This window comes from Grampus griseus (assembly GCF_964374135.1).
Source record: "Grampus griseus genome assembly, chromosome: 9".
NCBI classification, from domain to species: Eukaryota; Metazoa; Chordata; class Mammalia; order Artiodactyla; family Delphinidae; genus Grampus; species Grampus griseus.
The window spans coordinates 11,944,320-12,015,774 of NC_139003.1; the positions used below are offsets into that span (position 1 = coordinate 11,944,320).

General features: G+C 49.5%; 1 protein-coding gene and 2 gene segments (V, D, J or C); all 3 read right to left on the reverse strand.

The window, feature by feature from the left end:
• Window positions 1-25,784: 25,784 nt before the first annotated feature.
• On the reverse strand, window positions 25,785-32,427 carry LOC309826934 (T cell receptor beta constant 1-like). The segment is given in 6 exons: window positions 32,368-32,427; window positions 30,883-30,940; window positions 27,298-27,684; window positions 26,578-26,595; window positions 26,300-26,406; window positions 25,785-26,018 (listed from the first exon to the last, which is right to left on the reverse strand).
• Window positions 32,428-34,031: 1,604 nt separating this feature from the next.
• LOC309826935 (T cell receptor beta constant 1-like) lies at window positions 34,032-44,708 on the reverse strand. The segment is given in 5 exons: window positions 44,660-44,708; window positions 35,602-35,988; window positions 34,882-34,899; window positions 34,604-34,710; window positions 34,032-34,283 (listed from the first exon to the last, which is right to left on the reverse strand).
• Window positions 44,709-51,108: 6,400 nt separating this feature from the next.
• LOC309826937 (anionic trypsin-like) lies at window positions 51,109-54,687 on the reverse strand (the record flags this gene model as incomplete). The annotated part of the gene is given in 7 exon segments (XM_082661400.1): window positions 51,109-51,261; window positions 51,540-51,668; window positions 51,670-51,677; window positions 52,049-52,365; window positions 53,521-53,641; window positions 53,644-53,679; window positions 54,648-54,687. Coding segments are annotated over 7 exon segments (804 nt in total).
• Between the last annotated feature and the right edge of the window lie 16,768 nt (window positions 54,688-71,455).

The following is a 71,455-nucleotide window of genomic DNA, read 5'->3' on the forward strand; positions in this document are numbered from 1 at the left end:
ATGTCCTTTTAAATCCCATTGCCATCTCTCTCTCTCTTTTTTTTTAATTTATCTTACTTGGTTGTGCCGGGTCTTAGTTATGACAGACGGGTTACTTTAGTTGCAGCTCGCAGGCTCCTTAGTTGCAGCAGGCGGGCTCCTGAGTTGTGGCAGGCAGCCTCCTTAGTTGTGGCAGGCAGGTTCCTTAGTTGAGGCTAGCTGGCTCCTTAATTGTGGCAGGTGGGCTCCTTTAGTTGCAGCTCGTGGGCTTCTTAGCTGCAGCTAGCTGGATCCTTTGTTGTGGCAGGCGGGCTGCTTTAGTTGTGGCTCATGGGCTCCTTAGTTGCAGCATGTGAACTCTTAGTTGCAGCATGCATATGGGATCTAGTTCCCTGACCAGGGATCGAACGCGGGCCCCTGCATTGGAAGCGCGGAGTCTTATCCGCTGTGCCACCAGGGAAGTCCCCACCATCTCTTTTTGGTCAGCATCTTCTCTTAGCTGCCAAGACACCTTCCCAGTTTTCTTCTTACCTCTAGGATTACCTTCTTTCTTTCTCAAGCATTTTTTCCTTCTTTGCCAAAAAGCATCAATTTTTAGCCTTTCCTGTTTTTGGACCTTTGTGCTTTGCCTTCACCTGTTACTTTAGAAATCTTACCCATTCCCAAAATTTTAACTGTTATCTCCATGTAACTAACTCTCAAATCACTATCACTAATCCTGATGTCTCATTAAAAACCCAGTCTTTCACTTGTGCTTTTCCCCTTGAATTGGACCACTGTAACTTCAAGATCAGAGCGCTAGGGCTTCCCTGGTGGTGCAGTGGTTGAGAGTCCACCTGCCGATGCAGGGGACACGGGTTCGTGCCCCGGTCCGCGAAGGTCCCACATGCCGCGGAGCAGCTGGGCCCGTGAGCCATGGCCGCTGAGCCTGCGCGTCCGGAGCCTGTGCTCCACAACGGGAGAGGCCACAAGAGCGAGAGGCCCGCAGATCAGAGCACTGAATTACACTTATTATTCCCCTCTCTCCCAAACCAATCGTTGCGATTTTACCAATTTTTATAGGTAACAAGAGAAAGAAAAGATTATTTTCTAAGTAGCAGAATTCTCCCTCAGTAGAGATTTGTTTTGTCTACTAGATACTTTGATGAGTTCCTTCCGGTGAAGGGGGCTAGGTGAGAGGGTAACATCTGAAAGGATCAAGCTTACATAAAAAGTGGTGGTCATGAAATTAATTTCCAAATGGGGCTGATCTGCTATTACACTTTTGTTTGCTGGATATTCTCTTCAAGAGCTGAATTGTTTGGGACGATTCAGGATGGAACAACTCAGGATGGGAGTGGCTGTGGAAAGAAAGGGAAGGGAAAAGGCAGCTAGCGTCCAGAATGGAAATTTGGCCAAAGAACAGACGTGCTTAGGAAGGATTTCATGAAGCTTTCCACTTGGTGTAGAATGACAGATTGACAATATTTTCCCTTCAGCACCCTAAAGATGTCGCTCTGCTGTCTTCTCACTTGTACTATTTTCATCAAGAAATCTTTTGTCTTCCTTGCTTTGATCCACTGTATAAAATATGTCGTTATTGTCTGGCTGCTTTTAAGATCTTCTAACAATAGTTTTGAGCAATTTGATTGTGGTATTCTTTGGTGTGTGTGTGTGTGTGTTTGTATGTGTTTCTTGTCCTTGTCAGACTTCTTGGATTTGTGGATTTAGAATTTTATCAAATTTGGAAATTTTTCAGTCACGACTTCTTCATTTTTTTTTCTTTCTTCTCATCTCTTTCCTCTTCTTCTGGGACCCCAATTACATTAGGACACTTGAAGTTGTCCTATAACTCTGGATGGTCTATTTACTTTTCAAAAACTCTTTCATCTCAGCTTGTTTTTAATGCTTTACCTTCAAGTTCATTAATATTTTCTTCTGCATTGTCTAATCTGCCATCAATCTCAGACAATGTATTTTTTTCATCTCAGACCTTATAGTTTTCCTCTCTAGAAGTTTGATTTGAGGCTTTAAAAAGTATCTTCTATGTCTCTACTTAACATGTTCAATCTTTCCTCTAGCGCCTTGGACATATGGGACACAGTTATAACAACCATTTTTATATCTTTATCTTCTAATTCTAGTATCTGTGTCAGTTCTGGGTTAGTTTTGATTAATTCATTATTCTTCTCATTATGAATTATATTTTTCTGCTTCCTTGCATGCCTGGTAATTTTTTATTGCATGCTGCACATTGAATTTTACTTTTGTGTTGGAATTTTTATATTCCTATACATATTCTTGAGCTCTGTTTTAGAACTCTGTTTTAGAAGTTACTTGGACGCAATCTGATTTTTTTTATTGTCTGGCTTTAAACATTTGTTTGGTGGGTCGAGAGCAGCATGGAGTCTAGGGTTAATTATTTTCCACTCCTAAGTCAAAACACTTATAAGTTCTCTACCCGATGCCGCATGAATTTTAAGTGTTTTTAGTCTGGCTGGTGAGTATATACAATATTCCTGGCCCAAAGTGAAATTCAGGTCCTGATTTTTTTAATCCTTTTGGGTAGTTATTTTCCCAGCTTCAGATAGTTTCCTCCCATCTATGCTCTGATCAGTGCTCTGCTAAATACTAGAGGTGGACCCTCTGGAGAGGGTCTAATTTTTTTTAAATTGGATGTCAGATATTTGAATTTTATGTTGCTACATTCTGGGATATTTGTACCTCTTTGAAAAATTCTGAACTTTGTTTTGCGACACAGTTAACTTCTATGGAAACAATTTGATATTTCCAAGTCTTGCTTTGAAGCTTTGTATGTTGTGTCTAGAATAGCCTTTAGTCTAAAGTTAACTTGCCTCCACTACTGAGGCAATACTCTTCTGAGAATTCTACTCAATGCTCTCAACTCTTGCTGGCGGAAACATCATCTATTTCAAGCCCTGTGTGAGCTCTGGGATGGTTCTGCCTGATCGTTTCCAGTAGCATTTCCCTACCTGAAAGTAGTTTCCTTATAAGCGTGTACTTATCAGAACAGCCAAGGCATAACTAAGAGCCTCTGCAGATTCTAGGGCTCTTTTTCTTTGCAGCTTTCCTCTCACTGCCCTGGAGTTTTAGCCACTTTGGCCTCTTTAAACTCCGAACTTGAGTCTTCTCAACTCAGAGAGACAGAAAGGTTCTATTTTTCACCACTGCTACCTGAAATATTTCTCAAGATAGTAAGCTGGGGCCATCACAGGGTCGCCTCATTTGTTTCACTTCTCTCAGGGATCCTTGTCTCGTGCCACCTGTTGTCCAATTTCTAAAAGCTATTGTTTCATATATTTTGGATATTTAGTTGTTTTGAGTTGGAGGATAGATCCAATCCCTGTTACTTTATCATAAATTCCTTCCATATATTGATATTTAAGCTTTAGGGAATTTTATTGTAACCGATCTTCTTGCATTATTTTCCACTCCCCCTAAACGAATCTTTCTCTGTTCTTCACTCATGTCCTGTACTTTTAGCCTCTGTACCTTCGCTTAATCCATTCCTCCCTTCCTGATTTTTGCTCTCTCATCTTTCTCAGCCTAAAACTCTATGCCAAACTCAGAGTCTGTCTCTTACATGAAAGTTACACTGATCATCGTAACTAGAAGTAATCTCTTTCTTGACCAAAGTTTTTTTTTTTTTAATTAATTAATTAATTTGTTTATTTTTGGCTGCATTGTGTCTTTGCTGCTGCGTGCGGGCTTTCTCTAGCTGCGGCGAGCGGGGTCTGCTCTTCATTGTGGTGCACGGGCTCTAGAGCAAAGGCTCAGTAGTTGTGGTGCACGGGCCTAGTTGCTCTGCGGCTTGTGGGATCTTCCTGGACCAGGGCTTGAACCCGTGTCCCCTGCATTGGCAGGCGGATTCTTAACCACTGCGCCACCAGGGAAGTCCATTGACCAAAGTGTTTGGGCTCATCCTGCTTGGGTTTTGCCAAGCTTCTTGGTCTGTAGGTTATTAGTTTTCAAATCTGAACACTTTGGCTATTATGTTGAAAACTTTTTTTTTCTGCTGCCTCACCTCTTCTCTGTGTCAAAGATTCCAGTTATGTTAGGCTGCTTGATACTGTTCAAGAGGTTGCTAAGACTTTTTGCTTTTTGCTTTTGTTCAGCCTTCTGCTACTCCCTTTTTTCTTTTTTTTCTATTGTCCTGGTTTTATGTGTACTTTTCTCCTACAGTATCTGATCTAATGTTAAGCTTATGCAGGAACTGTTTCATTTCATATATTTTATTTGTGCTAAAAGTTCTATTTAATTCTTTTTAAAGTCTCTGTTTCTCTCTTCATGTTGTGTTTTCCTTTAAATCTTTGAACATATTTATGATAGCTATTTTAAAGTCTTACCTAACTTATCATTGCGTGACATTTCTGGGTCAGTTTCTGTTGACTGATGCTGCCACTGAGTGTGGTCACATTTTCCAGCTTCTTAGTATACCCAGTACTTTTTAACTGAATACTCGACATTATTGTAAGGCCAACTGGCCCGAGGCAGGCAATCAGACTCACAGGTTGAAACTGACCTGGAGACTTTCCGGACCACCCAGTTCCAGAAACTGACCTGGAGACTTTCCGGACCACCCAGTTCCAGAAACTGACCTGGGGACTTTCCACCCGGTCCAGCCTGTCCGCCTTTCGAGGGGCGGGACTAACGGTCCCAAGACTGATGCAACCGGCACCGGATATTGCCAGGATACCCGAAGAGACCACCAAATAAGGAATAACCCGCGCCCTCCCGGATTAACCACACCCCTTTCCCTTCTTCCCCTATAAATTCTGCCCAAACCCTCGCCCGGGCGCGACTTCTCTGGCCCCTTTCTCTCGGACCAGTGAACCTCGCCCCGGAGCGTTCCCAAATAAAGCTTGTTTAAGCTCTCCCCCTTTCTTGGTGCCGTTCCTTACATTTGGTGCCGAAACCCGGGAGGGGTACCAAGCCCCGCGGGTTACCGCGCGGGCCGCTCCTCCCCTCCCCCAGGAGACAACCAGGGAACCTCTACTCATCCACCCTATCCGGCAGAAAACGGGGTAAGTCCCCCTCCCTTGTTCCCTCCGACCCCCAGAGTCCCTGCCCACCGGACTCCCTGTCCCTAATCGCGGCCGCGTCAGGGAGTCCTCCGTCCTTTCTCCGGGCCTTGGGCAACTGTGGAGACGTCCCAATCGCCTGACCGCCCTCCGACCTGCCGTGAATTGGAGACGGAGACCAGGGACGCCTCTCTCCCTCTCCATTCACTCAGGGACAGACTGGGGGTCATGGGAACCTCACAATCGAAACCAGATCCTAAGACGCCCCTTGGGTGTCTCCTAGCCAATTTTACAGCCCTCGGTTTCTCCCAAGATCTCCGTCGCCGACGGCTCATATTCTATTCCACTGTGGCCTGGCCACAGTATCCTCTAGACAATCAATCCAAATGGTCTCCTGAAGGGACTTTCGATTTTAACATCCTCCGTGATCTAGATAATTACTGCCGCAGGACGGGCAAATGGTCCGAGGTCGCCTATGTCCAGGCCTTCTGGTATTTACGCTCCCGTCCTTCCCTCTGCGTCGATTGTTCCACTTCCCAGATCCTTCTTGCCAAACAGACATCTCCTACATCCAAGCCCCTAACTTCCTTTGACCATGACCCCTCTCCACTAGCCGACCCACCCGAATCTCTCGCCTCTCCCCACTCCAGAACTCCTCTCCAACCTCCACCCTACCCTGAGGCGGTCCCTCTTCCTCCGGAACCCGCCCCGGCCCCTCCAACCGCTCCCCCGCCTCCCTCAACGGTTTCTCCTCCCACGCCCCTTGCTTCACCAATTAGTGCACATACACGCTCTCACGACTCCCAAGATCCAAATCTCCTCTACCCTCTGAGGGAGGTAGCAGGAGCGGAAGGATTAGTTAGAGTTCATGTTCCCTTTTCCCTCCAAGATCTCTCTCAAATAGAAAAGCGATTAGGCTCCTTTTCTGCCGACTCTTCCCGCTACATCAAAGAATTTCGCTACCTCTCTCAAGCTTACGATCTAACCTGGCACGATATCTTTGTGATCCTATCTTCTACTCTAACCCCTTACGAGAGGGAAAGAATTCAAACTGCTGCCCGAAACCATGCAGATCAGGTTCACCTTACCGACAACTCCATGCCTGTCGGAGCGACTGCCGTACCCGGCACCGATCCAGGCTGGACTTACCAAGATGGCCGTCGTAAACGCGACCTCATGATCCAATGCCTCCTGGCTGGCATGCAGGCTGCCGCTCATAAGGTAGTCAATTTTGAAAAACTAAAAGAGATAACCCAAGAACCTAACGAAAATCCAGCTATCTTTCTCAATCGCCTTACAGAGGCCCTAACTCTCTACACCCGGCTGGATCCCGACACCCCGGCAGGGGCAGCGGTCCTAGCCACCCATTTTATCACCCAATCAGCCCCGGACATCCGAAAGAAATTAAAACAGGCAGAAGACAGCCCTCAGACCCCTATTCGAGATCTGGTAAAAATGGCCTTTAAAGTCTACAATGGCCGTGAGGATTTGGCAGAATCCAGCCGACAGGCTCGGATGCACCAGAAGGTGGCCCTCCAAACCCAAGCTCTTGTAGCCGCCCTGAGGCCGGCCATCTGCCATGGATCACAGCGTCCATGGGGTCCGCAAAAGGCAACCCCGCCGGGGGCCTGCTTCAAATGCGGAAAAGAAGACCACTGGGCTCGCCAGTGTCCCAATCCCCGACCTCCTTCTACGCCCTGTCCCAGCTGCGGGCTAATGGGCCACTGGAAGAGTGAGTGCCCTACGATTGGCCCTCCCTCAGCGTCTCCACGCGGGAGGCAGGCCGACCCAACGGCATTACCACTCGAACTGCTGGGATTGGCTGACGACTGACGGCGCCCGGACTCGAAGACCCCCATCACCCTCGCCGAGCCCAGGGTAACGCTACAGGGAGCGGGTAAGTCCATCTCATTTCTGGTGGACACGGGGGCTACCTATTCGGTCCTGCCTACCTATTCCGGGCCAGTTTCTCCTTCCCAGATCTCGGTCATGGGTATTGATGGCAAACCATCCTTCCCACTCCAGACCGGTCCACTCCCATGTCATATCGAAGGACTCCTTCTTAGTCATACCATCCTGCCCAGTTCCCTTGCTAGGCCGAGATGTCCTTTTCCACTTAGGGGCCTCCCTCCAGCTGGTTAGACTTGACCCTAAGGTCCCCTCCTCCCAACTCCTGCTTCCTCTTCTCGGCCTGTCTCTAGAACCCTTCCCCTCCTATTCCCTTCTTCCAATCACATCGAACCCAGTCAATCCCCAAGTCTGGGATACTTCTAAGCCCATAATAGCAACACACCATACCCCCGTCCTCATCCTTAAGGACCCCTCCAAATTTCCATCAAGGCCCCAATTTCCCATCTCTGAGACTCACCTTAGGGGCCTACAACCTATTATCACCAGACTCCTAAACCACGGACTCCTTATCCCCACTGACTCTCCCTGCAACACCCCCATCCTGCCTGTCTGTAAGGCCTCTGGGGATTATCGCCTGGTCCAGGACCTCCGTCTAATCAATGAGCCCATAATTCCTCTCCACCCAGTAGTACCAAACCCATACACCTTGCTCTCCCATATCCCCCCATCCACAGCCCACTTTACGGTTCTGGATCTCAAAGATGCCTTTTTCACTATCCCCTTCCATCCCGACTCCTATTTCCTCTTTGCCTTTACCTGGACGGAGCCGGATACTCATACGTCCAGTCAGCTCACTGGGACAGTTCTTCCCTAGGGCTTCCGCGACAGTCCTCACCTCTTCGGTCAGGCGCTGGCACGGGACCTCACTTCCTGCTCCCTTACCCCCAGCACACTCCTTCAATATGTAGATGACCTCCTCCTTTGTAGCCCGTCTCTCAGCCTCTCAAGACAACATACTGCAGATCTCCTCAATTACCTTGGCCCTCGCGGTTATTGTATCTCCCCAGCCAAGGCTCAGTTATCTGTATCTTCTGTAACCTCCGTGGGGCTCCACCTTACCCCTACCACAAAAGGTCTGACAGCCGACCGCACCCGGATTATCCGTGAACTGCAGCCTCCGGAAACAGCGGGACAAATTCTCTCCTTTCTGGGCCTCGTAGGATTTTTCCGGCACTGGATCCCTAACTTTGCTCTCCTCGCTAAACCCTTATATCTAGCTGCTAAAGAAACCCCTCAAGGACCCCTCACCTCTCCTTCCGCCGTTCGACAGGCCTTTCTCACGCTCCGTAACGCTCTGATATCTTCTCCTCCCCTTTCTCTGCCCAACCCAAACCGACCTTTTCACCTTTTTGTGGATGAACGGGCTGGAATAGCCACTGGACTCCTTGCCCAGCCTGTAGGGCCTTCCTACCGCCCCGTGGCTTACCTCTCCAAACAGCTAGACCCAACCATGCGGGGATGGCAACCATGCCTTCGGGCCCTAGCAGCCGCCGAACTGACCAAACAAACACACAAACTGACTCTGGCCCACCCACTAACCGTGTTTTCCTCCCACCGGCTGGCCGACCTCCTAGGCCGCAAGTCTCTCTCCCTCCTGGGCCCCTCCCGCATCCAGGAGTTCCACCTGCTGTTAATTGAAAACCCTGCTATCTCCCTCGACCTCTTCCCCCCCACCCCCCGCCTAAACCCCGCCTCCCTCTTGCCTATCTCCGACACCGGGACCTCCCCTTCCCACTCCTGACCCCAAGTCGTAGAGGCCCTCAGCCCGCCGAGAGAGGGACTCTTTGACACCCCTCTTTCAAAACCGGACCGCACCCTCTTCGTAGCATGCTTGCTCCCTGTTTTCTTAGGTTCCATCGCATGCACATGGAGGAAGTCTCTCGGGTGGCCACAAACCAAATGCTCCTCGGTCCTTACACCTTGCTTCCTACAGAACCCCCCCCCACTGGTCTCCCTTAAGCCTCGGACCTCTGGTCGCCCGACTCCCCTTTCGACACCCCCATTCAGCAAGAAGTAGCCAGAGATCAGGACGCCGCCCCATTACACCAAAGATGTCGGGATGTAAGGCCAACTGGCCCGAGGCAGGGGAACGCAATCAGACTCACAGGTTGAAACTGACCTGGAGACTTTCCGGACCGCCCAGTTCCAGAAACTGACCTGGAGACTTTCCGGACCACCCAGTTACAGGAACTGACCTGGGGACTTTCCACCCGGCCCAGCCTTCCCGCCTTTCGAGGGGCGGGACTAATGGTCCCAAGACTGATGCAACCGGCACCGGATATTGCCACGATACCCAAAGAGACCACCAAATAAGGAATAACCTGCGCCCTCCCGGATTAACCACACCCCTTTCCCTTCTTCCCCTATAAATTCTGCCCAAACCCTCGCCCGGGCGCGACTTCTCTGGCCCCTTTCTGTTGGGCCAGGGGCCCGGGAGTGTTCCCAAATAAAGCCTGTTTAAGCTCTCCCCCGTTTCTTGGTGCCGTTCCTTACCATTTTGAATGTTTTAGTTTTTATTTTCTGGATCGTGTTTTCTTCGTTCAGTGTGGAGCCTCATTCTAGCAGGCCATGAATTTACTTGCAGATCAGCTTGTCCGCTTGTTAATTTCAAGGGTTTTTCTAAGCTTTGTTAGGTTTAAGGTAGAGTAGAGCCTTATTCCAGGACTAGTTGAATCCTACTCTACGGGCTCTCTGGGGTCTCAACTGAATGCACTGGGAATTCAAAAACATCTATTCTGGGGCTTCCCTGTTGGCACAGTGGTTAAGAATCTGCCTACCAATGCAAGGGACACAGGTTCGAGCCGTGGCCCGGGAAGATCCCACATGCTGCAGAGCAACAAAGTCCGTGTGCAACATCTACTGAGCCTGCGCTCTAGAGCCTGCAAGCCACAACTACTGAGTCCACGAGCTACAACTACTGAAGCCTGTGCGCCTAGAACCCGTGCTCCGCAACAAGAGAAGCCACCGCAATGAGAAGCCTGTGCACCGCAACAAAGAGTAGCCCCTGCTCACCACAACTAGAGGAAGACCAAGCACAGCAATGAAGACCCAACGCAGCCAAAAATAAATAAATAAATTTAAAAAAAGAAAAAAACCCATCTATTCTGGTTGGACACAGCTTGCACATCTCTCAGCCTTGGGCAAGCTCTAGTAATTCCTCACCCTGTATTTCACCAGTAGTTAATTCCCCAGGAGTTATTCTTCGCCTGGCCTCATGGAGTTTCACCCTAGTCACACACAGCTTAGTATTCAGCCAAAGACTCAAGGAGCCCCTTCTGTAGATTTCTGGGGCTCTTTTCCTTCTCTCTGAGCTGTCTCCTCAGCTCAGTAGGATTTCAAGATTTGCTGTGCTCTGTCTGGGTTCCTTCTCCTGGCAAAGCAGCCCAAAAAGTACCAGACAGAAAACTGGAATGACTACAGAGCTCACTTCATTTGTTTCCCTGTCTTATACATCACAGTCTTGTACTTGCTATCGTCTAATATCAGAAAACAATTGTCTCATGTATATTACCCGGTTTTCTAGTTCTTTATAGTTGGAGGGTATAATGGGTTGAATTGTGTCCTCCTCAGAAAAGATATATTGAAGTCCTAACCCCCAGTACTTCAGAATGTGAACTTATTTGGGAGTAGATTCATTGCAGATGGGATTAGTTAAGATGAAGTCATACTGGCAGAGTGGGCTGCCTGAGTACTAAGTACTATAGTGTCCTTATAAGAAGACAGCCATGTGAAGACAGACACACACGGGGAGAACACTGTGTGATGATGAAAGCAGAGACTGGAGTCATGCAGCTACAAACCAAGGAAGGCCAAAGATTGCCGGCAAACCACCAGAAGCTAGGAACAGGCAAGAAAGGATTTCCCTCCAGATTTCAGAAGGAGCACGGCGCTGCTGTCACCTTAGTTTTGGACTTCCGGACTCCAAAAGCTGTGAGACAGTAAATTTCTGTTTTTTGAAGCCACACGGTTTGTGGTACTTTGTGGTACTTTAGCTCAAGGAAACTAATACAGAGGACTAGGTGGATACCTGTTTCTCCATCACAACTGGAAGCAGAAGTTTCCAAACTCTTTTAACCTTTCCTATCTGGATGACATTCCACCCCTTACTTTCCTCAACAGATAATAGTTTCTGGAAGACAAGTATCACAGCTTATTTATTTCTGCATTTTCCACAGCACCTATTTAACCTTGAATTTAATATGCATTGGGTATGAAATTTATGGCTTCAAACATGGGTGGGTAAAATAATTTTATTTTCTATAATGAAAATAACTTTATATCTAAGTCCCCTTTCCTTTGGGTACATGTGGTTGACTCAGGATTTTCTCAGGCAGTTCGTGGTTTTCCTCTTACCCCTTTCCTCCTGATGGTATCTAAGTTCTGGGGAGCTTACCAAGTATCAAGGCATCATCGGAGGGTACTTCAGTCCTTGTATATCTTTTCTTCAGAATTCTCATTCATACAGGTGTTCAGCATCTGGCCCCACTGATAACTGCTGCCTTTTTAGTGTGTATCTGTTCTTCAGTCCCTGTTGATCATGCAGGATGCTCTATAGATTCCACGTCTCAACAGGGAGGACTCTTCGGGCTTGATTTCTTCTCTCAGTTCATCTGTTTTCACATGAATGAGAAAGCGGCTTCTCCTGGTTATCCTGCGTTCCCTGGGGATTCTTGGAGACTACCTTGGGTCCCTCTGTCAAGAAACATTTGAGAGCCATGTACTGGTTTCCGTTGCTGCTGTAATGAATCGCTACAAACATAGTGGCCTGAGACAGCACACACACGTATTATCTTACAGTTCTATATAGTTCAGAAGCTTGACACAGGTTTCACTGAGCTAAAATCAAGGTGTCAGCTGGGCTGTGTACCTTTCTGGAGGTTCTTGGAGAGGGTCCCTTGCTTTGCCTTATGCAGCTTCTAGAGGCCATCTGCATTCCTTGGCTTATGGCCCCCTTTATCTTCAAAGCCAGAAACATAGCCTCTCTCTCTCTCTCTCTCTCTCTCTCTTTTTTTTTTTTGATATTTATTTATTTAGGCTGTGCCAGGTCTTAGTTGTGGCATGCATGCGGGATCTAGTTCCCCAACCAGGGATCAAACCTGGGCCCCCTGCATTGGGAGTGCAGAGTCTTACCCACTGGACCACCAGGGAAGTCCCTAGCCTCTCTGACTCTGCTTGCATCGCTACATCTCTTTCTCTCACTCTTTTCTACTTTCCTCTTCCACGTTTAAGGATGCCTGTGATTACATTGGGCACACCTGGATAATCCAAGCTAATTCCCCTATTTTAAGCTCCGTTGATTAGAAACCTTAATTCTAACTTCAGCGTGCATTCCACTTCACTACGTAAGCCAACATATTCACAGGTTCTGGGGAATAGGATGTCGACATCTTTTGGAGGCGTTATCCTCTTACCACAAGCCGTTTCTACTTATGGATCTCTGGTGTGGCAAATAGGTCCCAGGGTCTTGTTCTCCCCACCCTGGAAATTAGCACAATTCTCTGCCCTCCGAACTTCTGAGCTTCCGATTCTGCCCTCCCCGCCTCTCCCCCATCTCTTTCCTTGATCAAGATGTAGCCAGGCAGGGGCAGGATGTGGAAAGGACAGAGATTGGGGAGATTTAGCAAATCTCCTTGGGTGACTCTCCTCTCTTCCCCTCAGCCCACGTAATTTTTAACTCTTCTGCAGAGGAACAAATGGACCCTCAAAGTATCTTCCAAATCTGTCGTTTAGGGACGGATTTCAGTTTTTAAAGAGAGAAGAGTTAAATGTATTGCCATTCTCTTCACGTACAGAGCTTTATCCTGTCAGTAGTGAATCATTAAGAATTCAGTGTGGGGAGAGAAACCCAACATGGTAACCAAAGGATTTTGAGGGAGGCTTGCCAGAGAGAACACCCACCTAAGAAAGTGTCCAGGAAGGGCAAGGAGAGAGCTGCCATAGTTCAACCTGGGCGTCAGCTCAGCTTCTGTGGCTGACACCTCCTCACAGGGGCCAGAGATATGGCTCCTCCCTCTTGGAGATCGGCTGCCACAGAGTAGAGGGACCATATCCACATTTCAATATATGAATGACTTGAATAACTTGAATGAATAAGCAATATTGCAGGTGGGAGTGGAGAACGAGGAGATGTTTTTCCATGGCATCAGCCATATGGAAGGAGCTCCAAGCTAGTGAGTTGTGACAATGATTAGGGAGGCAGGAGCCAGCTGGCTACGCTCCTCTGAATGTCTCTTCACTCTCCAATCTGCTGTGCTATCTCAAGGGAAGAAGGTCACATTGCTTTCTATGCTTGGCAGCCAAGGCAGCCCATGAGTTACATCAGCTCTCGTGGGCTCTGCAGGACCCACACAGCTTTTGCTGGAGTGAGAGCCTGCCAGCCGAATGAGGGCATGACGTGTTCTCATCAAAAGTAAGGACAAGTCCCTCCTCCCGGTATCTGCTGCCGCTCTCTGTCTACCCTCCTTCCACCCGCATCCCCACTCAGGACTAACTCAATAAAAATTCCAGGAGCAAAGATGAAGGACAGAAAGGGAAAGAAAAGGAGTCAAGGGGCCGTGTGTGTGCATGTGGGCACATACCCATCTTGGGTTCAACCCCTCCAATCTGACGAGCATAGAGGCATATTGGGTCCTATTAAGAGGTTTATAAAAACTGAGATTGAACAACTGTAGTTGGCTCTAGCTATTTTTCATCATATGTTCTAAGTGTTCATGGAACCCACACTATGTCTACCACTTGATTTATCATCACTTAAGTCAATAACATAAAAGGACTCATTAAATTTGGACAGGATCAAAAACCAAAACCCTCTCCCACAAATACAGTGCCTTCAAATGCAAACCAAACACGTGTGCTGCAGCCGAAACTCTATTAGAAGCAAGAACCCCAACGTGAACTTTGAACTGTGTTACTGCAGCAACAGCAACAATAACAAATCTCTTACATCACTAGCCGCTGATGGGATGGGAAAGCATCACAGATGCCTGATTTGCGTCAGGCTTGTTCTCCCTGTTAGGCCACTTCTACGGCTCCTTTTCCCAGGGACTCACCTTAAACTACTTCACCACGTCCAGCCCAAACTGAGTAATTGTTTGGAAAATGAATCCATCAGAGGACAGGCCTGGCAAAGGCAAAGAGAAGTGGAGATTCCAAGGGACCCAATGGCTGTCCTCCAGGCATCTTGGGGTCCTATGTCTCATTTCAATAGAATGAGGTTATACCAGCTGCCTAGCAGATTCTCACCCTTAGCTCCTATGAATTGGTGGCTTGGCAATGCTTTTTGTGTCTCTGTCATCCTCCAGCTCCACCCTCCATCCCATCCCATGGTACATCTCCCACTCTTGACCGCAAGCACTGGGGGTACCGAAAACAGCCAACACTTGTAAGAGTGCATGCAGTGCACCAGGCAAAATGCATCTTCAACCATTTGTAGGTACAGTAAGTCCCTTACATATGAATGAGTTTCGTGCCAAGAGCACGTTCATAAGTCCAATAAAGTTAGCCCAGGTGCCCAACTAACACAATCGGCTATATAGTACTGTACTGTAATAGGTTTATAATACCTTTCACCCAAATAATACATTAAAAAAACACAAAAAGTAAAGAAAATATTTTAAATCTTACAGTACAGTCCCTTGAAAAGTACAGTAGTACAGTACAACAGCTGGCATCCAGGGGCTGGCATCGAGTGAACAGGAGAGAAGAGTTACTGACTGGAGGAGGGAGAGGAGGTGGGAGATGGTAGAGCTGAAGGATCGTCAGCAAAGGAGACGGAGGGCAAGCTGCAATTCCACTCACGCCTGACGTTGATGGAACGCATGTTCGAATCTTTGAAAGTGCACAATTTGAAGGTTCGTATGTAGGGGACTTACTGTATGACAATCCTTCTTTTCATTTTACAGATGAGAACGTTGAGGATGACAGTTCACTGAGGGTTCCTAAGAAGCAGAGCTGTGATTAGAACCCATATCTATTTGATTCCAAGGCCTCAATTTTTCTCTACCCCATGTTGCACTTAAAGGATAAATTAGATCCAGTGAGGCCGTTAGAGGCTCATGGAGCACAGAGGCCGACTTTGATCAGTTCAGTAGTTGGTTCTGCCTGTCTAGGTCTCAAATCCTGTCTGCCGGCGATGAAGAGGATGCGTCAGAGCCCTTGGCTGGCTGTCAGAGCAGCTTCTTTCCCTCAGAGCTGAGCTTTTTCGCTTTGAATACACTGAAGACCCAAATCTCTGGACCTTGATCTGCTTTTATCTCCTTATAGGACAGGTGACATGTCCTATAGCTGGTTTCCAGCTTCAGACAGACTAAACTCCCTTATCATCATCCTGCCAGTATCAGTTTCTCTGACGGTTACGGAGATGGTCTCCTGGGGGAGCCAGAGAGTCACCTCTTGTTTACAGGTTAATGAGACAGGAAATAGATGTACATACCAGGACTTCAGAGGGATTTCAATACAGATAACTAGTGCAGGGTAAAGCTGGTTCCCAGGGAGGACAGGATGATTCATCACACACTTAAGAAAAGACAAGCCTCATTTCCTCCCCAGTTTGAGGAGATACACGCTCTATTTTGTGATCTCTGAGTGGGAGGGGCCTGGCCATCTCTGGGCCCAGAGGAGGTGTCGGCCACACTAGCTGAACTGAAGGCGGGCTGGAGCTATGCCCTGCTGTCTCCTTGCTCTTCTCCTGGGCACTTTCTTAGGTGGGTCCTCCTCTCAAAACCTCACCCTCACCACAACTCTCTGAATCTGGAGTCTCAGCTACTGGTTTGACTCTCTTTGGTACATTCCTTCAATGGTCTGCAATGAATATGGGAGTTTAATCTTAGTGGCTGGTGCGCTGCGTCTTGGTTTCCTCAATCCCCAGGAAGGAGTTTGGTCTCCCATTGCCCATTGACCCTCTGCACCCTTGGCCTTCCCAGTCTACTCCCCTCAATGGCTCCCATGTGCCTGAGTCATGGAAGGGCCTGAGCCATCCCTCTCTCAGGAGGGAAGGTGAGCTGGGCTGGGGTTCTTCCCTCTAAATGACCTTTTATGCTTCCCGCAGGTGTCAGAGCTCAGACCATCCATCAATGGCCACTTATCAGGGTGCAGCCTGCAGGCAGCCCGCTCTCCCTGGAGTGTACTGTGAAGGGGACACCAAACCCCAGACTGTACTGGTACCGGCAGGAGGCAGGAGGGGCCCTCCAGCTGCTCTACTACTCCATCAGTAGTGACCAGATAGATGCTGAGGAACCCCAGAACTTCGAAGCCTCCAGGCCCCGGGAAGACCTGTTCATCCTGAGTTCTAAGAAACTTCTGCCTAGTAACTCTGGCTTCTACCTCTGCGCCTGGAATCTCACACTGAGCTGGGTAGGGCAGACATCTGTGCAAAAACCTCCCCCCCTCCCCAGTCCTCACCACCTGCTCCAGGAGCCCTCATTCAGGGACTGGGCAGAGGATGTTTGTCACTGGGTTTCTGACTGTCCGCCGATGTGAGGGCAACTGAGTCAAGCCAGATATTCCAAAAGACCTTCCCTACATTCTTAGGGAGAACAAAAAATGTATGCATGTAGAACCTGTGAATCGCGTATGCAGGGTCAAGTTCCCGATGTGTGGATGTCTAGTCCTAGGCTCTCATACTCCAGTCCTCAAAGTGTGCTATACCTTGCCCAACACCCTATTCTCTCACGTTCCCGTGGGTCTGCACTGGGGACTGAGGTTGTGCATATGCTGATGAGGGGGCAGGCTGCACCCGCAGTGATATGTGACATGACGGAGGACTGGTGAGCAAATATGAGGCTGCCAACTAGGGTTATTTAGTTAGTTAATTTTCATCACCTGGAAAGTCTCCTATCCTTGCTCTTTCTGAAGAGACTAGACGTCTTTTGGAGGCTTGGATGAGGCTTTGAGCCGGGGAAGGGGCAAGGTGTTAATTCAAAGGGGCTACAAGTGTGGCTCTGTTAGTATCAGAAACGCGCACTTAGGGATGTTGAGTATTGTTTCGGGTTTTAGATTTTTTTTTAGTCCTGTTCTACTGTGTCTCATCCCTCGCCTTATGGCAAAGAAGGGAGCAGAGAAGCAGATGGTGATGAAAGAGATACAAGAGACAGGATATGTAATGGCAAAACCCTAAAAAAGAGAAATTACTTGGATGGAAATGAAGGAGAGGCAAAGCTTATGAGGATGGCTGGAAAGAGATACCACGGTTACCTTGGCAACTGAGCATCTTCCTCGTCCCTCAGCCCCTCATCCCTCCCTCTTCCTCCTCATTCCTAAAAAGATTTTCTTGTCTAATGTCCCTTCTGTTCCACGAGGGGGCACAAGAAGTCTTAAAATACTCTGTTCCTGGCATCATTTCATTTAGGACAATTCAGACATTTGTTTACTTTCAGAATCATTTAATCTGCAGCACAAAATCTGAGACAGAGACACAAAGCGATCAAGACAGTATTGAATAATGCCCAAGGGTCCTTGTTGCACTTTAAGGTCTACCTTGTATTAAGCAGCTATACGTGCTGGACACTGAGCCATCACAAGGATTAAAAAGAAAAGTGAAATACACTCAAGACGGTGCTGGGCATGGTCACAACATGGCTTAATCAAGGCGCTTGGGGTTTGAGATTCACAGATACACACTACTACATATAAAAAGGATAAACAACAAGGTCCTACTATAGAGCTCAGGGAACTATATTCAATATTCTGTAAATATGAAAAAGGATACGTATATATATGTATACCTGAATCACTTTGCTGTATACCAGAAACACAACACTGTAAACCAACTATACTTCAATAAAAAGAATAAAAAATAGAAATTGCAGGAAAAAATCAAGGCACTTGGTTTGTTTTCTTATTTTTCCGTGTGCGAAGATTTAAATTTACTAAGTCGATCAGCAATGCTAAAACCATGGAAATAAAGATGCATTTGCAACTCAACTTTTGTTCACATTTAGTAGTAAACAGCATCTTAAGCTAATGTTTGGATGTTAGCTGGTTATTGAATATAAGTGGAAACAGATCTCTCCCTGAAACAGTCACGTTATTTTTTAGTTAATAGATTTTAATATTTAGAACAGTTTTAGATTAGTATAAAAATTGAGCAGATAATAAAGTTCTCATATATGTCCCTTTCCTCCCCAGCCTACCCTATTATTAACATCTTACATGGGTGTGATATGTTTATTATTGAACCAATATTAATATATTATTATTAACTAAAGTCCATGGTTTACATTAAAATTTACTCATTGCGTTGTACATTTCTGTGGCATTTGACAAATGTATCATGTCTTGTATTAACCATTACAGTGTCATGCAGAATAGTTTCACTGCCTTACAAATGCCCTGGGCTTCACCTACTAATTTCTCTCCTCTTTCCCTGCAAACCCTGGTAACCACTGATCTTTTATGTCTCTATATTTTTAAGGCACTTGGTTTTTGAGTTTAAATTTACTAGCTCTAATGACCTTGGGCTAATTATCCAATCTCTCTAGAACTCATTTTCCTCACCTGTGAAACCTTTCTTATTGGATCATTAAATGTGTTAAATTAGATGGTATTTATGTTATAAAGCCCTATTACAGGGTCTAATTTTCAACAGATATTATTTTCCTCTCCAAGTTTACAAGATATTTGGATTACAACTTATCCAAAAGAAAGACTTGTTTTTTAAAAATAATTAAATTTAAATTCTGTAGTAATTATTTAAAAATGCCAAGTGTACTTCGATGGCAAACCCATGAAACTTGTACCCTACATTCTGCTTGTTCAGATATTAATCTTTTCTGTTGGGGATTTATGCAGTCCCAGAATCCTTCTTAACAGAGGTGTTTTCCAGGGACTCATGACTATTCAAGAGAAGTTGGTAGGAGAGTTAAAACAGAGTTTTCATTCCTGTAAGAAATTCAGAAAAGTTCTAGAAAACTTCAGAAGGAGATAGAATTTTAACGATGTTGAGTTTGGGGGAGGCTAGTATTTAGATAAGAAAAATGACATTCCCAGTAGGAGAGTCAGTTTGAATAGAAATGTGGAGATCTCCATCAATATTGAAAGTTCCAGAAAAGCAGTGAGAAAACAGTCCTGATCATTGCACAAGGCAATAGAGACAGGAGGGCGTTAATAGGTAAGGGGAGGCTAGCTAAGGCAAGGCTTGAAAGCCATCTAAATTCATCAAAACAAGTTGCTATCCGCCATGATATCTACCCTATTCATGAATAAGAATCCTATTCCCCTAACTGCTTCCATAGCGTCTGGGAATCAGAAATCTACAATCATCGTCATCTCAGGAGACAAAGGAAACCAGCTCAGGAGGGTAGATATGCTCAGAAATGTTACCTCTTGCCAGGAAGCCATCAGTCTCACTCGCCCCTTTGGAGAGGCAAGGCTGTCTCTTTTCCAGGAGACCTTCCAAGACCCTGTTCTTGGCTCTGACTTCGTAGATGTGCCCAGACAATTCTTCCCATACATGTCATTCCCTGGCCACTGGAAGACCTGGGGCTTCACGTCTGGATTGAGCTACTCACGGGATTTATAGGGAGAGACTCTGGGGCCTCTAGGCAGCTTGAGGAAGGTGGGGAATGCCCAGGTGGGGAAGCTGGCAATATTAAAGTTGGGTGACTTCACAGTTGTGTCCAGGGTTATACACTTTGAGCTGAGGATATACTATGGCCCTTTGAGCTGCTGCAAAGCAGATTTGCCCCGTTACCTGTCCTGTTGTTTCCTGTTCCCTCCTTGGAGGGGTTTATTCTAGCTGTGTGCTTTTCTATTCTCTCTGCACTGTGTGCTCCCTCCACTCCTTGCCCAGGTGAGATAGACCTTGCCCATCACACAGACTTCACGGGCCTTAGTGGTGGGGATGATGCTTAGAGAAACCCAGTCACTACAGCACGCAGACACCAGCTTGGAGATCCAGCGACTGTCCGTTTCTCAGTCTGCTGACGATCTAGGGCTCCCTTTCCTGTGACTCATTAGTACCCACTCATTAGATGAGTGGAAGGAAGTGGGAGGCTATGTATGTGTCGAGGTTGGGGGGAGGGTGCTTAGAGGCAGATGGGGGAGGGAATTTCCTGAATGACGTGGGGCCAGAAGGGACCCCAGTGGGGTCACAGCAGTTATCGCAGCTGTTCTGCATTCTTCACCGTCCCCAAGGTACTCCCTGCAGCCTCTGAGCTTGGGCGTAACCTCCAGCAGGTGTGGGAGTTGTGTTGGGGGCTGGGTGGTCTGTACGTTTAGCTGAGGTGCCTGGATCCCCCTCCAGAGACCTTTGCCTCTCCCTCTGTAGTTCTCTTTCCACTGCCAGGGTGCTCACTGGAGGCCCAGGTAGAAAGGACAGCATGGGAAGAAGTTGGGACAGGATGTGGTGAGCTTGGTGTTCACGGAACTCAGAAGATGGGGGGGGGGCAGGAGGGACTTTCACAGGCGCCCCAGAGGCAGGACCTGGTAAATGTCAAACCACATCCTGTTGTGAGTCCCCGAGATGGTGCAGCGGCAGGTGCGTTGCTGTTGCTACTTGTGCTGATGTTACTTAGAGATAAAGAGCCTGACAGCCAGCACTGGGTTCAGGCACCCCATCTCTTCCCCAGCTGTCTTCTAAAAGACCCCAACCCGCTGCTCTTTACTTCCTGGATTCAAGGCCATTCTCCTTTCAACACTATTTTCCCCTCGTCATTCAAGGCCCTGGCCCTCTTTCCAGGTGCCAGGGCTCCAGGTGCCTCTTGTGAACTGTGGGATTCCGGGGTCAGCACTGACCCCCTTACACTACAGACAGCCTCTGAGACTATGTCACAGGTGGGACTGGTTTGTGTCTGGGAAGAGCTTAGATTCCCCGAGCTACCTTCTGCATGGTGATCTGGGGCCTGCAGACTTTGGGTCACTGGACCTGAAGAGCAGAGCCTGACGATTCCTTAGAGATCACTTGACCCAGTCTCTTCACTTCGCAGAGGAGGAGATAGCAGCCCAGAGAAGAAAATTGTTCCGAGCTATGCAGCTGTGGACAGAGGAGGACCAGAAGCCAATGTCCTGTGTTTTAGCAGCTCCTGGATCTCAGGCAAAGCTTAGGGGAACGTGGGCTGTATGTTGAGTGGTGATCTTGCTGTGAACTTTATGAACCACTTATAGAGAAACAACTAAGACACAATGATCAGATCCGAGATGGCCTGAGGATGGGAGGTAACTATGATGAACCACAGAGTTAGAATTCTGGAGAAACTAGAGAGTTGGAGAGATGAGCTGAACAAACATGATAATATTAAACAAGTACTCCCTGCCACCCCCCCACCCCCCCACCCCCGCAAAGAGAGGAAACCAACTGTCTGAACACAGGAAGGGGACTATGGGCTCACAAGCAGTGCATGTGGAGAAGACCCAGGGTTTGAGTCGAAAGTGAGCTCTGTGAGTCAATAGGATGATGTGGGTCCAGACACTGAAGAGTTGCCCTGATGGGATCAAAGCAGAAAGTATCGAGAACAGGATGCGAAGCTCCCTCTTCCCCTCTGTAGGTCAGAAGAGCACACTTTTAGAAAAGTAGGAGGATTAAAAACAAATGTAGAGGCTTCCCTGGTGGTGCAGTGGTTAAGAATCCGCCTGCCAATGCAGGGGACACGGGTTCGAGCCCTGGTCCGGGAAGATCCCACATGCTGCGGAGCAGCTAAGCCTGTGCGCCACAACTACTGAGCCCGCGCGCCTAGAGCCTGTGCTCCGCAACAAGAGAAGCCACCGCAATGAGAAGCCCACGCACCGCAACGAAGAGCAGACCCCGCTCGCCGCAACTAGAAAAGGCCTCGCGGAGCAACGAAGACCCAACGTGGCCAAAAATAAATAAATAAATTTATTAAAAACAAAAAACAAATGTAAACGTTTCAGAAGAGAGTGGCTGGGCTTTGGAGAGTAGGAGTGCTCAAAACTGTCCCGTATGAGACAAAAATTGAGAGACCTGTAAATGTTTAGCTTGAAAAATAAATCTTTAGACTAGCAATAATTATCATAACAGCAGCTAATAGTTACGACACTGTGATCACAGCTTTATATGTTGTGTGGACTAAATAAGACAAAACCACCTTACGAAGTCGGGGTTGTGATTGAGCCCATTTTGTAGGCAGGAAAGCCAAGTCTCAGAGGTGGTCACTTACCGAAGATCACAGAGCTGATAAGGGCAGAGCTAAGGCTTGAAACTATGTCCCTTTGGCTTTAAAGTCCATGTTCTTTGTTGGCATAATGGTCTCATCTATCTACTGCGTACTTTTTCCATTTTGCAAACTCAAGCTTTTAAAGGTTCTGCTTGTTCTGTCTCTCATAGATTTGTGGACTCCACTAGAGGTGGGCATGCTAGCTGTCTTAAGAAGGAATCTCACAGGCATATAATTATGACCAATGCTCAGCACTGCAGTGAGATTTATGGAAACCTAAAGAGGACAGATTTCTTCATAGCACTGTCCAGTGACGAAGTAGCCTACCTAGACAGGTTGAGAGTTCTCTGTCCCAGGACAGATCAAGGATAACTGGGGGGATTCAAGACTCTGAAATGTCTGCTTCTTTACCACCCACAGTGTCTGTGGGTCCAATATCCAGTCAAAGTCAAGACCCATGGTGGGAGTGAGGGTAAAAGGGCTGAGCTGTAACCACTGGAGTGGCCTAGAATGTGGGCAGCTGGGGTCACGCCCAGGACCGCCATCAAGTCACTATTATAAAACCCACTTCCTTATGTCAGCGAATCTGGTCAGGATGTGGCAGGGGATGCAACCACGGGAAACTCTGGCATGCAATCTTTCTGTCAAGACCACCCTTACACTCACAGAGGACAGCTGAGATAAGTTAGAGCTAAGTTAGACAAAACTTCTGTGAAAATAGGCACAGTTGTTGGCTCCCTTTCAGCTCTATTTGCTCATGTGCAGATCTAACCACTCATCCATTTCCCCAAGAAGCCCTCCGAGGAGTCCAGGTGCAACAATAGATGGAGATGGAGGAGAAAAGACATGCAGCTGGGACCTTGGGGGCGGGGTGGGGTGGTGAGCAGAGACTGTGTCATTTGCTGCAGACAATAAATCCCCAGGAGAGCCAGAGACTGTGGTGTGCTAAGAACCCAGGGATTTCAGACCCACAAGCAGCAAAGGAGGAGAAAGTACTCAGGATGCGAGGGGAGGATATCCAACCTTAGACTGAGGCAGGAAATGCTTTATTTTGGGGGCCAGGAGCGGGTGTATGACATCTCACATTATGGGGTCTCAAGGCCCAGAGATCACCTTTCTGGAAACTATGGGAGTCCGCCACAAGTAATGAGAATGAACTGTAGTTACAATTGTTGCCCAGGCTGTGTTGCCCTTCAATTGCTACAGGGCAATTTCCATGGACATGGAAAAAGGAAACTTGGTGATGGAAGTTTAAGAAGAGGTCAGTGGGGTTGCAGATGACAGATTCATCCATAGGTTAGTGCAACGCTAAGAACTGACCTGGGGCCTTTAGCCATTTCTTGACTTACATCAGCATCTCCTAATCCCTAAACGTAATACACCGAGGTGTGAGTGTGTTTTCCTTGTACACATATAGCTTCCAGAGAGGTCTCAAGTACCAATCTTCCATTCCCACAACCATCCCTAAGCAGGTCAGCCTCAGGAGGCTCTTCCTGTATGGGACCACTGGGGCTGTGTGTCACACACACTGTGAGGGGCTGAAGTTGGGCAGGCTCCCCTTCTCTGGGTCACTAGGGAGGAAGCAAAACAGGGAAATGGCTCAGGGCAGGAAATGCGAGTGTTTCCAATGGATCTGCTTTTAGCACCCCAAAGATGGCAGCCACCAAGCCCGCAGACCCTCCTCTCCCGCCTCCACCCCGACCCTCCTCACAGCTCTGCTTGCACAAACCCTTGGCTCCAACACTCCCTGCTTGGCCCGCTCCTTCTGTTCCAGGCCTCATTCCCTCTGAGGCATTTGCTTGTCTCTTGAGCTGCTTATCTCCCTGTCCCGCCCTTGTGAGGAACCGCCACACGTGTCTAAAGAATGGGAGGGGTTGCTTTTGTGGGTGCTGGTCTAGAGTCTAAACTCAGTCTCCTTTGTTTGGGGATTCTTTAGTCATTACCAAAACAAATACACAACAGCAGCAACAAGGAAAAACACTGTCTGCAGTTTGAGAAATCCTGAGATACTCATGACTGATGGGAAATGATGGGCATGTGATAAGTTTCCCAGGCCATCCCTCCCCTGGGCCATGTCCTTTCCTGGCCTGTGTGAGCTGGGTCCAGAGAACTCCTCGTCTCCCACTCCTGATACGCAGTGTAGTGGGATGAATAATGTCACCCCAAATTCACGCCCACCCAGAACCTCAGACCGTGACCTAATTTGGAAATAAGATCTTTGCAGATATTATTTAAGAATCTTGGGATGAGATCCTTCTGAATTTAGGGTGTGCCCCAAATCCAATGACTTGGGTCTTGGTAAGAGAAAGGAGAAGGAAGCTTACACACAGAGATACAGGGAAGGAGACATGAACACAGAAATAGAAGGTTGGGGTGATGCCACCATGAGCCAAGGAGGCCAGGAGCCACCAGAAATGGGAAGAAGCAAGGAAGGCTTCTTCCTGAGAACTTTGGAAGTGACCGTGGCCCTGCCAACACCTTGATTTTGACTTTTGCCCCCCAGAACCGTGAGAGAATACATTTCTATTGCTTTAAACCATCAAGTCTTTGTTACAGCACCACTGGGGAACAAATATACCCAGGAATCGAGGTGTCTGTTGCTACAGGTCCTGGCCCACACTTTGGGAGCAGCTGCTCTAAGGTCACCCAGCGATTTTGTGAGCAATCACTTCTTGGTCACGACTTGGGAAAAACTTCCTGAACTGCCGTCTTCAGAACAAGGTGCCACAGTTTCACAGCTTACCAGTCATTTGATCTATGAACTGTGGTTTCTTCACCTATGAAGTTGGGAGAAAAACACCTGCTTCTGGGATCATTGTGGGGATTGGCTGGGACAACACGTGTGCCAGCCCGAATCCTGGAACAAAGCAGGCTATAAGGACTCCACTTTGCCCACCCTCTCCCAGCTTTCAGAACTGCTTTCTCACCCCCAGTGTTCTGCCTCAACGAACTTACCCAGAGCCTCTCTCAATGGTCTGTCTTCTGTCCCGATGGCATTCCTCTCCTCCCCGGGTGCAGTGTTCTACCACAGTGACTGTAACCTGCAGTAGCATTTACCCCAGTAAGGGAACGGTCTCCACCCAAGTGGGTGCACTCCACACACTACATTTGGGGTGACCCGGTCTCCACTCCATCAAGTGAGGGAGCCTGTTGGAAGAGACACTCAGGTGCAGCACCCCAGCCCCCAATGGACCCTGCTCCCCTTCGCCATTCCTCCTCAAGGCCTGACCCTATGTGTCCCACCTCCGTGAAATCTCCAGGTTTCACACTTCAGTGTTTTCAACTCTATGCCTTCTTTAGGATTCTAACTCAGGCAAAGTAGAACTAAATCTTATGCCCAAATTCTGAAAGCAGACAAGATGGAAGTGTTAAGAACCAACACAGATAAACTCTAAATGCGTAAGGAGTGAAACTCGAATCTGGAATTGAGAAATGATCAGACATTCTAACCTACAGGTCGCCCTGTCCTCCGTCCAGCGCTGAGCTGGGGGTTACGGTTCACCTCCATTCATCCTTATGCCATCAACATGCAGGTTTTCCAGAGTCCAGCTCCTTGCCCTTCAAACTAACCCTACCCACTGGGGCCCAGAATACCCAGGTGTGGACCATGGGGTCCATCCTCCATCAGGACGAACAGGAGGAATCGACATTGGTCAGAGAGGAGGGTCCATACTCTGTATGCCTGAGGGGTGGTGATTTCCCTAAATCAGAGTTAGAACAGGGAAGGGCAGAACTCCATAGACACTCCTGGGACACAGTCAAGCCCACCATGACACTTTTATTACTTTAATCAATTTCAGATTCAGTGGGGAGGAGCTCAGTCTGCAGGGAAGCTGGAGAAGGGACAGATATCCAAGTAGGAAGGAGATAAAAGAAGGTGGAGAGAGAGAAACCCTTGAGGAACACAGACTGGAAACATGTTAAGGAACATCCAAGGAGAGGATGAAGAATGACTCAGGATGCACTTTTGGAGCTGGTCTCAGGAATCCTTTTTCTTAACCTGAGGAAAAGACGACATTGTCAGGGTGCCAGGGGTCACCGAACAGTACGAGTGGGTCAGAGGAAGCTGACTCTAGGGCTTGATTTCGGGTAGAGCTAGTTGATTCTCCCCATCCTCTAAAGCTACATTCTGTGATGACCTCGGACGTTGTCCCCCGTCTGGCAGCCCCACTATAACTCCACTGAGGTGCCAAGACATGACTCTGAGACCCCCTCAGTTACCCTTCATGACATTCCACCCTCTCCCTTCAATCACCTGTCCCATCCTGCCCTCGTCCTTACCATGGCCATCAGCACCAGGGCGCTGACCAGCACAGCATACAGGGTGGCCTTCCCCAGCAGGATCTCATAGAGGATGGTGGCAGACAGGACCCCTTGCTGGTAGGACGCTGTTGGCAGGAAGGGAGAGCAGGTAGGTACCTGTGAGCAGGGATCTCTGGTCTCCTTGCCCACGCACCACCCACCCTTCCATGCCCCACCAGGGTTCATGGGGTTTGCATTCTCTGGTTCCAGAGCAAAGACCATGGGAGATGGAGACAAAGGAGCAGGGGGCCACTTACCCGAGGTGAGGCCACAGTCTGAAAGAAAAAAGGGGGAGGGAAATGGATGAGAGAGTCCATCGTCAAAAGCAGATTCAAAACTAAGCCAGCCTTCCTCAGCCCAACAGCTGGCAAGGTGCTAACTCTTGCCAACAACTACGTGAGCTTGGAAGTGGCTCCTTCCCCAGTTGAGCCTTCAGAGAAGACTCCAGCTTTGGCTGACACCCGATTGCAGCCTCCTGAGGAAGACGAGCCAGCTAAGCTATGCCCATATTCCTGACCCATCAAAACTCTACAATAACAAATGTGTGGGATTTTGAGCTGCTTCCAAAAGAACCAAGAAAAACAAAAAACTAAGCCAGACTTGTAGTCAGCACAGACTCCCAGGCTCAGGGCAGCCTCTGGTCAGAGTCCCAGCAGCGCCTTCCTTCTGTTTTGGCGATGTGGCCACAGCATCCTCGAAGGTCATGGAACATGGCAGCACTGAAGGGGATGAGGACCCACTGCGCAGACCCTGAGCTGTGCAGGCGCGTAGGGAGGGGGACCTTTCAGCACAGCTGAGTTGGGCTGACCATCTGGGATGTGGGGGAGGAAGTAGCCCGAGGTGCCCTGTCCTCCCTCACGGGGGGCTTCCCACACCCTCCCGTTTATTCTGCACCTAGTCTCTCTGCTCTCCTCCCTGGACCTCCCCCTCTGTCTGCTCTGCCTCCCTCCCTGCCGAACCCTCCTGGAGCGGCTCACCTGCTCGGCCCCGGACCTCGGCACTGATGGTCTGGGTGACGGGTTTGGGCCTGTCCTGCTTCCACTCGTCCTCGTCCGAGAGCCCGTGGAACCAGGCTTGGCAGCGGAAGAGGTTGCGAGGGTTGTACCAGAAGCTGGCGGAGACCCTCAGCCGGCTGCTCAGACAGTAGCTGGAGTCGTTGCGGCTGGGGTCCTCCTTGTGTGGCTGAGGGTCCGTGCTGACCCCTGTCTCGACCTGCTTCCCGTTCACCCACCAGCTCAGCTCCACGTGGTCGGGGTAGAAGCCCGTGGCCAGGCACACGAGCGTGGCCTTCTGGGTCCGGGATATCTCTGCTGCTGACGGCTCGAACACAGCCACCTTGGGTGGGGTCACCTTGCTCAGGTCGTCTGGAAGGGAGAGGGGGTTGGGAGCATGGGTGCCCGGAGGGCCGGCTGTGCGCGTGAGTTGGGGGCACAGGGAAGGGGGCCACGGGGTCATCGTAAAAGGAAATCACGTGGTAGTAGGTCCTGGTTGTTTGTTTGGGGGTCACCACCCGCTCCTCTGTGACTGTGCTCCCTCGGCCTGCCTGGCCTTTGTATTGACCCTACGACAGCCCTGTCTCCTGTGTCCCCAGCCCCTAAGGTGGCCTTACAAATGGCACTGCCCAACATTCTGCGTAATGTCTCTTCTTTCCCCTTATTTGATTTCTTATCCATCAAGAAAAGCTCACCTGTCTTTTTCTCCCCATAATATGTAGTAGTTATTTAAAGAGCAGTGGATTGGAGGCAGGAGAACGGAATCCAAAGCTTGGAACTGACTCTGCCCACCAACATGACTTTAGACAGTCTCTCATTGTCTCTGCATCATTTTTCCTGCCTGTGAAGGGAGAATCCCAACACCGACTGTGCAGCGCGGGGCTGGAGATGAAATGATATAAGGGTTCAGAAAGCCCCTGCCCTCAGCTGGGTGACTTGTATGTGAGTCTCGGGGAGGAGTAAAGGGGATTTGGGGCTAAGGGGGTCATTTGGGGGTGGGGAGTTTTCTTCAGATGACAGGATACAGATGGCATATTAGGGGGCACCACGTGAGGACAGCCTTTTGTATTAGGGTGCGCTCATGAGAATGGGAGGTTTTCTTTCTTTCTGCTGCTTCAGCAGGTCATCCTAGCCATTCCTCTGCCTCCAGGTACCCCTGAGTTTCCTCAGCTCAGGCAGATAGCCATCCCCCTGTGTTTCAAATGCAGGCATCTTCAACCTTCTTTGTCCCTTTGATTCCACGTGTTCTACTTCACCCTACCAGCAAGCTTCCTCAATAGGCATGAGATCATCAGAGCCACTTCTGCTCTCAGCTGTCTTGCTGCAACTAAGCCCCTGGTGCGTGGCGCCCTCGAGGGCTCCAGGTGAAGGCGGTCCAGTTAATGCCCCTGCGGCCTTTGCATCTGGCTGGCTCACTGCCTCTCGGCCCTCCTACATCCCTGCTGTTCTGCTCTTTGCTGTTTATCGATTGTTTTGTTTGTTTCTGAGCAATTCTGTTAAAAGGAAGACAACTCCCTCTAAAGAGATCTAGTTTAGGCTGGAAGATGGAGAACATGTTCTTCTAACCGACTCTTCACTTTTCCCTGGGTGTGACCTGACTAGCGGGCTGGCTTCCTGGGTGTGTGACCTGTGCACACAGATTCATTTTTCCAAGGTCCTGGATCATTAAGGGGCCAGGGCTTGGGACCCAGATTTACCTGGTTCTGAGGTCTCCTACTTTTCTCCACCCTGGCTGATTACAGAAACCCAGCTTTCCTCTGGGAACAAACACTTCAGCTGAGCCTCATTGGCTCCATCTTAATTCGCCTAACTGCAAGCACCCTTGCTGTTGTCAAATCATCCAGGTAAATATACTGGTATTGAGGGTTTCTTCCCCTCTGGAAGCTCAATACTCCCACAGCAGGTGACCTTTAAGGTCCTTTTCCAGCACAAAGAGCCTAAGATCCTCCAGGGAATGTTCCTCAGCTCACAAGCAAAGTATCTGCATTTTAATGTATGTCCTGCCCCACCTGGCTGTTTAACCTAGAAGACATGGTGTGAGGAGGGAGATTTCCGACAGGGGGATGAGGGGGGTACGTTTGGTGAGTAAATCCACCCAGTGGCCCAGGTTCCCATCTAGCCCCCGTGTGCTGTACACACAGCCTGGCCCTCAGGGGTCTGGGGCTTAGGAAGAGAGGAAAAGGTTTTAAAGCTAATTTCAAATCCAAACTTCTAAACAGTAAATCAACAAACCCCGCTGATTTTCTCTCCCTCATGCCTCGTGTTTCTCTCTCTCACCTCTCTGTTCCACACTCTTGTTTGTCATCCTTTTTCTCCTGTGTTCAGTGGAAGCCTCCACCTGCACCTCCCAGGAGCCGGCTGTGCAGGGGCCGCATCCTGTGCTCATCCCTGCTTGTTCCTGCCCCTCGGGCTCATTCTCCCCTTTGCATCAGCTACACCCCCTCCTGCCCTTCCCCCAGCCCAGACTGCCCTCCTCCGTCTTTTTCTCCAATCAAGCAGCTCTCAGAGTCCCAGTAAATCCTCTTTCTCCAATGCTCACCCTGTCCCTAAATATCTCAGAAACAAAGAGACCAAAGGCCCCCTTTCCCTCTGTCCAAATTCCCGTCCCGGGAGTATCCCTACCCCAAACCCTCCCCACCCAATATTCCCCACCTCCCTTGCAGAGTTGACCCCCAGATGGACAACTGGACACGCGCCCCAGCTCCACCCCACACCACCCATCTCTGGGGACCCCCCAGGAGCCGGGCTGGAAGGAGGGGAGGCATCCAAATCTTACCTATGACCGTGAGCCTGGTGCCTGGGCCAAAATACTGCTCATAGGAGCACAGTGAGAAGCCCCGCACTCAAACCCCCGCAGCTCCAGGCCGCTCCCGGGTCCCAGCGCCCCGCTTCAGTGCTGCGAGGGGACCAGGTGCCCGCGGCCGCCCCGCCCCGCGCTCGCCGCCTTCCATCTCGCCCCGCCGCCGCTGCCGGGCCCGCGGACACTCACCCACCACGGTCAGGGGCTGCCGGCCCCGAAGGGCAGGGCGGCGCCTGTAAAGCACAGCCCCGGGGCTCCCCACCCAAACCGAGGCGCGCCGCCCGCGCTCACCTAGCACCAGGAGCCGCGTGCCCGGCCCGAAAACCGGGGGAGAGTCACGGCCCCCCAGCGCCGCGCAAAAACCCGCCGCGCGTCCCGCCGCGTCCCCGGCGGCAGCGTCCCCGCTCACCTAGCACCAGGAGCCGGGTGCCCGGCCCGAAGTACTGAGTGTCAGTGCTCACAGCTTCAGGGCTCAGCACAAAAAGGGGTCCCGCGGCCCTGCTGGCGTCCTGAACGCCCCGCTCCGCTAACGCCCCAGGGCACCCCGCTCACCTAGCACAGTCAGCCGGGTGCCCCCGCCGAAGAACAGAGGGTCGTTGCTCACAGCCCTGAGGCCCAGGACAAAAACCGCCGCTGCCCTCTCCTGATGTCCCAAACTCAGCCCAGGTCCCCACCGACCCTGAGCACAGCCCCAAATGGAGATGGGCAGCAGCCCACCTCTCTCCAGCCCGCCCGAGCGAGCGCTCAGGGACCCCAGCTGCCCTCCTTACCCAGCACAGCCAGCTTGGAACCATTGCCAAAATACAGCTTGTCGGTGTTCGCACAGCCCTGGGAACTCAGGCACAAACTTAGCCTTCCCTGAGAGCAGCCCAGGAGGGTCCAGCGTCCACTCCCCAAAAGCCAGGATTCAGGAGGTCATCCAGGCTGGGCAGCCCATCCTCCCTCTCCCCTGGAGCAACCTTCTTACTTAGCACGGTGAGCCTGGTCCCTGGCCCGAAGTGCAGCTCATTGTAGGAGCACAGTGGGAAGGGGCTACCAAGAATTCCTCCTTCTTCCGCTCCTCCCCTGGCACAGACTGGGGCCACCCTCCTTCTCCCTGGCTTCTCTCTTCCCACCTCTCTTCAGAACTAGCTGGACACAGAAATCTGGGCCCTGCCTGAGGTCATCCCCCATTTGCAGACAATGAGCTTGGCTTGGGGATTTACCGTGGTTGTGAAATTGGAAGGGGTATTTGTGATGCAGATTTTGCTGGACTGGGAAGTGTTCCAGGCTAGACCTTGCCTCTTACTACTTCCGTGACCTGCAACCTCCCTGGCCTTCGTTTCTGCAACTGAAAAATGGGGTCATATCTTCCCCACAGCGTTGTTGCGAGTGCTTAACAAATTACACACCTGCAAATGCTTTGTCAAAGGGCAAGTTTTGTGAAAAGCACAGAATCATGACTCCACTTTGTGGTTTGATTCTTCACTTTCCTGGAAGCTGAGTGTGGAGCAGGGAGGGGCAGAGGTGATCACGGAGTCCGGATCCCTGCGAGATCACATCAGGGACCCGCTCAGGAGATCTCTCCCAGCTACTCTCCCCATGCAGGAGCCCCACCCGGGCAGGTGGAGCTATTTTCTGAGGCTGGGCTTTTTGTAAAAGCCCTTCCTCTAACTGAATCATCGTGCCCCCCCCCAGTCCCCACAATGTTACACTGTGATACAAAAATGTCCTCTCCTATTGTCCCCCTCCCCTAACGACTGTGCGGAGGCAGGAAGTGCAGGTGGCAGAGCTTGGTCTGATGGAGTGGGGTGGGAAAAAAAACCTCAGAGTAATCGAAAGTGGGGAGGGGCTTGGGGAATGTTAGGGTGCTAGTGGAGGGGGAAGGGGACAGAGAGGCCCCTCCTGGAACCTACGCCACCCTGAGGAGATCTCCTATGTCATCAGGGCTCCCCTCTGGGACTCACTGTGCCCACCTGCACAGACTGGCATTTATAGTGAGGCACGTGGGAGGAGCATCCCTAGAGCAGGGGATGGCAACTTAGGGCAGGAGGACACACAGCCTGGAAAGCTCTGCGATTCCCCATTGCTTCCTGAATAGGGTCCGAGCTCCTTCCCCTTCATTAGTCCACAGACACGAAATGCACATCTACTATATGCCAGGCCTCACGCTGGTTGCAAGGACAGAGTCCACTCTCAAAGCGGGAAGCCCCAACCTGCCTTTTCAGCCTTGTGACTTCCATCTTGGACCTCGCAGACCCGCTGAGCAGAAGTACCTGACCCTGTAGTTTCATATCCTGTTCATATATCCGACTATCACGACCTCTCTCCCACATGGCTAACTGAGACCGGTTCTTCCTTTGAAGAACTGCCACCGTCTCAGACTCTCCCCTGATGGTCCCCGTCAGAAACCTCGTGCTATAGCCTCTGCCTGCATTGTCGGAGACAGATCACCTTGCTATTGCAAGCATCACCATGTATGTTAACTTTCTATTCATGAATTATCCCCCTTATGAGCAGGGAAGCTTCTTGGGGACTGTGACCTGGATACCTTTGTTTTCTTGAAGGTTACTAGCAAATGTTGCAATGATATGTGCTTAACGAGTAGGTGCCTCTGCTCATGCATGCATGTAGACATACGTGTTTGTGCATGTGTGTTGGTATATGTGCAGACACCCATGTTAGAATGCACGCAGAGTTCCAGTAGTGGGAGGAGGCTGTGTGCTGCAGGCCTGTGGGGGGCGGGGACAGATGGCTGTTCCAGGCAGCCCTTAGGGTGGTATCTGCTCCTGCATTGGGTCACTTTGGGCAAACTCATTGATTCATTCATTTCTTTAAAGAGAATTTATCGGGTTAGTACACTGAACCAAGGTACTGTGCCACATCGCAAGGATACTGTAATACCACACAACCTGGTCCTCAAGGAGCTGACCTTCTAGTGGGGGTGTCAGACAAGGAAAGAGGTAGTTTCCATCAACTGTGGTCAGTGGCAGGAAGGAGATGCACACAGGGTACTGTGATAGCAAAATACAGGGAGAATTTCATCCATTCGCATGGAGTAAGGGGCAAAGATCCTCCAGAGGCGGCTACTTGCTGGGGAAGACGTCACCGTTGAATCCGCAAGGATGGGTGGGAGCGCACATGAGTCATTCCAGGTAGAGGAGTGCAAGATGGCCTGAGCGCCAGTGACTCGGGGGTTCAGGGTGACGGGAGTGAGGGTGAGTGTGGATAAAGTGGTGGAGGACAAAGGTGGGTCTTCTATGCCATCCTGCGGACTTTGGGTTACATCACCATGGTGACAATGAGACAGTAAAGAGCTTTGGAAGGATTTCTAGAAATACCAACAGGGCTGATCCTTGGTTTTAGGGAAACTGATTTTCTATCCTCTCAGGACTGATCAGGGCCATATTCACACACATTTAATTCACTAGAGTGAAATTTATATCCAGCTTCGTAACTTAAACTGGAAGGTACATCTGATAATGAGAATAGACAGTAATTTCTCTTCTTCTCACCTGGAATCACTCCTTGGTGATGGGGAAAGCTGAGTAGCGCCCTCGGGGAGACAGTGGAGAGAGCGTGGGTGAGCACATGACACCCAGCTTTGGTGGCCGTGGGGACATGACCACTCAGCAAGTGGACACAGCTCTTCCTCAGAGCACCTTTGTCCAGGTAGGATAGAAATTTCCTATAGGCAGCATCACAGCTTTTTCTAGGTTGTTCCAGAGTAAGCCTCTCTCTTCACCAATCACACCCTTTCACGTGTACTTAAGTTTTGCCGGCAGCGTGGAGTAGTACGAGCCACAGGCTGGGTCCCTTGACCCTCCTACCTGAGGGGCCTGCACTTTCTTGGATACCTCGTTTCTACGCTGGCTGGAGTCACATGGGACTTCAGAGATGGACGGAAGTGATATCTAGACACTCACAAGGCAGACTCAAGCCAGATCAGGCCATTTTTATTGGCTGAATCCGTTCAGGCCCGCCAGGGTCCCCCTTGGGCTAGGGAGATTTTGGTCATGAGTGTTTGGGTGCATGCACACAGGGGTAGATACTGGGGTGCGTAGAGAGATGAGAGCAGCTCTTCTGAAGCACTGGGTAGGAATGGAAAAAGCAGAATTCACACCAGGGCCATAACAGGCTGGAAGCTCCTGGCTCCACCTCTAAGCTGGCTTCAGGAATCCTTTCTCTTGACCTGAAGAGGAGAAAGTTTGGGGGTTACCAGGAGCCAGCAGTGCTGGGGACTGAGAGGAAGTAGGGTTTCCCACTGACAAGACAAATAGCAGGGTTCCCCCAACATCCATCGTGTTTTCAGGTGACCCCAGTTTCTCCTTCACAGCATGGTACTTGCATTGTGATCCCAGATATAAGTGTCTTCTGAGGCATGTGGGGGACTCCCCCCCTTTCCTCTCTGCCCATTCTGGTCCCGGAAGGGTCTCTGTGTTCCTGGGTGTCAGTTGCTGTGTTTCAAGTGTCACCTCCAACCAGCCGGCCCCATCCTGCCCTCGTCCTTACCATGGCCATCAGCACCAGGGCGCTGACCAGCACAGCATACAGGGTGGCCTTCCCCAGCAGGATCTCATAGAGGATGGTGGCAGACAGGACCCCTTGCTGGTAGGACGCTGTTGGCAGGAAGGGAGAGCAGGTAGGTACCTGTGAGCAGGGATCTCTGGTCTCCTTGCCCACGCACCACCCACCCTTCCATGCCCCACCAGGGTTCATGGGGTTTGCATTCTCTGGTTCCAGAGCAAAGACCATGGGAGATGGAGACAAAGGAGCAGGGGGCCACTTACCCGAGGTGAGGCCACAGTCTGAAAGAAAAAAGGGGGAGGGAAATGGATGAGAGAGTCCATCGTCAAAAGCAGATTCAAAACTAAGCCAGCCTTCCTCAGCCCAACAGCTGGCAAGGTGCTAACTCTTGCCAACAACTACGTGAGCTTGGAAGTGGCTCCTTCCCCAGTTGAGCCTTCAGAGAAGACTCCAGCTTTGGCTGACACCCGATTGCAGCCTCCTGAGGAAGACGAGCCAGCTCAGTTATGCCCATATTCCTGACCCATCAAAACTCTACAATAACAAATGTGTGGGATTTTGAGCTGCTTCCAAAAGAACCAAGAAAAACAAAAAACTAAGCCAGACTTGTAGTCAGCACAGACTCCCAGGCTCAGGGCAGCCTCTGGTCAGAGTCCCAGCAGCGCCTTCCTTCTGTTTTGGCAATGTGGCCACAGCATCCTCGAAGGTCATGGAACATGGCAGCACTGAAGGGGATGAGGACCCACTGCGCAGACCCTGAGCTGTGCAGGCGCGTAGGGAGGGGGACCTTTCAGCACAGCTGAGTTGGGCTGACCATCTGGGATGTGGGGGAGGAAGTAGCCCGAGGTGCCCTGTCCTCCCTCACGGGGGGCTTCCCACACCCTCCCGTTTATTCTGCACCTAGTCTCTCTGCTCTCCTCCCTGGACCTCCCCCTCTGTCTGCTCTGCCTCCCTCCCTGCCGAACCCTCCTGGAGCGGCTCACCTGCTCGGCCCCGGACCTCGGCACTGATGGTCTGGGTGACGGGTTTGGGCCTGTCCTGCTTCCACTCGTCCTCGTCCGAGAGCCCGTGGAACCAGGCTTGGCAGCGGAAGAGGTTGCGAGGGTTGTACCAGAAGCTGGCGGAGACCCTCAGCCGGCTGCTCAGACAGTAGCTGGAGTCGTTGCGGCTGGGGTCCTCCTTGTGTGGCTGAGGGTCCGTGCTGACCCCTGTCTCGACCTGCTTCCCGTTCACCCACCAGCTCAGCTCCACGTGGTCGGGGTAGAAGCCCGTGGCCAGGCACACGAGCGTGGCCTTCTGGGTCCGGGAGATCTCTGCTGCTGACGGCTCGAACACAGCCACCTTGGGTGGGGTCACCTTGCTCAGGTCGTCTGGAAGGGAGAGGGGGTTGGGAGCATGGGTGCCCGGAGGGCCGGCTGTGCGCGTGAGTTGGGGGCACAGGGAAGGGGGCCACGGGGTCATCGTAAAAGGAAATCACGTGGTAGTAGGTCCTGGTTGTTTGTTTGGGGGTCACCACCCGCTCCTCTGTGACTGTGCTCCCTCGGCCTGCCTGGCCTTTGTATTGACCCTACGACAGCCCTGTCTCCTGTGTCCCCAGCCCCTAAGGTGGCCTTACAAATGGCACTGCCCAACATTCTGCGTAATGTCTCTTCTTTCCCCTTATTTGATTTCTTATCCATCAAGAAAAGCTCACCTGTCTTTTTCTCCCCATAATATGTAGTAGTTATTTAAAGAGCAGTGGATTGGAGGCAGGAGAACGGAATCCAAAGCTTGGAACTGACTCTGCCCACCAACATGACTTTAGACAGTCTCTCATTGTCTCTGCATCATTTTTCCTGCCTGTGAAGGGAGAATCCCAACACCGACTGTGCAGCGCCGGGGTGGAGATGAAATGATATAAGGGTTCAGAAAGCCCCTGCCCTCAGCTGCGTTACTTGTATGTGAGTCTCAGGGGTCAAGGAGTAAAGGGGATTTGGGGCTAAGGGGGTCATTTGGGGGTGGGGGTTTTCTTCAGATGACAGGATACAGATGGCATATTGGGGGGCACCACGTGAGGACAGCCTTTTGTATTAGGGTGCGCTCATGAGAATGGGAGGTTTTCTTTCTTTCTGCTGCTTCAGCAGGTCATCCTAGCCATTCCTCTGCCTCCAGGTACCCCTGAGTTTCCTCAGCTCAGGCAGATAGCCATCCCCCTGTGTTTCAAATGCAGGCATCTTCAACCTTCTTTGTCCCTTTGATTCCACGTGTTCTACTTCACCCTACCAGCAAGCTTCCTCAATAGGCATGAGATCATCAGAGCCACTTCTGCTCTCAGCTGTCTTGCTGCAACTAAGCCCCTGGTGCGTGGCGCCCTCGAGGGCTCCAGGTGAAGGCGGTCCAGTTAATGCCCCTGCGGCCTTTGCATCTGGCTGGCTCACTGCCTCTCGGCCCTCCTACATCCCTGCTGTTCTGCTCTTTGCTGTTTATCGATTGTTTTGTTTGTTTCTGAGCAATTCTGTTAAAAGGAAGACATCTCACTCTAAAGAGATCTAGTTTAGGCTGGAAGATGGAGAACATGTTCTTCTAACCGACTCTTCACTTTTCCCTGGGTGTGACCTGACTAGCGGGCTGGCTTCCTGGGTGTATGACCTGTGCAGTCACAGAGGACCCCACACTTAGAAGGGCCCCTTGTTGACTTAATGTGCTGCTGTCACCATTTTGAAATTCTAAGTAATTTTTAGCAAAAGCCCTGGGTGTTTCCTTTGCAGTGGTTCTGCTGCCCAAGAGGTCTGCTGCCCCACCCTGCACTTCCCACCTTGCTGATTACTCACTCCTCTGTCCCTAGGTCTTTACTGGCCGCCCAGGTAATCTCCTAACTTCTCTCTGCTGTGCAGCTCTATCAGGCTTTCTGCCCCCAGCCTGGTTATTCACTCTCGCCTCAAAGCCCCTGACCCTGGGGTTCAACCAGCCCTCCAAGGGCACTATGGAATCTACTCCTCTGACCTCCTCACCCAGCAAACTCTCAGCCCCTATTGGAAAAAGTAAAGATGCCTTCTGAGCCACATGCGATGGTCCCCATGATGGTGACGTGATGGACAGAACGATCGGAAGCCAGACCGTCCTTACACCCTGAAGCGCTGACTACATGCCTCCTCCATGATGAGGGCAAAGCCAGTTCTCCCTCCGTGTTTGCGAGTCCCTGTGGGGTGCGGGTCGGCTTGCCCACGTAGGTGCACGTGTGTGTCCTGGTGAGCTTCTGTTGTGTGTGCTTGGAGGTGGGCTGAACTAGCCTCAGGCAGAATTCTGAAGTTTATGGGTCCTGTTCCCAGCCTTCCTGCCCATTAGCCACATGCCGAACCTGCCCCTCCCTTGGCACTGGGCTCCCCTCCCTTGCCAGTGGCCACCTAGCGGAAGGGTAGGGAGGGGACCACTGGATTACAAGAGGTTTCCTGGATACTCTCCATGTAGCTACTCCTGTAAGTCTCACATCAGATTTAGCAGTAGGTATTGTTGATGACCTTGTATAGAAGAGAGGATGTTCCCACAGATTCACTTGACCAAGGTCACCAGATCATTAAAGGGCCAGGGCTTGGGACCTAGATTTACCTGGTTGTAAGGTCTCCTGCTTTTCTCCACCCTGGCTGATCACAGGAACCCAGCTTCCCCTCCGGGAACAAACACTTCAGCTGAGCCTCATTGGCTCCATCTTAATGAACCTAACTACAAACACGTTTGCTGTTGTCAAATAAGCCGGTAAATATACCAGTTTTGAGGGTTCTTCCCCCTGAAGCCTCAGTGCTCCCATCACCAGGTGACCTTTAAGGTCCTTTTCCAGCACAAAGAGCCTAAGATCCTCCAGGGAATGTTCCTCAGCTCACAAGCAAAGTATCTGCATTTTAATGTATGTCCTGCCCCACCTGGCTGTTTAACCTAGAAGACATGGTGTGAGGAGGGAGATTTCCAGCTAGGGGATGAGGGGGGTACGTTTGGTGAGTAAATCCACCCAGTGGCCCAGGTTCCCATCTAGCCCCCGTGTGCTGTACACACAGCCTGGCCCTCAGGGGTCTGGGGCTTAGGAAGAGAGGAAAAGGTTTTAAAGCTAATTTCAAATCCAAACTTCTAAACAGTAAATCAACAAACCCCGCTGATTTTCTCTCCCTCATGCCTCGTGTTTCTCTCTCTCACCTCTCTGTTCCACACTCTTGTTTGTCATCCTTTTTCTCCTGTGTTCAGTGGAAGCCTCCACCTGCACCTCCCAGGAGCCGGCTGTGCAGGGGGCCGCATCCTGTGCTCATCCCTGCTTGTTCCTGCCCCTCGGGCTCATTCTCCCCTTTGCATCAGCTACACCCCCTCCTGCCCTTCCCCCAGCCCAGATTGCCCTCCTCGGTCTTTTTCTCCAATCAAGCAGCTCTCAGAGTCCCAATAAATCTTCTCTTTCTCCAATGCTCACCCTGTCCCTAAATATCTCAGAAACAGAGACCAAAGCACCCCCCCACCCAACCCTTGCCCTCTGTTTCTGTTCCAGAACCAGGAGTACCCCATCCCAGGCCCCTCATCCCTTGCAGAACTGACCCCACAGACGGACAACTGGCAACACAGCCCAGCTGCAGCCCTCCCCACCCATCTCCGGGGACACGGTGGGCTGCGAATGGAAGGCAGGCAGACAGCCAAATCTCACCTGTGACCGTGAGCCTGGTGCCTGGGCCGAAATACCGCTCATTGGAGCACAGAGTCCCAGTCCAGCACGCAAACCCCTCAGCGCCCAGCCACGCGCCCTCCGGGTCCCAGCGCCCGGCTCCAGCGCAGGGAGGGGACCAGGTGCCCGGGTCCGACCTTCCAACCCGCCCCGCCGCCGCTGCCGGGCCCGCGGACACTCACCCACCACGGTCAGGGGCTGCCGGCCCCGAAGGGCAGGGCGGCGCCTGTAAAGCACAGCCCCGGGGCTCCCCACCCAAACCGAGGCGCGCCGCCCGCGCTCACCCAGCACCAGGAGCCGCGTGCCCGGCCCGAAAACCGGGACTGAGTCACGGCCCCCCAGCGCCGCGCAAAAACCCGCCGCGCGTCCCGCCGCGTCCCCGGCGGCAGCGTCCCCGCTCACCTAGCACCAGGAGCCGGGTGCCCGGCCCGAAGTACTGAGTGTCAGTGCTCACAGCTTCAGGGCTCAGCACAAAAAGGGGTCCCGCGGCCCTGCTGGCGTCCTGAACGCCCCGCTCCGCTAACGCCCCAGGGCACCCCGCTCACCTAGCACAGTCAGCCGGGTGCCCCCGCCGAAGTACTGAGTGTTTTGGCTCACAGCCCTGAGGCCCAGGACAAAAACTGCCGCTGCCCTCTCCTGATGTCCGGGACTCAGCCCAAGTTCCCACCGACCCTGAGCACAGCCCCAAATGAAGATGGGCAGCAGCCCACCTCTCTCCAGCCCGCCCGAGCGAGCGCTCAGGGATCCCAGCTGCCCTCCTGACCCAGCACAGTCAGCTTGGAACCATCCCCAGAATACAGCTGTGTGGTATCCACGCAGCCTTGGGACCCAGGAGCAAACTTTGCCTTCTCAGACAGCAGCCTAGGAGGGTCCAGCGCGCACGCCCCCAAAGCTAGGGTTCAAGGGGTTATCCAGGCTGGGCAGCCCATCCTCCCTCCCCCCTGGAGCAACCTCCTTACTTAGCACCGTGAGCCTGGTCCCTGGCCCGAAGTACTGCTCACTGTAGGAGCACAGTGGGAAGGGGCTACCAAGAATTCCTCCCTCTTCCCCTCCTCCCCTGGCACAGACTGGGGCCACCCTCCTTCTCCCTGGCTTCTCTCTTCCCACCTCTCTTCAGAACTAGCTGGACACAGAAATCTGGGCCCTGCCTGAGGTCATCCCCCATTTGCAGACAATGAGCTTGGCTTGGGGATTTACAGTGGTTGTGAAATTGGAAGGGGTATTTGTGATGGAGATTTTGCTGGATGGGGAAGTGTTCCAGGCTAGACCCTGCCTCTTACTACTTCTGTGACCTGCAACCTCCCTGGCCTTCGTTTCTGCAACTGAAAAATGGGGTAATATCTTCCCCACAGCGCTGTTGTGAGTGCTTAACAAATTACACACCTGCAAGTGCTTTGTCAAAGGGCAAGTTTTGTGAGAAGTTTTATGATTATCCCTCTTTAACGTTTTGATGCTCCACGTTCCTGGGAAGCTTAGTGTGGAGCAGGGAGAGGCAGGGGTGATTCGTTTGGGCGTCCCCATCCGCATTCCCTGCTGTTAGTCTCCCTCATCCTTGCCCCTTCTCTCTCCCCTCAACGGGCACTCGCTACTGACTGCCTCCCACGAGTCCCTAAGGTGGCATTATACCCTGATTTTCTTGGCCGTGTTTGAAAAGCCCTGTAGGATTAGCCATCGAATGAGTATATCTATTTTCTTCCTAGTTTAAATCCCTCTTTGGTGCATGGCTAACTTTTCAGACTTAGAAGCAATTACAGTAGAGTTGAAATAAGCCTGGATTTTGAGGCAGAGGATTCCTACTAGCAGCATGATCCTGAGAACTAAACTGACTTTTTCCAATGATCATTTTCCTGCTTTTTGCAGGGTGTACGTGCTTATCTGTTTGAGTGACAGCACCTATGAATTAGAATTAGACATTCTTCCCCAGAAGAGATACTTTTCCCGTTGCATCTGACATTCTTTTCTCTATACTCTACCCAACTCACCTTTTGTTTTGATTTTCATGCAACCTGCTTTGTGGAGCCCCCGTGCCTCTGGCTATTGTCCTATCTGATGTTCCACACCGACTACACCAGGGCGCTCCGGGTGTCGAGGATGGCTGGAATCCCATGAAAGGAAATGTTCATGGGTTGAACCCTTTCTTATTTCCAGTGCCCAGCAAACCTCTCTCCCCGCTTTTGAATCCTAGCTCCAGCCACGTTTTATATTCATAAAGGCAGCAAAAGCTTGGAAACGAACAAATCCCAAAGTCCGAGGGCCAGTTCGTCAGAGGGTTCATATGATAAAGTCCCAGGCTCTTTGACGTGCCTGACAGAAGGGAGAGAATCTCTGGAATTGTCGGAAGGCAGGCCCTCACGTGAAGACATGGAGGAATGGGAAAAAAACATGTCTACCTTTCAAGCACCCTCCTTGTTGCCAGAAGGTACCGTGCCCTCTGTTTGGCTCTGTTCTAGGAATGAGCAGAAGTATGGCAAACCCAGATGTCTCCACTTTATCCAAGTTTGAGAAATATTTCTAATAGCAAAATTGAGACACAGGTTTGGAAAAAGGCATACTCTGTGACACAGTGAGGATAAACAATAAGAATGAAAAGGATGGCTACAAGAGGGTAAACCCTTTACAAAGGATTTTCACGTGATTTAGTCCCTTACAGTTTCAGGACCCCAAGAGACTACCATTGTCATCTCTGTTTTATACATCTCAGAGGGCCTGAGACAGTTTAGGTCACTTTGCAAATTGCGTGAGCCCCTCCTTCCCCAGAACCCAGGCATTTTGAATCCCAGTGATTTGTACTTTCCAATTTCCATGACACTCCCTGGCACGTGCTTCCCTCTGCAGGACAAAGCCTGCCGCAGCCAACCAGTCTGGTAGAACCTCTGTGGCCCGCTGCTCTGGCCGTGTCTATAACTCCAGCCCAGGCCCATCTCACCCTCGCCCTGCTTCTCCCACCTGCCTGCTTCCTCCAGAGGGTGGTGATGGTGTGTTAGCGTTTCACGATGGGCCTGTGACTCGCTGATCTCAGCACAGATCCTGAGGTTTGAGAGCACGGGGCCTCAACCTGCTTCTCTTCTTTCTGCCTCGGCTGTTGCTAAGATGGTATAAGTTTCCAGTTGTAACAGTTTATTCAGACCTACCTCCTCTGACCCCCAGCAAGCACAATGTTCCCCAGGGCCACCCCTGCAAGCTCACATGATGCCGTGACACGGACCTCGGCCTTCAGGGCTCAGGAGTCCCCCTCAAGCCCTCTCAGTCTCACCAAGCTGCTCCCCTATGGCCTCCTGGGTCCTTAAACCACCTCAGGAAGACACACATGGATCTTGGAGACAGAGAAGGACTCAAGGAAGGCGAGGACAGGGCTCTGAGCTGGAGGGAGGTGTTGGAGGTGGATTTTAACATAGAAGACGGAGCTGTTCCCCAAAACGGGGTCACCAGTGCAGGATCAGAGTTAGAAGGAGGGGGGAAATGGAGAAGATCAGATGAGAAGGGGAAAGTGAAGCAGCACACCCACTAAATCGGGAGAGAGGAGGGGAGTCTTGGAGAACAACGAGAAGGAGAACGAGAAAACACAAAGCCAGGAGGCGAAGCACAGAAGCACAGCTCCTCTGAGCCCTCGGCCGACACAGCGGAGCGAGCTGGAGATGCTCCGGAAGGAAAGGGCAGCTCTGGCCCCCTCCTTCCACCTCCCTCCCTGTCTGATACCTGTCACGGTGAGCCTGGTGCCGGTCCCAAAGTGGAGGGGCGAATTATAGGAACACAGCTGCAGGAGGCTGTAGGAAAATCCCCCCAGAGGTCTCCAGCCAGAGCGCTAGTCTTAGCTCCTTGAGGGCAGAGATGGCCACCTTTCCCTGCCTGGATTCACGGCTCAGGACCAAAGGGATCCCACTAGGAGAAAGGCCTAAGCACACTCTGGGGAAAGAGGGGAAAGAGGAAGAGACTTAGGAGGGGCCGATCCACGCACAGAAGAAGGAGGGATGGACCACCGACAGAAGAGTAAGGAAGCAGTTTATGGGCCAAAGACTTAGAGGACAAACAGGAATCGACCCAGCCTCATCTAAAGCGATGGCAGACGCAGCTCCCCGGAAGCCCCACAGGGACCGGGGTTTACTCAACCCTCTCCCACCGGGGCTGGACGGAGGGGTAGACACTCCGGGTCCAAGGGACAGTGGCCCCCGTCTCCCAGCTCTTATGTCTTACCCAGGACAGGGAGTCGAGTCCCACCTCCAAAGTGCTGCCCCCGGTTGCTCCACAGTATAACACGGGCGTGGCAAACCCCAGAGCGGCCGGTATGGGGCCCTTCTTTCCAGAAACGAGCTTCTCCCCAGAACTTCTGGGGGTCCTAGCACCTTCTCCACTCACCCACACTCTCCGCCTTTTCTCTGCTGTGTTCCCAGTCCCTGCCTTCTCTAAAGGGAACTTCTAGAACTCCAGCCTTACAATACATCATTCCCAGGGAAGACCTTTACTTACCCAGCCCGGAAAGCTTCGTTCCGCTGCCAAAATACAGGCTTTCATTAGTCGCAGAACACGAAAGCCCGGTAGGGAAACTGTGCCTGCGCCTCCCACTCTTTCCCCACCCCTCTGCCGGTCCACCTGCAGCTCTCCTGTCCCCTTCCTTGGCGGAATTTTAACCCCCGGAGGTGGAACTGGTGACAACTGTACAACCCGAAAAGCTGCGGTCAGAGGACCAGTTTGGCCCCCTGTGAGACTTCTCACCCCCCTCTCCTGTGTCCGTCTCCTTTCTTCGCGAGGGAGAGAAACGGCAGGACTGACGGATCCAAGGCCAGACGCCCTCCCATCTACCGTGGCCATGATGGGCACCCTCCAAGGAGACGGAAGATGGACACGGAGACCCCTTTCCAGCTGAGACAGCTTGCCTCTCGGTAGGGAGACCCAGGCTTGGCACAGCGAGCCTATGAAACTATTGGAGGTGGAGGCTGTCCATCTCATCAAGATAAGAATTCATCAAGACGAGAATTCAGATTTTTCTGATAAAAACACGCTTTAACCTAGGCACCCCTATCGGAGGCTCCACCTGGACCCTGCCCCTCCCTGTAGGTTCCCAGCCCTCCAGCCCTGACTAGCTTACCTATGACAGTGAGCCGGCTTCCTTCCCCAAAATAGTAGGTGTCTGCAAAGCACAGCCTCCCAGATTCACTTCAAAACCTCTCCTTGTCTGCTGGGATTCTGGGAGAGGTTAGGGTGTTCATGGCTCCCTTCCCTCCCAGAACCACCAGCCCCCTTCAAACACTCTGTATACCATTCCAGAACTTTCCAGGGCCCCAAGATCCAGGAGCTGGGTCATCCCTTCCCTCCCACATTCCCCGAGAGAGTGCTCCCTCGTGGTACCCACCTGGACACCCTGGCCTTACCTACAACAGTCAGCTTGGTCCCTGGGCCGAAGGTATAGTCATAGCACATCAGAATACAGCCGCCTTACAATGCACACTTGGGACCCGCCTTCCCCTACAAGGGGCCAGGAAAGGCCTGGATTATGTCTTACCTACGACGGTGAGCCTGGTGCCTTCTCCGAAGAAGACTTCAGTGTTTGCACAGTGACACGGAGTAAGGAGGAAAACAAACGCGAGGAGTGCAGAGAGGAGGGGATTTTGGTTGGTGCCTGGTGGACTCTGGGACTAGGAATCCCCTCCTGTGCTCTACAGATATTGTACAGAAGAATGTTTTCGACTTTTGACTCTTGGGGCCACGGAGCATGGGCAGAGTCCATCCAGAGAGCCCTGTGCCTTGTTTTTTGATTCTTCCTGAGGGTCCATCAGAAGGATGTGGGCCTGGCGAGGAGGGCAGGGTCCCAGAGACCCGTGACTGTCCCCGGAGGGCTGGGTAGTGCTGGCTTCTTCCTTCATAGAACGGTCACCTCCCATGTACCTTCCCATTGACCTTGTCCTTGGGTGGGGGGAGGGGAAGGGTGGGATAAAGGGGTCTCTCTGAGGCCTTCACCCATGAGGCCAGAGGCATCTTCTTACGTCTGGCCTTTCTGCCTGCAAGCTTCAGCTCTGATCCAGGCCTGTCCTTCTCCATGGCCTGGGCTTGACAGGTGGACGGGGGGAAGGTGGAGACATTCTGACCCAAACCACCCTTGGGCCTGTGACCCGGGAGAAGAATGGAAGGACGGTGGGAATTGGGACAGGCAGAAAGGTTTTTGTAAAGGATTCCCGTAGGGTTGAATCACTGTGGCCCCCCTGTCCTCACAACGTTACAGCTTTATACAAAAACGGCTCCTCCCATGCGTCTGCCCCTCCAAGTCGGAGTCTGGGAGAAACCACCAGAGCAGCTGCCCCTGTGAGGGCACTGGAGGGTGAGGCGGTGACATCACCGCCCCAGGTGCAAGTGGTGGGGAGGACGAACCAGGCCAGGGGGCTCCCTCCTTGTGCTCATGCCCTTTCTTCAGGACCTTCTTAGCCCCTCAGAGCCGTGTGTCTTTGCATCAGGGGCCGCTTTCCCTGGTATCTGCCCCTCTGCAAGCTGGCGTCATAGTAGCAGCCCCTTTCTATCTCGGGACTGCTCCGATGCTGGCCACACCGGAGGTCACACCTTTCAGCACTCAGTACCCAGACTCTGCCCCGTTGGCCCAATTCTGAACCTCCAGGGTGGTCTGAAGGAGAATTGGACACAAGCTACATAGAGGTAGGGCTTTCCCAGGGGTAAAGTGATAGCTGAGAGCTGTATTTCTAACCAGTGTGAGGTGAGGGGGGACCACGTGTGTCATCAGCTGCTGCACTTCTCACTGTGGACTTTAGACATTCGAGTTCAGTGGAGGGCACTGGGGGAACCAGGTGTGGAGAACTGAATGAATACAGCCTCAGGGACGTTCAAATACAATCACACGGCCAAGCGATCACGGTCAAGGTCTTCTCCCTCTTTTCCCTGAAGGGCAGAAACATTTTAAGTTTTTGGTAGATATTTTATTCTCCCTGCACGAGATGACCTTGAAATTGAGCCTCCAGCTGGGTGGTCTGCATCTCATCTCACTACATGGTGCTTCCTTTCGTTGCCTTTTAAACTATGACAACATCTAGAAGAAAAAAGGACACTCGATCACATAATGATAACACGCTTACAGGGCGAAATAGACGCAGAATCAAAAGATAAATGACAGTATGGGGAAAGCATTAGTGATTCTCGTCATGAGGGCTGATCTCCCCATGACGATGAACTCCTAGAAATCAATTAGAAAATAACCCAGAGCCCAATAAAAATGGCAAAGAACAGAGGTTCCGGAAAAAAAAGATCCAAATGGTGCTTAACCATAGGAAAAAGAAAACTTGCAATGATAAATACAAAGTAAAACTGCATTGAAATGTCACTTTTCACCAATATGATTGACAAATTGAATTATGGAAGACCATTCTATTGGCTAGTTTCTGGTGAAATACACACTTTTACACATTGATTGCCGGTGGGTGCGAAATAATACAACTCTTCATGGGAGCAATTTGGAAATATCTATAAAAATTACAAATGTGCTTACCTCTTCACCTAGAAATCCCACCTTTGACAGTTTATACTGTAATTACTCTTGCATACAAATAAAAAAAAAGTGTGTAAAGTATTTGCATTATTTGGAATAGCAAAGAGATTGGGAAAAAATTCAAGTGCCCATTAGTAAGGGATTGGGTAAATAAACTGTGAAACATTCACACAGAATATTATTTAATGCTAAAAAAGAATGAAAATGTTTCATACTGCCGTGGAAAGCTTTCTAAGATATAATGTTAACTGGATAAAAACAAGCTGTAGAATAAGGCTCCTGTATGCTACCTTTGTCTAACAAAGTAAGAATAATACTTATTATTAAAATACGAATTATACTTCTGTTTGTTTGATGCTGCGTGAAGAAACAATGGAAGGATACAAAAGCGATGGATAAAATGATTACCTGTTAAGAATGAGTGGATCGCTGATTCACTTTGTTATAAAGCAGAAACTAACACACCATTGGAAAGCAATTATACTACAATGAAGACGTTAAGAAAAAAAAAAAGAATGAGTGGAGGACACAGAGTATAAGGAAAATTAACATTTCTCAGTGTCAACTTTATTGTGTTGAGCCATACATAGCTATTTTATTTTAAATAGATAACATAGCTATTATCTATTTTCTTTTAAAGTAAAACTTAATAAAATTTAAAAAGAAAAAAACAGCAAAATACTGCTTTAAGCGATATTTTAAAATCTGCCACTAGAGAAAAAAGATACTTGTTTTATTTACAAACTCGTTTCTTCCAAAGAAGACCAGTTTATACAAGAAGCTGTTGTACTGTCTTGAATTTGCTCAGTGAGTCTCCAATCACCAAGGAGGCTCATGAAAAATACATATTTCTGAGTAGTCCCCAGGATACTCTGAGCTCAAAATCTCTAGGTTTATTAATTTGCATTTAAATAAACAATTAAGCACAAAATGACCCCGGGTGTTTCCACTTCTGCACCAGTCCTGGGATCCACTGCTGGTCCTTGAGAAGGGCAGCTGTCAGCTGGAAGCACAGCAGAGCGCTGTCTGGTGGTGCGAGAGCTGGCCGCAACTGGCAGGGCTCTTAGAATTTAGGGAAAAAGGGGAGACAGTCTGTATTTAACTCAGGAATAGTGACAGGTCTCACAGTAGCCCAATACAAGGTCATCAATTGCTTTTATCAGTCGGAAGGTGGCAAGGCCTCTTCCTTGTTCCCTTTCCACATTGAGGAACTTTCATCAATGTACTGATTTACTTTGATCTAGTTCCATATAGTATTTTCCTTATTAACCCTTTTTGCCTGCCACTAATTTACCCCCTAAGTAAGCGTTTCCTTTTGACCATCTAGCTGGGGACTCTCAACCCGACTTGGACTTACAGAGAATACCACCCTGTCTTGGTTTCACAACTACTTTTTATCCTGATGGGGTTTGTCCCAGATCTTTGCCACTGTGTCACACACTGTTAGTAGCCCCAGTGCCCGCGAAGCTTTTATTTGGGGGGTGGGGTGGGGTGAAAGGAGTTTAGACCGGTCAGGCAGGTGCCGAGTGAGGTCATTCATCATCTTGGGCAGCAGGGGGAAGCCTTTCCTTATTTTTTGTTAGACTCAAGCGGCTGCACTGTCAGCGTGGCCACCTGAGGGGGCAAGAAGAATGTGGGTAGTGATCAGGGGATCCGAGGGGAAGCTGGTTAGTTACCTGTGTGCCTTTCTCAAGCTGTGTGTTGGGATGTAGGGAGGAGATACGCAAAGAACACCTATGTGTAATTTTTGAAAACTTTCAAGTACGTTAATTGACCCATTTGAACCCAGACTTTGTCTCCTAATTTCCCCAGATGAAACTGAAATCTGAAGAGGCTAAAGGGTGCGGGATGTGAGGAGACAGGGCTGGGACCAGCACCCAGGCTTCCTCACTTAAGTTCCGGGGGCTCCGCTGGGCACTGTACCTGAGCCGCTGAGGCCCCGCTCCTCCGGCAAGCTCATCTCCTGTAGCCAGACTGCGGGGCTCCCACCCACGCCCTCTCCTTACATCTGTGGACCTTGGGCAAGTTACTGAAGCTTTTTAAACTCCAGTCTCCTTATCTGTAAAGTGGGAATGATGATGATGATAAATAAAATAACATCTCCCTTATGGAGCTCTTGTGAGACATAAATAATACACGTAAAGTTTTATCACGATGCCTGCCTATAGTTAGTAGAGACGTCCGTGACTGGTGTTTTCACAGAGAGTACTGGTCTAGGGGTCTCTCTACCACACTGGTTCCCAAGCTCTGGCATCCCTCAGGATGACTTGGAAGTCTTGTTGAAAGCAAGGTGCTGGGCTCCATCTTAGAATTTCTGACCCATAGGTCAGGGGTCGGGCCTAACAATGTGCATTTCTCCTAAATTCCCACGTGATTCTGGTGCTGCTGGTCGAGGGAGCACACTCTGAGAACCAGTCTTCTGGAAGGCTCTTCCTTTCTTCAATACATTTGCCTCCACTCCTAGCTCATCGTTCATTCATTCATCCGATCGTGGGGTGCCTACCTTAGTCCAGCTGTTGTTTAATCAGTAGGATTCCCAGGACGAGTAAGGCGAGATTTCTTCCGGAAGAAGCTCATGGTTGAAGGCCAAGGTAGATACATCCATATACATTCAGCAGCATGAGAAGAACTGTGATAGAAGAAAGCATGGAAGAGAAGGAAAAATCCTTATTCAGACCAGAGGGTCCACAGAGGGTCAAAGACTTTTCTGAAGAGGGTGAAGGGGTGGGTGGGAAGGGCATCAAACCAGATGGACCAGTAGTGTCTAGAGCTAGAGGTCAGAGGTCCATGTTTGTTGGAGGAAACCCCCAGGACTTCTGAGCATTGGAGCACAGCAGGGGAGGGGAGGGGTGAGGAGACCAAGGCTGGAAACATAGGCAGGGGCAGAGCAGGAAGAACCCTACATCTCCACGATGAGGAACTTACCTTCTACTTTGAAAATGTGAGAGATCAGGAAAGGTATTAACCAGGAATCAGATAACGGGCCGGACCTCTCTAAGCGCAGGGTTAGAAGGCAGGCAGGAGACCAGCATCCCTCAGGAAGTGCTGTGAGGCAGGGGATGAGCTGGAGAGACGGTGAACAGCAGAGCTGGTGGACCATAGTTGCAGCTGGAGAGCCCATGAGATGGGGTAGGGGAAGCAGGGGCTGGGCTTTGGGACCAGGCAAACAGGGACTCAAAACTCCAGATCTGGGCTTCCCTGGTAGTGCAGTGGTTGAGAATCTGCCTGCTAATGCAGGGCACACGGGTTCGAGCCCTGGTCTGGGAAGATCCCACATGCCGCGGAGTGACTGGGCCCGTGAGCCACAAGTACTGAGCCTGCGCGTCCGGAGCCTGTGCTCCGCAACGGGAGAGGCCGCGACAGTGAGAGGCCCGCGCCCCGCGATGAAGAGTGGCCCCCGCTTGCCACAACTAGAGAAAGCCCTCGCACAGAAACGAAGACCCAACACAGCCAAAAAAGTAAATAAATAAACACATGTGGGGTTTAAAAAAAAAAAAAGAAAGAAAAGAATTAAAAATTAATCAATACAATCATAAATAGCATGTAGGTCAAATAATAAAGCATAATTAAAATTAGAAAAAAAAAAACCCTCCAGATCTGCCACTTGCTGGATGAGGGATGTGGGTAAATTAATAACCTTCTCTGAACCTCTGTTTCCTTGTCTGTACTGCTGGAATAATAACCACCCCAGAGGGGAGAGGGAACTAAATCTGAAAGTGCCCATAAAGTACTCAGTATGGCATATTCATGTCAGTACCATCACATGGGGAGAACAAAAGGCAGACTTCTCAGGAGCCTGAGGGATGGAGACCAGGGAGCTCTTGTCTTCCTCAGACACATGAGATGGTCGTTGGGAAATAGGGGCCCACGGGGTCCCCTGCTGCCAGGAGAGAACATAAGCTGGGGCTTGGAGGGGACTCAGAAGAGGCCAAGGTGATTGGCACAGGTGCTTCCCTAGGTGTGGGTAGCGGTGAGACGAAGTATGGGATCTTACAGACCATGCCTACGTGTGCACATATCAGCACTGCACTCAAGACCCAGAGAAGCACAAAGGCCAATGCAGCCTTTCCGAAATGGATTTTCCTCTAGAAAACCTCCCCCTGATTATGATTTTCTGGATTCCTTCTCTTTACATGCTGCTATACCAGTGTGCCGTGGAAGACAGTTTGGGAAGTGGGGTGCTCTGCTCATCTGTAAGGGGTACAGCCCTGTCTGACCTCAGATGGGAGGAGATGTTTCCTGGAGTGAAGGGGCCGGAGGGAGCAGGTACAGACCTGGGCAGTTAGAGAAGAGTCACTTTATTAGCATAATGATGGCAGAGGGGCGGGGGCTTTAGCTGTTGGCAGCGATGGTCTGCTGAATCCAGTCCACATAGTCGCAGACCTTGGTGTAGACCCCAGGCTTGCCCTTCTGGGCACAGCCAGAGCCCCAGGAAACAATGCCCTGGAGCTCTCCGTTGCAGGCCACAGGGCCGCCAGAGTCACCCTGGGGAGGAAGCGGTGGGACAAGGTTTATAAAGAGAGAAGAAGGGACCCAGAGCCACACACAGTCTGAACCTTACGAGACCCCGTTCCTGTCGGCTCTGTGGTTCCACATCTCTCCACAGTGTGAAGAGATGCCACGCACACTAGCCTCCCTTGTTTCTCCACGGAACCACTGCCCAGGGACCTCCTCTACCAGCCCCACAGCCCCGGGCAATCAAATCCCGTTCCCAGGGGGCCTGTGTGTCTGGGCAGGGTCTCAGAGTGGTAGGGTCAAGTCACCTGGCACGAATCACTGCCTCCCTCGAGGAAGCCGGCGCAGACCATGTTGTCAGTGATCTGTCCAGGGTACGAGGCTTCACACTCGGCCTGACTCAGCAGTGGGGTGTCCAGGCACTGCAGCAGCTCGGGGTAGTTGACCTTGAGGGGCAGGAAGAGATCAAGGAAAGGGAAATGTGGGTCAGGCCAGGACAGGATGGCAATCCAGTGCTGAACCCTGAGGGCGGCCAGGAGAGGCCTCCAAGGAGTGATGGGTTTCAACTCCCAGAAAGCTCACTGCAGACCCCTCCCTAGAGGTGCTAATAGCAAGGGCTACATCTGTCCTGTCTTTTGATTCTCGGGTTCAACTCCTTGACACTTTGCATCTCTCTGGTACCCAGCAGAGAGCCCTTTGTGTAGTAGGCACTTGACGTGAATTTGCGACTGGAAGCAAAGGGGTCCCAGCTCAGGGGATGCTCAGTTCTGGGCAATGCGGGTAGGTTGGAGGGTGAAGTCGTGAGGGTCCCACTCACCTCCAGAGCTCAGGGTGTTGCCCCAGCCGGAGATGAGGCACTGGGTGCCAGCGGGCGCATAGGTGCTGGGCAGAGCTAAGGTGGGCACCCGGGCATCGATGACCGCAAGCGAGGAGAGTTTGATCAGCAAGATGTCACTGTTCAGAGTCCAGCTGCTGGAGTTGGGGTGGCAGACGATCTTGGCCGCGTCGACGAGCTGCTCACGGCCCTCCAGGACGTCGACGTTGCGCTCTCCCAGCCTCACCTGGAGGCGGCCATTGCGGGCGAAGCACAGTAAAGGCCTTTTGCCCACATCCCTGCGTCCCCCAGCGTTTTCCCTGCTCGCAGGTGGTGTGGGAATGTCACAGGGCAGTAGAGGGGCAGTGGGTCAGGGAGGCCATGAAGGGGTCCCGGGGGGGATGCTCCCCCATTTGCTTTTCCAGCCGCCTTCCCCATGCCTCTCATGCATTCAGGGCCGTGGGTGCCACCGAGCCACTTCGAGTTCCCCGGGCATCCTTCATCCTCTGCCACCTTGCGAACTACACGGGTGACTTCTACTCCCTCCGTTCTCGCTTTGCTAAGTACCATCGTCCCGTAGGAGCTAATCCAGCACTTCTCAAAGTGCAGCCCCGGGACTGCAGCCTCAGCCTCAGCTGGGAACTCATTCTCAGTTCCCACCCCAGACCTACTGCATCAGAAGCGCTGGGGGTGGGACCCAGCAATCTGTGTTTTAACAGGCCCTCTGGGTGACTCTTACGCGCACTCAGGTTTGAAAGCCCTTGGTCTTGACAGTGATTCTCAGCTCTGCCCAGAGAGTAGATCTGCCAGAGGCAGTTATGAACTCACCAATACTCAGACTCTCTTCCTAAAAATTCTGAGTCAAATAGGAACTAGGCAACTGTTTTTATTGTTTTTGTTTTTGTTTTTTTTTTTTTTTTTTTTTTTTTTTGCTCTACGCGGGCCTCTCACTGTTGTGGCCTCTCCCATTGTGGAGCACAGGCTCGGGATGCGCAGGCTCAGAGGCCATGGCTCATGGGCCCAGCCGCTCTGCGGCATGTGGGATCTTCCCGGACCAGGGCATGAACCTGTGTCCCCTGCATCGGCGGGCGGACTCTCAACCACTGCGCCACCAGGGAAGCCCTGTTTTTGTTTTTTTTTTAACATATCTCAGGTGGTTTTAACCTGTAGCCAACTGGCAAAGGTTACTCGGTGTGAGGCCCTTGCCTGCTTTTCAAGCTGGCCACTCCTACCGCAAAATGGTCCGTCCCTGCTTTTATGACCCGCAGCCCTTGCTGTTTGAGCTATTGATTTGGGGTGTCAGCGGCTTCCTATCAGGTGCCCCATTTTACCCGCAGCTCCTGCGAGTCAGCTGCCATCGTCAACTTCTTCTCGTCCCCATCATCGTTTCCCAACTTCAGCAACCCCTACACAGACTCCAGCTCCTCCAGAGGGCCCTGGGCGGTGGGCTTTGTAGCCAGGGGCCCAGCACTTACGACTTGTAGCAGTGAGCCGCGGACACCACCCACTGGTCACTGTTGAGGGAGCCCCCGCAGAAGTGGTAACCGGAGTTCAGGGACACCTGGTAGGGGATGGAATGTGCTGCACAGGTGTGGACCCTATGATCTTGTCATCATCGTCCGTGGGAAAAGCAACTTGAGACAGGAAGGGAGAAGCCAATTCAACAGGAGGGTTGGGGTTGGAGCCCAGAGCCCTGCAGCTGGACCTTGCTAATTAGGATTCCTGAAGGAGCACAGTGGTGAGAGGGAGGCCACGGGGGAGCATCCCCCGCTTGTCTCACAGAGGTAGTTCTCCCGAGTTGCTCTGTGTGCCTGCAGGGCACAGAGCTAGGGACCCTGCAGGGGCTCGGGCCCAGACCTCCCCTGGGGCCAAGGACAAGAAACCCCCTCACAGTGCATTCAGTGCGATAGGGTCGGAATGGGGTCCTCTCACCCACCGAATGCTTCTTTCTCTCTCTTACTCATCACCAGTCTACTCCCCACTGCAATTTCAGCCCCGGCTTGTCATGATGGGACGGCCTAAGTAGGAAGATCTGACGGCGAAGCCCTGGCTGTAGCCAGCTCCTCCCGTAGCTCACATCTGCGCAGTGAGGCTGGGGACCCACTGCGCAAGACAAAGGTAGTTACGGTTATTGGCCAATAGAACAGTGATTTGCAGCTGTGGCTTTACATCCGGGCATCTGAAAACTACCTGGGAGGCTTAAAAGGTCAATGCATGGGCCACACCCCAGGCCAATTAATAGGACTGGAATGAGTCATCGTTCCACCTCCCCAGGTGCATCCGAGGTTAGGAACAGCTGCCGTGGAGCTATCCTAGAGCCTCAAGTCCTGGCTCATTTCACAAACCGTCCCCACCTGGTCTCCCTTTCTCGCCTCTCCCAACAAAGCCCTGAAACTGGTGGATGAGGGGGATGGGAGTGGAGTCCGGCAGAAGGTGAGAGAATGAGGCTTAAAGAGACCCCCAGAGTGGGAAGGAGGGGTGCTGGACAGGGAAGGTAGGATCTCAGCGCACAGGTAGAACAGGAAAGGTAGCAGGAATGGTGGAGCATGTATCTCTGCCAGGACAGGGGCAAATGGGGTGCAAAGCAACGCATGGGACTCACCAGCAGCTCCCACAAAGGCAACGATCAGCAGTGGATTCATGGTGAAGAAGTGTAGTTGAGTGGCTGACGGAGAGCCTTTATACCTCCCGAGGAGAGGGAGGGCGTGTGTAGGTGAGGGTGGAGGGTCACCACCCCCAACCCCGTACAAACACACCTGCAGCTTTCCTTTTCCTGGAGTCTCGCTTGGTGCTTTGTGGCCCTGACTCTGTCTGAAAGGGAAGCCCCAACTGGTTGGGCTTTTCTGTGTCTAAAGCCTTAAGACTAGCCTTCTCCTGATGCTTTGCGCTCCCCCTTAGAATCAACTATCACACCCGCGATACAGTATGAGGTGAGTTTTGGTCAAAGTATCAGGAGTCACCTTACAGGCAGAGAAAATAGATATAGGTGGAAACCATTACCTCCTACTCTAGGCTCAGATGTGTAGGTTGATTTCCAGTCCACATTTGCCCAAATTCAATTTGAATAAGACTCTGCAGCACTTGGCACTCTTCATTCTGAATTTTGGATTCCTTTGTCTATTTCTCTAAGACGTTCTCCTAGGACTTACCTGGTGGCGCAGTGGTTAAGAATCCGCCTGCCAATGCAGGGGACACGGGTCCGAGCCCTGGTCCGGGAAGATCCTACATGCCTCAGGGCAACTAAGCCTGTGCGCCACAACTACTGAGCCTGCACTCTAGAGCCCGCGAGCCACAACTACTGAAGCCCACGCACCTAGAGCCCATGCTCCACAGCAAGAGAAGCCACCGCAATGAGAAGCCCGCCCACCGCAATGAAGAGTAGCCCTTGCTCGCCGCAACCAGAGAAAGCCCGGGCGCAGCAACGAAGACCCAACGCAGCCAAAAATAAATAAATTAATTAATTAAAAAAAAAGACATTCTCTTGGTTGATTTTTAGCTCTTGGCACATCAAGCCACTGGCTTTTCATTATGATAATGGTGGGTGGTTTCTGTGCACTTTACTATACCAAATGTGTGTGAGTCTTTCACGGACCTTTTTCACTTTATTGTCACAACCACCTATGGGGTTGCCATTTTATAGATGACAAGATGAGCTTTATAGAGGTGAAGTAACTTTCTCAAGGTCACACAGCCAGTAAGCTGTAGAGGTGGGATTTAGCATGGCAGGCCAACTCCAGAGGCTGTAAATTCTACCACGGAACGTTTGGCTCCCCTTCCCTTTATTTGATCCTCACACAGCCTCATGACTTGGGCAACAGATACCATTTTCTCCTTTTTACCAATGAAAACTCTAAAGCTAAGCGGTTAAGTGACTTCTCCAGGGTCACCCAGCTAAGGAATCCATAAATGACACCAGAACCTTTCCCTATGGAAGCTAAGTTCATTCCCACCATGTTGCTACATAGTGGAGTCTTTCAGATCTCCTACTGGTCTGAAAAGTAGATTTTTGTCAGATTCCAAATCGTTAGTCTCTCTTTAAAAAATACGTCCCTCTCCCAGCCCCCCAGCTCAGGTATTTCTCCTCAGCTCTTAGTCAACTCCTCCTTGGCCCCCCAGGGTCCTTTACCAGCTCCAATCAGATTGTCAAATTCTCTGCTGTCTTTCCTCCAAACTCCCGACTCCTTCCCGCCTCCATTATTTTTTCTAAACTAGGTATTTTGCCCATTGTGCAATTTCTCTTTATCCGCTAAGAACTATTTTCTTGAATGGCGCAGCCTGGGAATCACTGAATCTGGGTAGTGAAGGAGTGGTCTGTGTGATCCAAACACACTGAAGGGTGAGACAGAGGCTAGAGGCACACACTGGGCATAGGCTGGTTGGCTGCATGGAGTAGTCTGCTTCTCCTCCCCAGCCCTCTCCTGCTTCCCACCTTGAAGCAAGGAAGGTGGGTACGTCTACTTGCACATTTTATCTAGTCTTCAGGCTGATACAGAGGGGTGAATGGGGGAGTCTCTAGCAATTGAAGCTTTTTATCTGAAGATTGGTTCCTATACTATAATGGTCTTTTTGTCCACATTGCAGTCATTCCTTGTCTCATCCCTGGGCTTATTAACGCTGCTTAAGTGACTCCAGAGTCTACTGACGAGTACTCAGAGGAGAGCCAGTAAGGAGTCTGGGAGGAATACCCACGTGGCTGTTATTGTAGCAGCCGTGACTTGTACCACGATACGCAGAGTTTAATAAATGACAGGTGTATTTACTTTTCTAAATCATATTAGATCCAGACTGAGCCCCACAAGTCAAGTTCAGTGGTAAGCCCAGTCAACTGAGCTCCCTCCACTCATTTAGCTTTTAAAAACTCTAGACTCTGTTGTCCATTTGGAAGGCAGCCAACTGGTCAGCCCACTTCCTATAGGCCGACCTGTCCAGGAGGATCTTCAAAAGGCTCCCAAGTCTCAGAACTGAGTGCTCAGTCCACACAGGAACCAACACAGCTCCAAACTGAGGACCGTCCAAGTTCAGGGCCACTGTGTTTGAGCAGGTTCTGGGCTTGCCTCTCTAGAACCCACCATATCTGTTCCCTTTCCCAGCCTGGGCGGGGTGGGGTGGTGGAGCAGAGGGAGCTGGCACACGTTTTGGGGCCACCATTCTCCTCAAGCAGAAAGGTGAAAAGCCTCTGTCCCCTCCCTGTTAGAACAATCTAGTTCATTTTTAATGGCCTTACATTGCCTGAACTCAAATGATTTTTGTACAGTGTTTCTCCAGGGAAGTCCACATGGCTTGGCAAATTTTTCTCTTTTCTGCTGAATCATATTTATTTACTCAATGTATTAGTTTGCTAGGGCTGCCATAACAAAATACCACAGAAATCTATTTTCTCACAGTTCTGGGAGCTAGAAGTCCACGATCAAGGTGTTCATAAAAGAAACTTTCACATACTGAGGTATGGAGAAGTCATTCTGGCTTATACATGAGTTAATCTGAATTTTATGCTAACTAAAACAGCCTGTTTGTTGCCCATCAGACATATACTGTACATCTGCTTTAATTATTAAAGAAAAGGGCACATTGACTGGAAGTAAAAACGTCTATGTTAAAACATAAAATGCCTCTTTTCCTGGGACACCAGTGCTGATACTCCTTCGATGATAAGACTCCTTCTCAGGGACCAAGGACATACTGACTCACTGTACGTGTTGATCTGTTTTGTTTTAAACCTTGAAGGAATGTATCCCTGACTTGTTTAATGTTCTTTGTTCTGACAAGATATAAAACTGGGTTGAAAACCATGCTTCTCTGGAGCAGTTCCTCAGAGTTATCTGAGAGGCTGTCTTCTGGGCTATAGTTCTCAGTTTGGCTCAAATAAAACTTGTTTCTATTCCTATTACAGATTGTTTATGGATTATTTTCGTCGACAGTGTCAACAGGGTTGTTTTCTACTGAGACTTCTCTCTCCTTGGCTTGCACATGACCTTCTTCTAACTGTGTTTTCATGTAGCCTTTCCTCTGTGGGCACGTCCCTGGTGTCTCTCCTTTTATGACCTAATCTTTTCTGATAAGGACACCAGCCAGATTGGATTAAGGTCCACTCTAATGGCCTCATTTAATTATTTCTTTAAAGATCCTATCTCCAAATACAGTTACATTCTGAGGGACTGGGGGATAGGACTGCAGCATATGAATTTTGCAGGAACACAGTTCAGTCCATAACACTAAGTAAATATTTACTGAATTCCTGTGATGTTCCTGTAATTTCTCTAAGCGTTATGGAAACAGCAATGAAGAAGACACAAAAGGTCCTTGCTTTCATGGCATCTATGTGTATTTATGTGTGTTCGTGTCCACACATATGTAAGGAGGTATAGCTATGAGAGGCAGACAGTAAATTAAAAATGTATATATACATATATATGTATATATACATATAAAATGTGTATATAATGCCTACAGTTGACCTTTGAACAACATGGGGTTTGAAATGCACTGGTCTGCTTATACATGGATTTTTTTTTACAATAAATACTATAATATTACATGATCTGAGGTTGGTTGAATGCACAGGTGTGGAACTTCGGATACAGAGGGCCACCTGTAAAGTTATACATGGATTTTCAACTGTGCAGAGAGTTAGTGCCCTTAATCCGCACCTTGTTCAAGGATCAACTGTATATTTAATCAGACTATGGTGATTAGATGTTATTAAAATAGGATAAAGTGATAATAAATGTGAGTAACTGGTGGCTGGGTCCACAAGTGCTATATTAGGTAAGAAGTTCGGGAAAGCTGTACTTTGGGGAGATAGTATTTGAGTTGAGAACCTGAATAAGAAGATGCCAGCCCTGTGAAGGTGGGGTAAGCAGGGCTTTCATCATTCCCTGCTGAGACTGTAACAGAAATAAATTGACACAACCACTGCTTTTTATATTAAATTACCCTATCATCTAGCATGTAGATATTTACCTTGCTATTAATTTTAATTGTAAAAGCTGACATTTAAAGCAGGGTTTAAAGGATCAATTTAAAGGATCAATACACCGAAATATTCTTATAAGTTAATGTCAAGTATATTTTTTGACATGAAATATTGTTGGCTTAAGAGAATAAATGATAAAATACATATGATCTAATTTTATTTAAATGGGTGATTTTAATTTTCCTCAGTTTAATAAACTGTGTATTTCACAAAAAAATGCATTAATTTTGTTATTAAAATAGCTAAAATAAAGAGAAACAATTATAATAATAAATAAAATTTTCCCAGAGAGGGCAATACCTGACCTTGAGGATGGAATTGTTAATGGTAAAATTTCATGCATTACAGTGAGAAATACATTTAACTAGTAACTAAATTGTGTGTTTTGTCTCTACCAGGCACAGTGTGATGTGGTTTACATGGAAGACTTCATCTCATGCTTATAAAAATCCTCACGCCTTTCTTTTTTGGCATCATTATTATCCTTATTTTATATATAACAATATTATATATATGCATATGAAATTGTGTAACCTGTCAAGGTTACACCTGGTGATAAAGCAGTGGAGTCAAGTTTTAAGCTCAGGTCTGCCTGGGAACAGAAATCAAGCCCCTAACCACAGCGTTTTACTGCTCCTTAGGAGAAAAGTCTGCCATTGTACAGGAAGATGCTCACAGCCCAAGGCTTATTTGTAGGTGAATTTGCCCATTTCCTAGGGAGCAGGGGACAGGAAGGTAAACCAGCACTTCTGATCCATCTGATCAAATGGGTGCACATGTGGATCCCTGTGACCAGGAGAATCAGCATGTGTAGAAACCGGGTAAGACCCACGGGAACTTGTACAGGACCGTGAAGGGAATCGCTTCTTCATAAAGCCAGGCTACGGGAAAAGCTACACATAGTGAAAGGGCGAACTAAAGAAAATAACCCCCCAGGCAGCTGACAAGGACTATTATTTTTCTTTGTCTTGGCTTTGGGTGGAGGATTAAAAACAGCTTCCTCAGGCTTCCCCGGTGGTGCAGTGGTTGAGAGTCTGCCTGCCGATGCAGGGGACACAGGTTCATGCCCTGGTCCGGGAAGATCCCACATGCCGCGGAGCGGCTGGGCCCGTGAGCCATGGCCACGGAGCCTGCGCGTCCAGAGCCTGTGCTCTGCATTTAGGGGATTCCCAAAGATAAATTTTATAATATCAAATTACACAATGCACAGGGAAATAAGCCACCCTGAGTGAGAGGCAGCAGAAACCACAAGAAAACCAGGTGCGTAAAGTCATCAGATGTTGGCACGAACAGGTAATTCCAAGTATAAGTTTGATAGCCTTAAAGAAATAAAATAACTGAAAAATACAGGACGAGTAAGATTTTTCAGAAATGACTGCTTATATTTGTAGAAAGACCCAAGTAGATTTCCTGGAAATGAAAATATATTTTAAATTAAAAAGTCAATTGAAAACAAAAAGGTCAGTTGAAAGGTGAAATGGCTTAATGGAGTTGAGGTGTGAATTAGTAAATAGGACAGAGAGTCTAAAGGAATTACCCCTAACACAGCACAGGGAAGCAAAAAGAGGGAAAATGTGAATGCATGGCTAGAATCTAGATGATACTGGGAAAGTTGAACACAGGCTAGATCTATTCTTCAGGACTGAGGTTCTGGCCCTTGCGAAGATTTTCCTTTACCACTACCTTTCAGAACCATACTTATGTTAAACTGTAATGATCATTCCAGAATAAAATGCAACCCTACCCAGAAAACAGCCCCATAGTTTTTCAGCTGCAGATAGGGAATTCCCACAAAACCTTGCATACGGATTGAGGGTAAGGTGGGTGTGGAATAGGAGTGTGGACCAGGAAACTGGGACTTGCTCTTGAAATCAAATTGTGCCTCCTTCCAGCTGTGCTTGAATCTTGTCTTAATTACACATTTTCCACTGAGTAACAGAATACTCTGTGCTGTTCAACTTCACAGTTTTGCAAATCAGCTAACACCCAGTGCTGAATGCCGTGATAAGGCATTTAGCAAACAGCCAGGAGCAGCTTTTCAAAGGAAGAATAGTTGTTGCCGGTAGAAGACAGACAGGATGGCTTTACACCAAAACTCTTTGCATCTGCCTGTGATTCTCTTACTGGGGAATGCCACGAGCTCTACAGAGCAGCCCATCTGCCATGGGCACTTCAAGAATAACTGAGCTACTCGGTCTATGGCCCGGGTGGCTGGGAAGCTTACATCATCGCCTCATTCTGCTACAGAACTCTGTCTTGCACTGGCCCAGCCTTACAGATGACACAGCAAATGGACCAGAGTAGCACACCCAACTGTAGTATATGTTAACTCCGAAATCCAGAAAGTCCCATGAAGCATTGCACCTCTTTCTCCACGGCAGATGATGTAAGATGCAGCAGCTCGCCCCTCACTTTGGAGGACATTCCAACATATCTCACACCTCTGGACTCCTCAGAAGCTCACCAAATCGGCAGGTCCCTGAATTTTTGCAGATCTGCATTGGTCTGGCATGCATATGTCGTACCAAGGTATCTAGCGTGCTTTACAATTTCCATTCACCAAGAACAATCGGCATAATGCCATCAGTGTACTGGACCAGTAGGATATCAAGATGGCTAAGGGCCTTCTAAACTATATCGATAGAGAACAGGCTAAATATAGACTTGAGATAAAATACTTAAAGGGTACTTCTGAGTGTGCCACTTGAAGGCAAATTGTATCTGATTGTCTTTACTGAATATTTCTAAACATTCCTCTGCAAGAAATTTTATCCTCACCCTCCAGTAGCTACTCTTCCTGTCTGTGGATGGGGCCCTCCAGCGGATCCTACCAATTCTCTCCCCATCCCAGCCTACGCATCCACACACATCCCCACCCACCAGTACACAGGCAGGTGCATCTGCCCAAGAGCTGTGGTTTCCCCCCTCCAGCCTGCTTCCCAGGGTTCTCAGTCTCACCTGGATGGAGTCGGGTAGGAGGTTGCAGGGGTTCTTGCTGGGACCTTCGATCTGTGCCCAGCACGTGTCTCCAGCGCTGCAGAAGTAAAGAGCTGCTATCCTCGGGGCTCACGTTGCTCACAGTCAGAGTTGAGAACGGCAGGTTTGGGCGGCGAATGGGAAACTTGTCCTTGGTGAGCCCACTCTCATAAGTGGCCTCAGAGCCCTGATTCACAGTTGCCATCAGCACCAAGCTCTGTCCTGGAAACTGATGGTACCAGTACATGAAGGTGAGCTGGCCATCGACCTATAACACTGGATCATCACAGAGGTCCCGTATTCACAGGTGTCCCTGCTTGGCTTTTGAGATAGGAGAGCACCAAACACAGAGCCTAGTTCCAGAGAGATAGAAAAACCCATGAGGGCTGACAAGCCTGTCCCCAGGCAGGAAGATCTTTTACTATTTGCTCCAATACCACCTTGGCCCCCAAAGAAACCTGTAGCACTGCCTGCACTTTGGTTTTGTTCTGCCAACTGTTATTATGTCAGGATCCTCTAATCCAACATCTCCCGCATCCTCTGACTGGTGGCCTCGGACACCCTACTCCTCTCCCCAACATCCACATTTACCCCAAACTTCCCCCCAGTATAAGGCCATACCTAATCCCAGGAGAAGTGGCAGAAGAGTCAATATCTTTAGGTGATGGCCTCGCCTCTTCCCAGAGAAAAGGCACTAAGACATCAAATTCAAGTTCATCTTCTGTCACCACTGTGTAGCTCATCCCTACTGGCTCTCTCTTCCCCTCTTGTCATAGGCAGTCGAGTTTCTGCAGAATATGGAGACTTGTCTGCCCCCTAGTGGAGATGTGTGGCTCTTCACTTAGTTTGGATCTTCATTCACAAGTCTCTCAGCCTGCAATTGCAGTCTATCCACCACGCATCCACCACCTCCCCATCCATCACTACTGAGCACCACGTATGTGCTACTCCTTGGGTGTAAAGCAAGACTAGGTATGCAATATGGGCCTTAGATAACTAAAGGTAAAATTTTAGAATATTAGGGAAACATAATTCGGAATATCGACTGTCTGCTGAGTCTTTATTTTGGTTGTCCCAAATTGAACGCATTCTTCCTTCCCTGATACATACTCCAGTAAACTGGCTCGTACTGCTGAATACATTCCTCTTAATAAGTGGTGCATGTATATACATGGAATATTAGTCATAAAAAGGAACGAAATAGTGCCATTTGCAGAGACATGGATGGACCTAGAGACTGTCATACAGAGTGAAGTAAGTCAGAAAGAGAAAAACAAATATCGTATAATATCGCTTATATGTGGAATCTAGAAAAATGATACAGATGAACTTATTTGCAAAGCAGAAATAGAGACACAGATGTAGAGAACAAACACCAAGGGGGGGAGGCGGGGTGGGATGAACTGGGAGACTGGGACTGACATACACACACTACTATGTATAAAATAGATGACTACTGAGAACCTACTGTATAGCACAGAGAACTCTACTCAATGTTCTGTGGTGACCTAAATGGGAAGGAAGTCCAAAAAAGAGGGGATATATTTATACACATAACTGATTTGCTTTGCTGCACAGCAGAAACTAACATAACATTGTAAAGCAACTATACTCCAATAAAAATTAGTTAAAAAATAAATGGTATCCCCACTCATCTTGTTTTCTAGGCTCAGAAATTCATCTTTTTTTTAAAATTTTAAATTTATTTTTGGCTGCATTTGGTCTTCGTTGCAGGGCACGCAGACTTTCTCTAGTTGTGGCGAGCGGGGGCTACTCTTCGTTGTGGTGCGCGGTCTTCTCATTGCAGTGGCTTCTCTTGTTGCGGAGCATGGGCTCTAGATACACGGGCTTCAGTAGTTGTGGCATGCGGGCTCAGTAGTTGTGGTTCGCGGGCTCTAGAGCGCCGGCTCAGTAGTTGTGGAGCATGGGTTTAGTTGCTCCACGGCATGTGGGATCTTCCCGGACCAGGGCTCGAACCCGTGCCCCCTGCACTGGCAGGTGGATTCTTCACCACTGTGCCACCAGGGAAGTCCCCAGAAATTCATCTTTATTGCCTCTTTTGTTCTCAGGTCTCTCACAATTAATTCACAACTCATATGCGTGGTATCTCTATTTGTCTGTCATATCTCCGCCTCATTTTGGTCATCAATGGTTATTTGTAATACAGTTTCTTCTATTCTAATTCAGCTCATTATGGACTGTGGGACAGACCACCCCTCTGTAAAATCTGACAACAGTGCTATGGTCCTTTTTCATCATCCAGTTGATTTCCTCCGTCACGTAGCTTCCTGAAGCAGTTTAACACTTGCATAAAAACTGAGCTAATGTTTTTGAGCACTTACTCTGTGCTTTATAGGAGTTATTTCAGTCTGTGAATTAGGCGACTTAGGCATTTTTACAGATTAAGAAATTTTACAGATTAGACACGAAGACTTTATATAACCTAAACAAGTTCACACAATCTGAGATTAAGTGACAGAGGCCCGACTCAAATCCATGTCGATGTGACACCAAAGCTCAGAAGCTAACAAGAGTGCTATTAGGGATTGCCTCACGTTTGCCGTTGCTTGTGCCTTAGTAGAGCAGAAGGCGGTGGATGACTGAGAATCATAGGCCTAGATACCCTAAAGGAAGCGAGGAACCTCTAGAAAGAAATGTTTGCAAAACTAACTTATCTCTTTGATTCTGAGATGCCATCTATTAAAAGATGTACTGTTAAAAACATAATTGTTATTTTTAAGTGGTTGTTAATTCTATTGCATTAGCAATGAACATTGAATATAGGATTTGCCAATATTTTAGAAAAATAAAATTGTGAAAAACAATTTACCTTATAATAGAGGAAATGTGGTATATTAGGGATAACAATATTCCAGTAACCCTTTTCTATGGTGTGTGTGTATAGCCCCTACATCTATGGGAGATGCTAGAGACAGTGGTTCAAAATAAAGCCTACATAGGAATAAAGACGCAGATGTAGAGAATGGACTTGAGGACACGGGGAGGGGGAAGGGTAAGCTGGGACCAAGTGAGAGAGTGGCATGAGACATATATACACTACCAAATGTAAAATAGATAACTAGTGGGAAGCTGCTGCCTAGCACAGGGAGATCAGCTCGGTGCTTTGTGTCCACCTAGAGGGGTGGGATAGGGAGGGTGGGAGGGAGACGCAAGAGGGAGGGGATATGGGGATATACGCATACGTATAGCTGTTTCACTTTGTTATACAGCAGAAACTAACACACCCTTGTAAAGCAATTATACTCCAATAAAGTTGTTAAAAAAAAAAAACCCAAAAAACAAAATAAACCTTACAAAGTAGTATCCTGGTAAAAAGTATAGAATAATCCAATTTTTCTTGACATGAAACATTAAGTACATTAAAATCTCTTGGTCAAATACACCAAACTTTCTTCCAAAATAAACCCAAATCTTTTTCTATTTTAGCAATCCTAAATTCTTCTGAAAATTGCCTAATTACTTACTGTGATGGCATAAGCAAGAGTCTAAGACCGAAGAAAGCACAGACTCCCTGTGCCATTTCCCTGAGGTAATGGCATTCTGCTCAGGGTCCGGGGATCAGCACAGACGTGGGCGGTCTTCTCACTGTTGAGAAGCCTGAACAAAAGCCTCCAGCAGGTTTTCGGACCCTGGGGTGTGGGAGAAGGGTGTGAAGGGGGCGCGAGGAGTGGAGAAGTACTGGGCGCTGAGTCAGAATGGAGAAGTGTCCCAGGGTTCCCCCACCTCCTCCCACGAGGAGGCCGTGGCAAAGGGGCCTGAGAAAGCCCTCTACCCAAAGCCCAAGACCTCAGATAAAGAGACCTAGGAATGCAGTTTCAGGGCTAGGAACGCAAATGTTATGAAAAAATGACCAGCCCGGGGGTCTGAGTCCTTGAATACAGCTCCCTTCAAAGATAGCAGTGCGCTGGCTGTGGACCTGCAGGTAGGTGTGTGTTTAGCTTCGTAACCAAAACCAAGCGAAGGGAGAGATGTTGGAAGAAGCAGGCGCACTGCAGATCAGCACAGTTGTGGAGAGGAACTGGGTCTGGGAATAGCGCTCTCTCTACCAGAGGCTCAGTTGAGGTGATGGCAACTGTAATGGGGAAGGACCCAGGTAGCTCTGGAAACAGACTCACAGGCTCATACCTGTTCTGTTCTCTTGCAGTTGATTTTCTGAGTCTGGACAATGTTTGCTGCGAGAAGGATAGTAGATGCTTCATTCTTCAAAATAAACAGATATTTTCTCCAGTTGATTGTGAGTAGGGATATAACCTAATTTTTTTTGGTGGGGGGAGTTAAAAACAAAGGTTTATTTCTTGTTCATCTCCACCACGGGTTGTCTGGGGGCTCTGCCCTAGGTCTCCTCATTCAGGAACGTAGGCTGAAGCAGGAGTCACCATTTCAAGCACTCACTCGCCTCCCAAGCAGAACTGAAGATAGGTCTGCAGGCCTCACATAGGCTGTTAAAGTTTCTGGCCTGGCAGTGACACATGTCACTTCTGCTTACTAATCACTCACTGCAACGTCTCATGCCCCACCCCCTGCCCAAACTCCAGGAACCAGGGGTACAATTCCATCGTGTGCCAGGAAGGTGGGCCCCAGAAATACTTGGTGAACAGCATTAATGATTATTAAAGTCACTCATACAATATACATCTCCTCAGTCTTCTTCCTAGGATGATGCTGATATCTTTGATTAGTTATCTATCTCTCTCCCATGCTGCCCATTAAGTTAGGCAAATCTGACTCTATTTCCTGTTCTAGGAATAGACCTGGATGCACTTAAGTCAATCAAAATCATCTTAACCTGGTTGTAATTGGTTCAGGAAGGAACATGAGACATAATTCAGGTCAATGAGATGCTATGAGAGGTTGCAGGGTCTTTGGGGAAAGTTTTTCTCATTCTTCCAGGACAGCCAGCTTCTGGGAGTAACTCCCTTTTTCTCCCTGCATGTGAGGGAGAAAGCAAGGAAGCCCCACTGCAACTTCAGATATAGCCTAATTCTTACCATCTCCTGCATCATAGTTTATTCCTTCCCTGATCAGAATTTTTCAATAAAACATTACTGACCATTCAGAGAACCTGGAGAAAGATGTATTTTTATCAGAGTTTTCCTCTTTATAGATTGAATGAACAGAATTCAAATCCCACAAACTTTCTCTGGAATCAGCACATGGACAATAACATTTACCTCAACAAAGGGTTTAGAATGTGTGAGTGCCCTCAATCAAGAGCAAAGACGTAGAGATCAAACGTATAGATACCAAGGGGGAAGGGGCCTGGTGGGATGAATTGGGAGATTGGGATTGATATATATATACACTATTGATACTATGTATAAAATAGATAACTAATGAGAACCTACTGTATAGCACAGGGAACTCTACTCAGTGCTCTGTGGTGACCTAAATGGGAAGGAAATACAAAAAAGAGGGGATATATGTATACGTATAGCTGATTCACTTTGCTGTACAGTAGAAACTAACACAACATTGTAAAGCAACTATACTCCAATAAAAATTAATTTTTAAAAAAGAGCAAAGATACTGAGCGAGTAGCAAATGTATAGTAAGAGGGAAAAAGATGGAAAGGAGAGGAGAGGGGAGGGGAGGAGAGGGGAGGGGAGGGGAGGGGAGGGGAGGGGAGGGGAGGGGAGGGGAGGGGAGGGGAGGGGAGGGGAGGGGAGGGGAGGGGAGGAAAGGAAAGGTTGATTTTAAAATGTTAGGGGAGGGCTTCCCTGGTGGCGCAGTGGTTGAGAGTCCGCCTGCCGATGCAGGGGACGCGGGTTCGTGCCCCGGTCCCGGAAGATCCCACATGCCGCGGAGTGGCTGGGCCTGTGAGCCATGGCCGCTGAGCCTGCGCGTCCGGAGCCTGCGCGTCCGGAGCCTGCGCGTCCGGAGCCTGCGCGTCCGGAGCCTGTGCTCCGCAACGGGAGAGGCCGCAACAGTGAGAGGCCCACACACCAAAAAAAAAAAAAAAAAAAAAAAAAGGGCTAGGGCTTCCTCAGCGTGATTCTGAGAGAGGACTCCTCCTCCTGGCTGGAGTCTCATGAATTTAGGTTGGAAACAACATGTAAGATTGGTCAGGTTCACTTCAGAATGGCCCCTGACTTGGAAAGGAGTGGTGAGTGGGGCTTAAAATATACCCTGTGCTGTCCTGGCCAAGACACGCGGCTATGGGCTCAGTTCTTCCTAACTGTCCACCTTTCTTCTAATGGGCACACGTGCTGTAAGAGCAGCACAGCTCAGCCCTGACTTAGGGTCACCCCCTCTTGCATCTGCCCTTTTTGTGCACAGAGGGTGTGGCCGTGCCGTGCTGTGGATTCACTGCTAGCGCAGAGGTGCACAGACATCTGGCTGGCGCTGGCCAACCCCAGGGTCAGAGGGATACCCTCCTTCTTTTTCCTGGAGACACTCGACCCATCGGGCACATCTCCTTTCTCAACACTGTCAACACTAACTGAGAAATGGAGCAGCTGCAGCCCCAGAACTGGGTCTTGTCGATACCAGAACATTCTCTCGTGATCCATATTCTGTATCCATTCTATCACCACTTTCTCTCCCATTCTTTTGACCAGCTAGCTTGGCGTCTGGGTTACTTTTGCATGCATGAGGCCTGTGAAAGAGGGATGGAGGAGGTGAAAAAAGAGGCCACCAGGAAGCCTGATGAGGGGGAAACCTTATATCCAGGGTCTAGAAATAATAGGACAGGGGTTTGCCACCAACTCTCTGGACTCAGCTACTCCCAGGAAGCAAAACGCACGGAGGAGCCTGATTCCCATGGCAGGTTCGAGGCAAGAATGGGTCCTCTCTCAGGCCCAGGCTATAGGCAGATTGGCTATGACGTCACTGTCCCGCCCACACTCATGGTCCCTCAGCCACCCTCTAGATTCTAGAGAGTTTGGAGGCGCTAAAGTGAAAGCCAGCCCTTTTCTTCATGGGAGTGTTTGTGTGTGTGTGTGTGTGTGTGTCTGTGTGTGTGTGTGTGTGTGTGTAGAAAAAAGTTAACGTAGTCTGTCTGATCTGTAGAAGGACCTGCTTACAAGGTAGGCCCTTGCCTTAATCTGGGAACTTGGATTTCGGGAGTGTTGCACCATTTGGTAACTGGTGGGTGTGGTTCATTTCACCTAGAGTGCTTGCACAAACAATGTAGTTTATGCTGAACACTGCTTTGAGTCTGGAATTTGGTATGCGCCAGGCAGGCAGTGCCTATGTGATGAGCTGTTATTAGTTTGCTAGGGCTGCCGTAATCATGTCCCATAGAATGGGTGACTTAAACAACAGAAATTTATTTTCTCATTATTCTAGAAGCTAGAAGTTCAAGGTGTTGGCAGGGTTAGTTTCTAATGAGGCCTCTCTCTTTGGATGGGAGAGGTGACTGTCTTCTCCCCCTGTCTTCACATTGTCTTCCCTCTGTGCGTGTGTCTGTGTCCTAATTTTCTCTTCTTATAAGGACACCAGTCGTATTGGGAAAGGGCCCATCCCAATGAGCTCACTTAACATGAATTACCACTTTAAAGACCTTATCTCCAAATATAGTCACATTCTGAGGTACTGAGGGCTAGGACTTCATCATAGGAATTTTCAGGAGACACAATTCAGTCTATAATACCAGCCCCCCAAAATATCTGGGATGCTGAGTCTCTAACAGGCTTCTCTGGGCAGAAACATTGCACACGGGTTGCTGTATTTTCATTGCTGGGATGAAAGTGTGCAGCTTCCTGGGATGCAGAGGGCATATGGATGTCTCACATGGATTCCTCCAAACTCTGCCTGTGTCTTCTTTTTCTTTTTTTCTTTAAATTAATTAGTTAATTTTTGGCTGCCTTGGGTCTTCATTGCTGTGCGCGGGCTTTCTCTAGTTGCGGAGAGCGGGGGCTACTCTTCTTTGCGGTGCGCAGGCTTCTCAATGTGGCGGCTTCTCTTGTTGCAGAGCATGGGCTCTAGGCGCGTGGGCTCAGTAGTTGTGGTGCACAGGCTTAATCGCTCCGTGGCATGTGGGATCTTCCTAGACCAGGGCTCGAACCCATGTCCCCTGCATTGCCAGGCGGATTCTTAACCACTGAGCCACCAGGGAAGTCCCGCCTGCGTCTTCTTCCTCTTATGCTCTAGCTGAGTATCCTTACAAGGTCTGTGTAATAATCTTAGCCATGAGCACAACCATATGCTGAGTCCCATGTGTCCTCTTGTGAGTCTCTGAAGGTGAATCTCCAAAGTGGGGATTTTTTTTTTTCCTGATTAGGAATACTTTACTGTTTCTCTCTCTCAACGTATATTTCCTTCACAGCACGTTTAGTTTTTCATACAATATTATTTAATAACAGTAATTATTATAAGGAGTGTATTGGTTTCAGATTTTGGACCTAGACTGCCTGGGTTTCAAACCTGGTTCTTTGACTTATTTGTAGCTGCAGGCAAATTCTGGGCCTCGGCATCCTTATATGTAAAATGGGACTAATAAAAATACCAACCTCCCAGGGTTATGGTAAGAAAGCAACAAGTTGATACATAGAAATTGGTTATAACCATGCATGTCTCAATAAATGTAGCCATTAAAAGCATTGACTGTTATCCCTACTACCATTATCTGCTGAAAACTAATTTTGTCTCAGACACTACATTAAAATTCTTCACTGATAAAGGATTTCTTTTACTCAGCAGCCTTATGTAAGTCTTTGTCTGTTTAGATTGACCTTCCAAAATATTTCTGCAGGAATTGTTTTCAATGAAATCTAATCTATAAAACTAAAACTACACTTAATATGCCTTCTTTAGCCTCCATGGATGTCAAACTTTCATTCATTACCAAATATCCTACATCATCTCTATTGATTTTTTTCTCTAAGCTGCATGATACTTTTGTAACAGTCACCTTACACAAATGCATCAGGCTCTGCTTACCTGCTAGGAAGGAAAAGCTACAAACTCCAGGGAAATTCTAACCCTAACCATCAATTTCTTTCCCCTGAATTCCTGATGAAATCCCTTAACCAGAAGTGGTCAGAAGAAGTATGTCTGACTTTGTGTTCTGATTCAAGTTCTATCTTCCTGTTAGGCTGCTCTTTGCTTTTGAAATGATTGGTTTTAGCATTTAGGAGATTTTTATCAGGCTGCTAATAGCTCCCAGCTATCCCCAGGACATCTGTGCATCCAGGTTGGCGTCTTGCATTGCAGAGTATTGTAACAGAGAAGAACAAACCTGACTCCATTATGGATCTATTCCTTTAGCGCTAACCTTTGCGTCTGTTGCCTGTGCTTAGTCACGCTGACTCTGCACCTTTGTAGAGAATGTTGCCTAGAACCTGAAATATACATGATAGCCCATTCTCAAGGCTCTGCCACCCAGGCTTGACCTTTAAAGGTATAACAGTTTTCATTCACATAGAGATACAAAGTTGCAGAACAGAGAATAACATTTATCTTGTTGGAGGTTTACAGGAACACTGTGACCCCGCTGAGTT